This window comes from Juglans regia, chromosome 13 (genome assembly GCF_001411555.2).
Source record: "Juglans regia cultivar Chandler chromosome 13, Walnut 2.0, whole genome shotgun sequence".
NCBI classification, from domain to species: Eukaryota; Viridiplantae; Streptophyta; class Magnoliopsida; order Fagales; family Juglandaceae; genus Juglans; species Juglans regia.
The window spans coordinates 25491498-25563313 of record NC_049913.1 but is presented as its reverse complement, the minus strand read 5'-3'; the positions used below and the strand labels follow the sequence as shown (position 1 = coordinate 25563313).

The window sequence follows — 71816 nt, the reverse complement described above, 5'->3', positions numbered from 1 at the left end:
CTTTTATCAACAATCATATCTACTACATTTTTCCAAAAAAAGTATCAAACATTATTCAGCATATCTTCTACCAAGAAAACTTCCCAAATCAAGTATATCTTATATAAAACAATAATACAAAAAATAAGACAAGTATATCTTCAGAAAAACTACCCAAATCAATGTGCATTTACAACAAGTAGCCCAAATAAGTGTACCATTACAGCATTAATGTAGTTACAAAAGCCACATGCTAATGTTTAGCGTCAACATACAGCCCAATGAATGACTGTCCCATTACAGCAACATACTGAACTCTGGCAGCCCACATCCACGTAAACACCATTTCTTGAAAAAGTTTTGCTGCACTTCCAACCAAAAACATCCACAACAATATGTTGGTTTAAAACAAGAAGTTGTATTCACAACAACATATAGCTTCCAACCCAAATAGTACAACATACACATCTAAAAAAAAAAAAAAACTATTTCAGATTTGCCATATAGTGGTTGCCCAACAACATGTATTTCCAGCTCATGTGGCTAGGCAGCCACTAAAATAAAAAAATTATCAATACCATCTAACTACATTAATGTGCATTTACAACAAGCAAAGGAGTATGAGTACCAAACAGTTACTTTCCTCTAAAAGGTGTAGAGAGTTTTTGATTTTAGTGGCTACCTAGCAAAGGAGTAGGAGTACCAAACAATTATCAACAAGCAAAGAAGTAGGAGTAGGAGTACCAAACAGTTATCAAAGAGCTTCAGCAATGTCGGATGCACAATTTGGGTGTTCTGAGCAGTACCTGCAAAAACACAATCATCCTTAAACATTGGCAGACAGTAGAAAGTATTAAAATGAAGCTTTATTAATCATCCCTCAGCATGTATGCAAAGTAACCAGATTTCATGAAGCCATGAAGTGGGGAGAATCCCTTCAACAACATATGCATAACTGTTTTGTGCAATATAAATTTCATTCAAGTTTTAAGAGAGGGGCTTTAATACGTAAAGATATACCTAACACCAGAGAAGTTATTATTAGAGAGATGCTAAACAAATAAAAATAACCTAAGCAATACATGATGATTCAAATTATTCCAAGAAAATAATCGAGGTCATTCAAAGATAGCATAACAATGTAATCAAATTTATCAGCACATTAAATGAAATGAGCTCAAGAAGAGATGGCACTCTATGTATGTTGACATTGATAGCTACAAATCGAGTGGAAGTCAAGCGAACTCATGGGTTAGGGTTTCTATGGACGCTTGCTCACACAACTCAGAATTGTTTTAAAATTACCTGTGTTGAAACGGTGTCGTTTAGCTATGTTTTCAAGTCAAATTGCACCGTTTCAACACAGGTTCTCTCATCTTTCACTCCCTCCCCCTCAGTTCTCTCTCACTCTCTCATTCTCCCTCCTGACTCTCAAAACAGCGAAAAAGCCCTAGAGGCTAGAACTCCTTACGCCTCCGTCGCAGCTTTGAGCCGCTCCATCGCACTCTACCATTCTTCTAAGGTACGGAATCACTCTTGCTAGTTTTTATACGGTATAACTTGTGAGTTCCCACTTTCTATTTACATTGGAAAAAAATGAGAAAAAAAATGAAGTTGTTTAGGAAATATCAATTAATTTTTAATCTCAATAATGGATAACCTCGTGTATGCTTTTGGCTTTGCATTATTGCACATATGAATATGGATTTGAGATCTTCTACGATTTCTTGTGATTTGGTCTTTGTAATTTTTTTTATGTTTACATGTGTTTGATACTTTGATTAAATAGGTTATGAAGAAGTCTATGGATACTTGTTTATTGTTTGTTGATTGTTACTAATATGTTAATTGTTAAGTTCATAATCTCAAGTCTGATTATTTGTTATTGGCTTAGGTCTAGAAAAATTTAGATTTGGACTTGTTAAGTTAGCTTGTTAAGTTTATTTTTGTTTGATTATTTTTCTAGATGGACCCTACAAAAGAAAAGATTCCGGGAAACCCTAGGATGGCATCATTACACTCGTTCAAATCCTCATTCACAAAGAGGTTCAAAATACGAGCACAACATCTATGCATATACTTTCCCTGCAACAAATTATCTGACAAAAACTGTCTCAAATATTCAATTGCAAGGTCATTCGAGTTTGTCTTATCAACAGTTACAATGAATATTCTTTCAATGCCCCAATTAAGGAGGCACGATTGCACATGTCTTCTAATAGTCTCCCCTCGATGATCAAGAGTTAAGCAAAAATTATGAATTTTCTCTGTGCAATTTCCAATCCATGTCAATAAAATGTGTGGTTAGATACATAATTAAGATTTTTTACTGATGTCTATTTATCAATAGTCAATGAAATCTTCATGTTATCATCTTTAAACAACTTTTTTAACTTTCTATTTTCCAATGCAAACAAATTCAGCAATCTCTGGCAACTGTGATATGAAATGACACTTTATAAACCATTGCCCTTCCATAACTCTAAATGACAACTCATTTGCGCTTAACATCTCTGCAATCATCAAACTTATAACCTCTTGACTATACTTATGGGGTACAAGGGTTCTCATCGTACTCCTAACACTATCTTCAACCCCCTCCTCTAGTGTTGGCTCACCCACCAATATTTTTTGGTACCTACTCAATGGCTCACATTTATAAAGGTTTTCGGGACATGCAGATAAATAATTTTGCATGGTTGAAGTCTTGTTCCTCTTTGAGTGGCAAGCATAAAACTTGCTAGGACAGTTACACTTGGCCTTAGACTCATTCACGGGACAACCCTCTCTCATCTTAAAATGGTCCTAAATAAATGACAGATCATTCCCTTTTCATTTTTTAGAAAGTGGACAAGTACTATGGGTAGGGGCACTCTAGGGTCTTGCTGTTCGAATATCTCTTAGACCATCTCTCAAGTTGGTGGTTGATTCATTTAAGTCAACATCAATTGGAGTCGACAAAAACTCCATCTAACATGTGAAAGAAAAAAATAATTACAAAAAAAAAAAAAATCCCAAACATGAAAATAAAAACCATAATTACACAGTAACTAATTTGCAACATGACAAACATCACAAGTCTAAAATCTAGATATTAGTTCAATTATAAACTCTAAAACCTAGATATTAATTCACTCATCTTTGCACACTTCACTTCGCAAAAACATCACAACATCTCCAATGAACAACATTCGAATTTTTAAATTTTCTCACACAAAAAAATTACACCAAACTGAATACATAGATCAGTCATTGTGAAAAATAGGTTAACGGTTATTGTTCACCTATAATCCAAACGATTACAAAACTTGCTCTAAAATTTTGAAATGCCTTACATAGATAGATAAACAGGTTAGACATCAAATTGTAGGGAAAATACAGATTAAATGGGAACCAAAATGTTTAATATTCAAAACTTATTGATTACAGGGACGACAATGGGCAACAAGGGTGGCAGGACGCTTACAAGAACACGAGGAGCAGGTTGTGGCATAACCGATTTGTAGTTTTGGGCCATTGGATCGGGCGAAGAGAGTGAGTGAGAGAGAGAGAGAGAGAGGACTCGGTCAAAGAAGGGAGGATGAGGGGGCTTAAGGCTTCGAACACTGTTTAACTTACCAAACTATGTCATTTTAGTTATTTTTTAACTGTTTTATGAAATAGCGCCGTTTGAACCATGTGCAAATGGTGTCCTTCTATATAAGTATATTAATATATATATATAGATATAATTGATCAATTCACCGGTTGAATCCTCTGCAAATGAGAATCGAACCAATTCTTATTGATTTCTATCTCGTTGGGCGGCTGACCAATCAGTTCTCTACTGATTTCGGTCTATTTCAATATCCAACGGCCTATTCTAGTCAGTTCTGACTGGTTTGGTTGATTATTATTCACCCCTAGATTATTTATTTTATTCTATGGTAAGACAATTATGTTTAGTGGTTGTTAGTCTGTCATATTTTATCCTATATCCTGGGTAATCAAGCAGGTGCCTTCTAATTATTTTATCATAGCTTATTCGCTTCATCGATTTTTTTTTTAAATGAAACTGTTCTTTATTAATGCTGAAGACCTACAACATCTCACTTAAAATAGTGGAATGAATACATTGAGGATATTCCTCCAAATCAAATAAGTCTTCATCAAAATTGAGAGCATCTTTAGCGAGGTGATGAGCAGTCACATTAGCACCTCTGTTGGTATGTGTCACTAACCAAGAGGCGAAAGAATTTAGAATTCTCCTTGCATCCTCTATCAGTAAACCCACTAAGCTCCAGTTTGATTTGTTCTTCTTCAACAAGTCCACCACTTGCAATGCATCACTCTCTACAATAATCTGTATTAAGCCCATTTCTTTGCAAAAACCAGTAGCTAACACCAGGGCATGAGCTTCTGCCTCAAATGAGTTACCACTCAGACTTCTCGAGGCTCTAAGAGTGCCAATGAACTATCCCTTTAAAGTTCCTAGCAATCACACCTATGCCAATTTTGCCTTCTACACTATTTATAGTAGCATCCTAGTTCAGTTTGTATACTCCTTCCCTTGGTTTCTACCACTTAGGTTGCATAGGTGCCATTTGAATGGATCTCTTCTAAGATGGTTTTCTTGAGCTTTTTAATAACTCCAATTCATCACTAGCCTTTTTGAACAGAAGAGTAGGATGTCTGAATCCTTTCCCTTGTGAAAACTCATTTCTTCTAGTCCAAATCAATCTTGATATTATAGTAGCCTCCTCAAGTTCCTCTTGTTTGAGAAGATTAACCATATTGTTCCAGATATCAAGAAAGAACTCATTATGGCATACCATCTTTTGGACTTTTTTACAGCTTTGGCTCCACACATCTCTAGTAGCACCACACTCACATAAAACATGTCTGTCTTAGGCTCCAATCTATAAATGCGGCATAAGTTGTCCTCAACCACTTTTCTTTTCCTTAAATTGGATAGAGTGGGGAGAGCTTCAGTGCAAGTCCTCCAAATGAACATCTTCACTTCTAACAAAATACTTGCCCTCCACAGTATGTAACCATACCAGTTTATCTGCCCTGTCACCAAGACTAATTGGTATGGACTTGATCAACTCAACTTCTTGAGTAGAGAACAAATGTTGCAGTGACTCTTCCTTCCACTGCTTCAGATTAGGATCAATTAAATCAACCACTTTCTCACAGCATTCTAAATCAGCTCTAGATGATACCATTTTGTAAGATTGTGGTCTTGGCAGCCACCTATCTATCCAAATGTTTACACTTTTGCCTTTGCCAATCCTCCAAAATAGTCCCTTTTTGAGCAGCTGCAAACCTGCATAAATGCTCCTCCAAGCATAAGAAGACTCTGACCCTAATTTAGCTTCCAACATATTTACCTTCCTGAAATATTTCTGCTTGAAAACCTATGCCAGCAGAGAATTTGGATTCTGAATTATTCTCCAACTTTGCTTGGAAAGCATGGCCAAATTGAAACTCCTAAAATCTTTAAATCCCAGCCCACTTTTGTCTTTTGAATGACTCATCTGGTTCCATTTCACTACTGAATTTTTGAGTGATCCTCATTGTATCTCCACCAAAACCTTTTAAGCAGCTTGTTTAGTCTTTGATTGATTGAGAAAGGGAGTAAGAAAATCCCCATGGTATAGGTAGGGATTGCTTGAAGAACAGCCTTTAACAACACTTCTTTCCCTAATGCTGACAAGAACTTTGTCTTCCAATTAGCAATTCTTGCCCAAGTTCTATCAACAAGAGAGTGAAAAGTTATTATCTTTGATCTTCCCACCACTGTAGGTAACCCAAGATATTTCTCAAAAACTCTAGTAGACTTTACCCCATCCATTCTTAGGATTGTTCTTTGTGCCTCAGTAGATGTGTTCCTGCTAAAATTGAAGTCTTTTCTTTATTCAAGACTTGTCCAGAGGCTTCTTGTTCATACAGTTCAAGAATCTTAAACACACGACCCCACTCTTCAGGATTAGCCTTGCAAAATAAGAGACTATCATCTTCAAAAAACAGATGATTGACTCTGGTAGGGCCCTTACCAACTGGAACACTAGTTATGTCTCCACAAGCTTCAACCTTAGATAAAAGAGAAGATAGCACTTCTGCACATAGAATAAATAGATAGGGAGATAAGGGATCTCCCTGTCTAAGTCCCTAGAAGGTATGAATTTCTGTTGGGGCTCTCCATTAACCAAAATGGAATAAGAGACTGATGATATGCAGGATCTAATAAGGGTAATCCAGTGTTGGTTAAACCCCATCTTGGTCATCACAACTTCCACAAAACACCATTTTATTCGATCATCAGTCTTACTTTATGTCCAGCTTTAGAGCCATAAATCTTGTCTTCCCCTTCATCTGAGAGTTCATGGAATGTAGAGTCATAAGCCACCAAAATGTTGTCAGAAATTAGCCTTCTAGGTACAAACGCACTCTAATTCAAATATATAATGTTAGGTAGGATAGATTTTAGCCTATTAGCCAGAATTTTAGAGACAATCTTGTAAATTACATTGCATAGGCTAATAGGCCTAAAATCAGCCAATCTCTTAGGATTCTTGACTTTGAGAATGAGGGTGATGAAGGTGTCATTGAAATCTTGGAGAGATCCACCCTAATTGAGCACATGTAGAGTGAATTTTCAGACTTCCTTCCCTAACACATCCCAGTGGTTTTGGTAAAACTGAGCTGGAAAACCATCAGGACCTGGTGAGCCCATTGGATTCATTTGAAAGACTACTTCTCTCACCTCCTCTAAAGTAAATTTCAACATTAGCCTTTCATTCATGTCATTAGTAATCTTAGGGGTCAAACCATGCAAAAACCTCTCAAGATTAGTAGGCAAAGAAGTGGTAAAGAGATCAGAGAAAAAACCTGTAAAAACAACACCAATGTTATTCTGCTCAGTCACTATGACTCCATTCTGGTCAATTATACTTCTAATTACATTAGATTTCCTTCTCTGACTAGCTTGCATGTGAAAACATTTGGTATTTTTGTCCCCATGCTTCAGCCAGTGCTGCTAGGCTCGTTGCTTCCACCTTAGATATTCTTCTGCCAGAGAATGATACACTTCTTCTTGAATTTCCTGAACTTTTGTGATTACCATCTCCATGTTCTTGAGGCTCTCCAATCCTGGCCATTACTCATTTAACTACCCTAGCACCTAAATTCTGCTTAGTTGAGTTCCAGCTCTTTGACATTGCTCAAGTTTGTATCTAATCATGGAGGCCCCATTATCACCACAAGCCTTTTGTCCCAAGCTACTTCTACAGTCTAAGAACACTCTTCCCTTAACTCCCAAGCAGCTTCATATCTAAATATCACATTAGACCTTCTTCTGCTTGGATCACTCATTTGCATGCTGATATGGAAGGGTGAGTGGTCTGACTTCACTACAGGTAACACATTGCAAACTGCATTTGGAAACAAGTCATTCCATTATTTGTTGGCCATGGCTCGATCAATCCTTTCTTTTGTAAACTCCTTGCCATGCCTGTTATTTGACCAAGTAAACTTCTGCCCAGAGGAGTGAATGTCATTTAGTAAGCAATCCTCTACTGCTTGTCTAAGGGACTCCATCTGTCTATAAGGCTTGAATGCTGCCCCAAATTTCTCACTTTGGCTTATATCTCATTGAAATCGCCAGTGCAAATCCAAGGCATAGGTGATGGGGGTTTAAGATATTTCATAAGTTTCCAACTGTCATCCCTCTTAGAAGTGTCTGGATGACCATAGAAACCTGTGAACATCCAGGTGGGGCCATTCTCATGTTCCTGAACAGTGGAACTAATGTGCCACCCTATATAGTTGCAAATACTCACTTGCCATTTAGACTTCCATAGTAATGTAATTCCACCACTGCATCCCAAACTATCTATAGCAAAACAGTAATAAAATCTCAGGGTTCTTCTTATTTCTTCCATACGGTTCTTTGAGCTTTTGGTTTCCACTAGAAACACCAAATTGGGGCACTTATCAAGTGTCAAAAGACTAAGTAATCTAACTGTCCGAGTGTAACAGCCTGCTAGAAATTCACTGATGGAATTTCTATTGACTTTAGGAACCTCGTGAAAACCCTATAAGTTTTTACGAATCGACCAATCACTCAGGTTTTAATGTGTCAACATAGTCAGTATTATCACTCACTATGGTGCTAGATATATGAGTATAATTATTTGAGATGGTTAGAAGTGTTAGAATGCATTATGGTCTACGCCATTAGACTCAAATGATTATTTAGGACTTCATGGCGTAATAACCCATTTTCATAATTTTGGACAAAATGTCTATTCGAAATTGTGAAACGATTTTCACTGTAGGTTAATATGAATATTTAGAATTTTTCAATACTAAGTTTAGTATGCATTTTTTTGGAGTAAATAGTAACCTCGATAAGCACACCCAGTGCAGTGTTTTCAAAATCACAGTATGAAATGTCCAAATTAGGTTAGAAAAGTTTTATTTGGACATTTGGCAAGATCTTAGCCACACAAAGTGAATAGTATTAGACATTTGGCACCATGATGAACCATTAGATGGATTTGTAAAGTGATGGGAACCATGATGGGCCTAGTCTTAAAGATCACGGAGACAATGCAAGGATTGATGCAATCCACTTGGGACGAGTTTAGCAAGAGCCTAACATTCAAGATGGAGCTTGAAGGATGAAGATCCAATTTTGATTCATTTGATCAGCTATGGAAGATGGCAACAACAAGACTTAAAGGCTTTGGGCTCTTGAAGGGTTACAACTTATTTAATTCATTTAAAGAACTTATTTTATTAGTTTAGAACAATTGAGTTTATTATGGGAAGCACTTAAGGGGGCCTATGCAAGGGCACGTTGGGAAAGTTATTATTTTATTGAACTAGGGTTAGGGTTACTGTAGCCGAGTTACTGTAGCGCGGCACTGTAGCCGAGGCACTGTTCATCCAGGGGCACTTTTGGAAGATGGGGGTTTATTTTGGCTAGGGTTTCATTAGGTTTTGCTTTAAATACTCTATGTAGCCTCATTCTAATCAGTTTATGAAGTTTATGAAATTTGATGAATTTATTCATTGTAAGTTGAGTTTATCTCCTCTTGTTCTTAATTGAACTTTCAAACTTATCAAAGGTAAATCATAACCTTTGTGGCGTTCCTCCTTTGTAATCTGGGTTCTTGAGACGGGTTCTTCAACGGGTCTAGATTTTCATATAATCTAGGTTCTTGAAACGAGTTCTCATCGGGTCTAGGTTCTCCATCCATTGACTTGATTTTGGCTTTCTTGGGGAGTTTTCAAATTGATTGTGGGTTCAAGGGATTTCATTCCCGCGGGTTCATATCATTTGGTATTCAGAGTAAGGTTTCCAATCAGGTCTGATTCTATCTTTTAATTCTAGCATCCTTAAATTTAATTCTAGGGCTTCATTGTTCTAGGGTTGCCAAAAAAAAGAAACAAAAAGTAGGCTGCCGAAATTCCTAAAGTTTTGGGTTTGGCTGAAATTTGCATCACCTAGGGTTTCAAAATTCTAGGGTTTCCTGCATCTCTATGTTTTTCAATTGCTTCGAGTGCCGTTCCGTTGAGTCTCGTCTATTTCATTGTCGATTCTTGTGTGCTTGAATTCAATTGCTTGATTTTCACAATCGAATATTGCTGTTTGTGATTGAAGTAGAGAAAAGAAAAGAAAAAAAAAAAAAGAGAGAAGAAGAAGAAGAAAAGAGAATGTAACATATTCAAAGTTGCTACATAGTTACAACAAAGAGAAAGAAAGTATTTGTTGATTGAGTTTTTATCATCATATGAGCTGAATACATCTTTCTAGTTGGTATCTTATTTTATAATTACTCTTTCCCTCGTATAAATTCCTTGAGTCTCGTGTCATTTGTTTCATTCCTTGTTTCTTTGATCTATATTACTGGTTGGAATAATACAAGGGTTGTATTGTCTTGATTTTAGTTCAACTAGTTCTTAAAGAACTTGAGCGGGAAAACTATTGTGGTAAAAGGTAAGAGAGTGTGAGACTATTATAGGGAAAAAGCCATTAGGAGTGAAACACGAGTGGAGTGCCATTATTCGAGTGTAAACACGTAAGGGAGTGTGTGAGGTTTTCCACTAACATTGTTTTTGTGCAGCATATTATGATGTCTCGTAGAAGTGACTTTTCACCAAAGGGGATGGTAGATAACTCATCCTTTGTGTTGCAAGCCATGCAACAACAATTTAAGCGGTTGAACTCGATGTTGGGTGAAGTGAGGGATAGTATGGATAATCAAGAAGCAGTGATTAGAAATCTGCAAGGTGGGAGAGATAGGAGGCAACGTGAACCTAGAATTGAGAATGGGTATAAGAATGGAGAGTTCGGTGAGGATGAGGAAGTCTTAACATCTGAAGTGGATTGGGTGGACATAGAGGAGTTAGGCATGGAATAGGCCTTAGGGCAAACTCAGGGGGTCGAGATAGAGTAGATAAGAACATTGGGAGCATCAAACTGAAAATACCATCATTCCAAGGTAGAATTGACCCTAAAGTTTATTTGGAGTGGGAGAAAAGAATAGAATTAGTGTTTGATTGTCATAATTACTCTAAAGAGAAGAAGGTGAAATTGGCTTTAATTGAGTTCACTGATTATGCGATTGTTTGGTGGGATCAATTAGTGACCAATAGGAGGAGGAATCTTGAGAGGCCTGTAGAAACATGGAGAGAGTTGAAAGCTATCATGAGGCGGAGATTTGTACCTAGTCACTACTATAGAGACCTCTACCAAAAATTACAAAATCTTATATAAGGGTCTAGGAGTGTAGATGACTACCGTAAGGAGATGGAGGTGGCTATGATTCGGGCTAATGTAGTGGAGGATCGGGAGGCCACGATGACAAGATTTTTGAGGGGGTTGAATAGGGAGATAGCCAATGTAGTTAAGTTGCAACATTATGAGGAGGTAGAGGACATGGTGCACATGGCTATGAAGGTGGAGAGTTGGCTAAAAAGAAAGGGTACATCAAGGTATACTTCGGTTTTTAGTACTTCTTGGAAACCAAAGTGGGATAAAAATGATCAAGCTGGAACAAAGGGGAAGACCGACCCACCTAAGGGAAAAGATGAGGGTGATGCTGAAACCTCAAGAAAAAGAGAGAATGAGTTAAAAAATAATTGTGAGGTCAAGAGTACAAAAAAAGATGAAGAAAAAGAGAGTGAAAGAAAAAAAAAAAGAGTGAAAAGGAAAAAGAGTGTGAAAGGAAGAAAGAGAGTGAAAAAGAAAAAGAGAGTGAAAAGAAAAAAGAGTGTGAAAGGGAAAAAGAGAGTGAAAAAGAAAAAGAGAGTGGAAAGAAAAGAGAGTGTGAAGAAAGTGAGAGAAAAACAAAGAGAAAAGTGAGTTTTTATGCTAAGGCGAGTCTTAATCCTAACGAACTTGACGTATGTTTGCCTAATATTGTTGTCTCTTTGTTGCAGGGCTATGAGGTCGTGTTTCCTAGTGGTGTATTTAGTGGATTGTTACCTATTATGGAGATAGAGCACTACATTGATTTTGTGCCAAGTGCGACAATTCCTAACCGACCTTTCTTGGAAAAACATGAGTCATTGACATACTTAAAGGGACAAGGTAAGTTGTTGACTAGAATGCATGCTAAGCGGGAGGATTGTATTGAGACTTTTCCTCATGTATTCAAATATACACAAGGTATGAAAAATTTTGTGGTTGATGCTTTAGCAAGAAGGTATGTCCTTGTCTTCATTTTAGATGCAAAATTATTGAGACTTGAATATAATAAGGAATTGCATGCTAATGATGATGACTTTGCTAGTGTTTATGGAACATGTGAGAAAACATCTTTTGGTAAGTTCTATAAACTAGATTGGTACTTGTTTAGAAAGAATAGATTTTGTGTGCCTACTAGTTTTATGCGTAAGTTGCTTGTGTGTGATGGATATGCTGGTTTGTTGGGTAACCTTGGTGTAAGGAAGACTTTTGTTGTGCTGCATGAATATTTGTGGGAATATCATTTACCATTCAAAGACGTGTTGCACGAACGTTTGTGGAAGTATCATTTGTCATTCATTGATGTATTGCATGAACATTTGTGGGAGTATCATTTGCCATACATTGACGTGTTGCATGAACGTTTGCAGGAGTATCATTTGCGTTTCATTGAGTTTGCATATAATTGGAGTGGTCATTCTGGTGAAAATAAGATTTCAGACATGTTGCATGAACGTTTATGGGAGTATCATTTGCCATTCATTGAGTTTGCACATTGGAGTGGTCATTTTGGTTCGAGGAAGACTTTAGGTGTGCTTCATGAACATTTGTGGGAGTATTGTTTGCGATTCATTGAGTTTACATATAATTGGAGTGTTCATGCTACTACTAAATTTACACCAATTGAAATTGTTTGTATACTCAATCCATTTTCACCTTCAGATTTAAAGTTTTTACCAGTTGACGATAGGAGGAACTTGGATGGACTATTCCAAATTCTTGAACAAATTAATGAAAATGCATATCTAATAGATCTTCCAGGTAAGTATCATATTTCTACTATTTTCAATGTTACTAACCATTTTCCCTTTGATCCAGGTAGAGATTCGAGGTTGAATCCTTTTGAGGAGAGTGAGAATGATGGGAACCAAGGTGGAGATTCAAAGTCGAATCCTTTTGAGGAGCGGGGGAATGATGGGAACCATAATGGGCCTAGTCTTAAAGATCACGGAGACAATGCAAGGATTGATGCAATCCACTTGGGACGAGTTTAGCAAGCCCAACATTCAAGATGGGGCTTGAAGAATGAAGATCCAATTTTGATTCATTTGATCAGCTATGGAAGATGGCAACAACAAGACTTAAAGGCTTTGAGCTCTTGAAGGGTTACAACTTATTTAATTCATTTAAAGAACTTATTTTATTAATTTAGAATAATTGAGTTTATTATGGGAAGCACTTAAGGGGGCCTATGCAAGGGCACGTTGGGAAAGTTATTATTTTATTGAACTAGGGTTAGGGTTACTGTAGCCGAGTTACTGTAGTGCGGCACTGTAGCCGAGGCACTGTTCATCCAGGGGCACTTTTGGAAGATGGGGGTTTATTTTGGCTAGGGTTTCATTAGGTTTTGCTTTAAATACTCTATGTAGCCTCATTCTAATCAGTTTATGAAGTTTATGAAATTTGATGAATTTATTCATTGTGAGTTGAGTTTATCTCCTCTTGTTCTTAATTGAACTTTCAAACTTATCAAAGGTAAATCACAACCTTTGTGGCGTTCCTCATTTGTAATCTGGGTTCTTGAGACCGGTTCTTCAACGGGTCTAGATTTTCATATAATCTAAGTTCTTGAAACGAGTTCTCATCGGGTCTAGGTTCTCCATCCATTGACTTGATTTTGGCTTTCTTGGAAAGTTTTCAAATTGATTGTGGGTTCAAGGGATTTTATTCCTGCGGGTTCATATCATATAAAGGAAGTCAAGGTGTGAGATCATGCCACCTAAGCAAAGTTTTATTTCATCTGATCAACCAATTTGTGACAAACCAAAGAGAATTTCAATCCTAGTGAAACCCTAAATTGTTGGGATCCAATTGAAACTCCAAAAGCTTGTTGAAACTGAAACTCTAAACGGTTTCCCCAAACCCTAAAGTTGGCCTCCAAACCCCTTTTAATCCGATTTCTAGTATTGTGTTCAATCATTTGATTAAATCACTTTCACATGCTATTAATTAATCAAACCCTTGTCATGACATCATTATCGAACCTTTTAAACCTTGAAAATTTGATTAGACCAAGAAAAATTAGATTTGGGCTTGATAAAACCCAAAACCTAACCAAACCTCCTTTAAACCCCAAATTGAAGCCCACTTGGTTGAGGCCCACCAACGCTCACGAATTTGGCCATCTTGGCAAAGCTTCTTGAAGAGTTTCCTCCCCCACATGGCAGACCATTCACGGCCATTGGCTACACCCAATAGTGCCTTGATGTGATGGAGAAATCCATCAACCTCCATATCTCGCAACTACTACAGGCAGTCCTTGCCCTTCACTATTCTCCACTTTATGACACATAGTCACCTCCAATCAAGGGTCATTCAAGCCCAAAACTTCCCCCTCCATGAGTCTTAAGGTTGTGTAAGACACACTTCACTCTATTTTATCACTTCTTCACCCGTTCTTAGAGAGAAACTCAAAAGAGCTTTCTCAAGCAGAGTTTTGGGTCTTTTTACGTGGCGATTCTCAACCCTTTGTAAGTATTTTTGCACCATCACTCCTCATAAAAGTTGTTCATCTTTGAGTCTAGTTTCCGTGGATATCTTATTAGTCTCATTCCATACTCATTTTATAGGTAAAAAGTATTTTTAACTATGAAAAGGTCATTCTAGGTGTGAAACTGGAGAGTATGTTATGTTTTGAAAATTCTGACCAACCTAATGGACATATCTAGGTCCGAAACGTTAATGGAGTGTTTTTAGCATGTATTTATGAATTTTCATTGAGGTTTTATTGCATGAATAAAGCTTTTGATGATAGATTTCCTTAGATCTAGAAACTTGAAAACTGAAAGTGGAAAAACAGTTTTTGTTTTGTGAAAGTCTGAATATTTCGTGGTTTAATCTTATTCTAAAGGTTTTGATATTTTTATGTGATGATCCTAAACCTCTTATATACATGTTAGGATGTTATTTTGAAGATATTTAGTATTATTTTTAAAGATATGATTTTTCTATATAAGAGGATTTCGGTTAGGCCTAAGATTTGATGTTTTGGGTTAGATCCATGTTTTATTGAGTTTTAGTCCTGTGATTTTAAGATTGATTGTTGGATGTTCTTTAAGACACATTTTTTTAAATCATGTGATGTTTTAGTTTGAAGATCACATGTCTTTTAGCCAGGGATCAAGAGATTGATCAAAGTTAGTTGAGAGAAAACCAAAAAACTCCAAGTGTTGTTTTGTGATTTTTGGTGACTTTTGTTTGATGATTTAAAGCATGGTTGATCTTAGGATGATGTTATGAATATGTTAGAAGTAAGATTTATTTTAGAATTCTTGGAAATATTTTTATTAAGGTCAAAACTTGTAATTTAAGAGTTTACTTTTTGATAAAAAGTTTTGGTTTCTTTATAAAAATTTTGGTGTTGATGATTAGCTTTTTCTTAATGGATATTTAAAATGTGTTTTTAAACTTACGATAGGAAGATCTTTGTTACAAAAGTTTGGTTTAATCATGGGTTTTGAAGATCGAAGAAATTGCAACCAAAATCAAGAGAAATGGCCTATGAATGTTTCGGCCATAGTGAGTTTTTCATAGTTGTAAATGGTTTTAAATTTTTTTGAGTTGATATTTGAGTCTAAGATAAAATTTACATGAGGAATGTAAATCTTGGTAATTTTTGGAGTTAGGATGTGAAATCCTTGAGTTAGGGATAAAATGATCATTTTCCTACATGTAGAGGGTAAAATGGTAATTTTATTTTAAGTTGTCTCTTTTCACATTTCTAATTGTTAGTAATTAAATTTATAATTTTTAGAATACCCTCTTACAGTTCCTCGTGTTTCGGGCTTTATTATCGTAGAACGCAACTGTCGAGGTAAGTTAACTATTAACTTACTATCAATTTACTGTGTATGTGTGATGGATAAAGGAACTACAGTTTATGTTTGTATATTGTTATATATGTCATGTCATGCCATGTCATCACATATTTATCTATTACACGAATTACTCTGTCACAAAAAACTTATATGTTACATAATATATTATGTCTCATGTTACTATCTATTGCAAGTATGTCACATTACGTATGTCATCTGTTACATGTATGTCATGTCACGTAATATTCACTGTCACATGTTACGCTATGTTACAAAATGTTGTTTGTTACATGGTATGCCATGTTACGAAATATTGTCTGTTACATGTATGTCATATTATAAAATGTTTTCTTTTACATTTATGTCTCAAAGTATGTCATGTATGTCGTTTTACATTCATGTCATGTTACGCTACGTCAAGACTTCTATCTTTTCGTATTCATGCCATCCCATCTCAAATATAGTTTATGTATCTCGAGAACAGTCTTGTTAAGTTATTCATGTCAATCACGACCATAATCACTAGGATTGGTTAATATCCTAGTGGAACTCCTTTGTTCATTCTGAAGCGTCTAAATAGATGTGAAATTCCTTGAGTTAACGAAGTACAGTCAACATGTTGCGAATGAGGCCTAACTAGCTGGTCACCGGAGCGCGTCAGGCACTGACACCGATGGAGCCACACTTTATTTTACATGTGTCCACAGAAGTGTGGCACAAATAATTCATAGGGCCACAACAATTGTGGAGTATGAAGTATGTGGCCACAACAACTGTGGAGCATACACTACGTGAGACATAACGATTGTGACATGTAGAATACGTTGGGCCACAACAATTATGGAGTACGTATTAACACACTCACAGCTGGTATAGATACATATGTTGTGATGCGGTAATCAGCAGGGACACACGTTTCAAAGGGACCCGTGTAGCACCTGTATGGTTATTTTTATTAATTAAGTTTATTGAATAAGATTCCAAGTTTATGTATTTCATGTTCAAGTCATGTTTCACATTATGTTATGTTCAAGTTTACGTTCATGTTATGTATACTCACGTTTTTGCTATGTTTCAAGTTCACGTTCATGTCAAGTTATGTTCACGTTCATGTTATGTCACGTTCACATTCATGTTATGATTCAAGTTCACGTTTATGTTATGTTATGCTCAGGTTCATGCTATGTTCAAGTTCATGTTCAAATTATGTACGTTCACGTTCATGCTATGTTTCAAATCCATGTTATGTTTCAAGTTCACGTTCATGCTATGTTGCTAGTCCATGTTATGTTTTAAGTTCACGTACATGTTATGTCACGTCACGTCAAGCTAGGTTTCAGTTTCAGTTCAAATTATGTCATTTATGCCATACTATATATCAAGTTATGCTATGCTTACTTATGACTTTGAGTATGCATTCATGTTTTTACTATCATGCATGCATCATTAATTTGTGTGGAAGTTTCCTGTTAACTTGCTGAGATTTGTACTCAAATCTCACCGTAGTAGTCCCAAGCAATATTTTGAATATCGTTCCGGATGCCGTACCGATCAAGACACTGGAACGAAATATTTCAGTATCGGTACCATTTCGAAATAATCGATATATGAATAAATTATATATATATATAAATTATATTCCAAAATAATAGTCTATATATAAATAAATTATATATAAATACATATATATAAATTATAAATAACCTAATCTAAATTGTGGGTCAAAAAATAAGCTTGTAATTTGAAAAAATGAAAAAAAAAATTAAAGGCCGAAATATCGGTCGGTACAAGCTGAAATACAGGCCGAAATATAGGTCGGTACGGCCGGTATTTGGGCCGGTACGAAACACATATGAAATTTCGGCCGTACTGGTCGGTACGGTATGAAATTAAAAACACTGGTCCCAACTACAATTCCCCCTAAATGGTAGGCGAGTGTCAGGATTAGAGCAGATAACAGATACTGGCAGATTAGAGGAGGCTGACTAGATGTCATAGACGCAACACGGAACTTGCAGCCTCCATAGTTAGGTCTTTGGATAGTATTCCGGCATCGTTAGTTGAGTTACATGAGTTACTCAATGAACTAGCCCAATAGTGTATTTTGGCAATGTAATTATGGAGCCAAATCTCCATTATTTTGAGATTACAATCTTCTGAGACCCGTACTGTGATCATGGATATTTATTTTGTTAAGTATACATGGAATATGTTTTAACTATTTGGGATATTATAAGTTTGATGCATAGTATTGCTAATAAAAAAAGTTATCCGCTGTAAATATTACATAATGCTAGATGCATGTTAGGAACATTTAGGGGCGAAACCAGAAAATTTAGTTTGGGGGGTTAAGTTAAGAAAAAATAATTTTGGGGGGGCTAAATTCTAATTTTTATATAGTTTACTTTATAACAACACATTCTAAAACCTAATTTTCATCAAATTTTTAAAACTTTGGGGGGGCCAAAGCCCTCCCAAACCTTAAGGTAGTTCTGCCCCTGGGAACATTGCATCTTATATGTCATAAACGAGAGTAGGTAACCTTATGTTGCATGTCTTAATGCTTCAAATGTCTGTCCGATCCTAAGCGAAATTTGGGGGCATCACACCGAGGGTTTCCAAACCCTCGATAGTTCCATACTAATAGACTCATTGCATTTGGCAGAGCTGGGAACCAACCACTGCCAATGAATTGGTGTATTCCACATTCTCATCCTGTAAACATTTACTCCTCTTAGATTTGAGTTAACTCCATTTCCCCCTCCCTCCTCTTCTACCCCTTTTCCTACCTACCTTTGGGCTCTCATGGGATATGTAGCCTAAGCTCATGTCTGTGTGGTCTAAAGACATAGCATTCTTATCTCGAGCCCTCCTCTTCCACTTGCCCACCGTGGACTTAGTTAGGTTATTTTCAGTGCTCATAATTCCTTCACTAGTTGGTATGATGTTGTTTACTTTAAAAGGTTTCTGACCATCCCCGTGCTGAGTTAATGGACTGCCATCTAAGCCTCCCCTGCTAATAAGTTCAAAAGTTTCCAGTTGAGTAATCACATTATAACTTTTGTCCACATCAGCTCTATCAATTACCCTCTCAGCATTCACCACCTTGATTGCCTCAGATCTCTCAATCACCTTAGATACAGCAGCTCCTACCTCCTGTGAAAAAATTTCAATCAAATTTCTACCTTCCATATTTGGAGTTTGACCCCTGATATTCGCCATCTCTTCTCTATGGAAACTTTCCTAATAGCTTCCTGATTTCTTGGGTAATTCCATTGATTCTGCCACCTCATCATCACCTCCCACATCCTTTCCAGAATTAGCCTTGCAACCTGCCACACCATCGTCTTCTCCATGCAGTTCTGAGTTTTGTACAGTTGTCTCCTCCCTCCCTTCGCTGCCACTACGACTAGTTTTAGGCCCATCTCTCACCATCGGGACTCTAAGCCAAGCCCCATATTGAGTCTGAGTGTTGCCATGCATGGAACTCGTAGTAGAGTTTGCAAAACATCCCTTCTCCCCATGTTTAATTATTCCACATTTGAAGCAAAAGGATGGTAACCTTTCATGGAGGAATGAATCCAAGCTTTGTTCCCATCCAAGTTAAGAAGTATCATTCTCATAAGAGGTTTAGTAATATTAATGGCCACTTTTACCCTCAGAAAAAGTCCCCAACCGATACCTTCTTCATCCACATCCACCTCCTCAACCTTGCCAACCTTACTACCAATCTGTGTGCCAATTTTTCTGGTCATGCCTCCGAATGGAATATTGTGAAATTGCATCCATAGCGACTCCTTGAAAATCATGTCTTTCGGAGCCTGTTGACCGTCAAACGTGTTTAGACATAACAGGTTACGATCAAAAGACCACGGTCTCTTCGCACCTTCAACAAGTCCTTCTCATGGAACTCAATCATAAACATGTTCATGCCAACTTCCTTAAACAGCAGTGTTCCATTCGGTCTCCAAACCTTTAACATCGTGACTTGAAAGTTTCCTTATTAAGTCTCCAAACCTTTAACATCGTGACTTGAAAGTTTCCTTATTAATGGGTTTGTCTGATACTACCAGACCTATCAAGCACTGCTTTCCTGGTTTTCTAACCACTACATCAGCAGTGATATCAAGGCTGATCACATGTTGTGTTCTCTTCTGTCAAACTGAACGTACTCCACTTTTTGATTATTTCTTCATCCATTTGTCTCTTCTCCTACCCAGTAAACCTCCTTCCAGCCCTTCTCAGTCAAAAGATTAGAAGACAAATCTTGCCTACCGCAAGAGACAAATCTAAATATAGAAATAACATAAAAATATAATATCATTTCAAAATAAAAAGGAATAAATTTGCATAACATATATTTACTGATTAACCGCTATTTTTAAAACCCTGGCAAAAACCCTCCTCGGCTTCGGCTTTCCATGCGTTTCGGAGCTCTGAGTCTGAACTCTCTCTCGAGTCAATGGAGGTAGTGGTGGCTTCGTCTTCGGTTGACGCTGGCATCGGAACCTGGGACCTAGCAACCGGCGCGGAGCTACTCCGATACAAATCTTGTGCTTCTCCGCCTCACGGCCTCGTCTGCGTCGGCCAACGATTCCTCGCCTCCTCTCAGCTCCGCGACCCCTCAGCCTCCTCTGGCTCCGTCCTATACTGGTCCTGGTCCAAGGTACTCTATACTTTATCCCTAATCAGCCGTTTTTAATTTTTCTTATTTTGCATCTGTTTGAAAATATGGCTCTATATATGAACTATGGAATCAAGTACATCTTTAATTTCTGATTATATTTCTTGTATTGGGATTTTTGGTGTTACAGCCTCAAGTAGAAGTTAAGAGCTTTCCAGCAGAACCGATTAAGCCGCTCGCTGCTAACCATGAAGGCACTTATATTGTCGGTGGAGGTGTATCTGGAGATATTTACTTGTGGGAGGTGAATTCTTACATTTAAGTTAATATCTTTTGGTGGGTTTCTAATTTGGAATTGTGGCCTTGGATTTAGATAATTCGAAATTTATCAACGCTAACATGGTTGGGGTCCCTATTTGTCTTCTCTTTATCTAATTTTTTATGACATAGGTTGCAAGTGGTAGGCAGCTTAGAAAGTGGCATGCACATTATAGGGCTGTAACTTGCTTGGTATTTTCGGATGATGACTCGCTGCTAATTTCCGGTTCAGAAGATGGATCCGTTAGAGTTTGGTCCCTTTTCATGTAAGTACTTAATTTTGGGGTTCACTCTTGTTTCATGTTATATTGGTTGATTGTTTTATTACCAAGTAGAACAAATAAAAAAAGCTCGTATTGTCTAATATTTCAGGATGTTTGATGATATAAGACAGCAGGAAGCTAGTCATCTATATGAGCACAATTTTTCAGAGCACAGTTTGCGTGTAACTGACATTGTCACAGGATATGGAGGATGCAATGCCATTATAGTGTCAGCTTCTGAAGATCGAACCTGTAAGGTTCGGCACACTCTTCATAAATTCTACTGTTTTTAATATTCATTAACCTTATCATTTTTTTTTTTTTTTGGCTTGGGAAATTAAAATTTGAAAAGAAAAAGCATACTATTTTAAGCTGTTGCTTTAAAGGGAATGAGTTGTGATTGTCGAGATTGCTTATTTTCACACACGTCTGCTCTATAAAGCTTCCCGAATTAGTCCACGTGCTTTGTTTAGGGTGGGGTGGGGTGGGGTGGTGTTGAACCTGCTCTCACCCCTAAGACTGGTGGGTTCAGAGTATATTCATCATTAATCTACTGGTTATTATATATTATGGTATGGATACACACACTCTAGGCCATCTTTTCCATTTCTTTGGTGGCTATGATGCAAACCCGGTTTGCATGCATCAGATTACTCAGATATATTGGGGCTGGCCCAATGCGTCCAATTTGAAACAAGTGTATGAATGAGTGTCTTTCATGATGGTTTTTCATTTGCAGAAGCAGCCTACAAACTGTGGGTATTCTCCAATTCTCCGAGAAACTACGTGTTTTCTTATTTTTAGTAGCGGTTGGGGAAAAAGATGAAGTTCTTCTAAACTAACCAAGGAAAACCCCTGGAATATATCTCACAAAAATCATCACAGCTTAACTACTGTTTTGCCACCTAAATTGTTGTTATGGTTATACTGCTCAGAAGGAAGTGCTGTTCAATAATTTTAACTACCTAATTGTTTTGTTTTTTGATAAGTATTGAACTACCTACTTATTATCATTTGTAAATATAAATGATGCATTTGGGACAAGTGAAAGTTAGATTTTCATTAGGAAACAAGGAGGGACTATTCATAATGTGTTGAGGTTTAGTTCAGGCAACTATGAAAGTTTATCTTGTGCGACTTTAATGAAGAGATCCCTTGAGCAGCATAATTTTCTGGGTTACCAAGGTCCCACTGGTATGCATAGCACTTAGGCCTGTGCATAAAAGGGCCTGGCCCGACCAATCCGAAAGCCCGACTTGGGCCCAACCAACCAAAATTGGGTTCAATGGGCCAAACCCATTACCGAGTTTATTTACGCCTTACATCAGTCGAAACCGGTGACCCAAATAAAAAAAACAAATGCGGCATCGTGTTGCTCCCAGAGGAAGAGAGAATCGAATTCGTAGATCTACAGGTCTTCAATTAAATCCTGTGATAAATTGGTTCCCTGAAGAATCTTCGCTCCACACTTAATCGCTGCATAGCCTCTTTATTTTTATTTTAGTTTTGTGTGCTAAAGTTAGGGCATGAGACCCATAATGGGTTAGAAACAACTTGAAGTTCCAATGGGTATTTCTCGTGGTTCTGCTGCTGCTACTAAGGAGGTGAAGAAAAGCAACCATGTCCAGAGAAAGATGGAGAAGCGGCAGCAGAATCACAAGCTTGATGCACACATTGAAGAGCAGTTTGGTAGTGGTCGTTTGTTGGCTTGTATCTCATCAAGACCTGGTCAGTGTGGCCGTGCTGATGGATACATCTTGGAAGGTAAAGAGCTTGAGTTCTACATGAAGAAGATCCAGAGAAAGAAGAGCAAGGGAGCTGGAGCTGCCTAAAGCTTTGTTACCTGAACGTCATCCTTCATATCAGCATCTGTTTTGTTCATGATGTTTCCTCTCACATAACCATTGAACTTAAGCTTAGATGAAACATTTTGTGAGAAGCTATTTCTTGTGTTACTGTCAAAAAAAAAAACGTGAAGGTCCAAGCATGGCGGAACGAAAGAGGAGGATAAGAAGGCTTCCGACCCGACCCGACCCGAGTTTTGCAGGTCAGATCGGGTCAATATGGGGTGGCCTGTTCTGCAGGTTGGACCGGGTCGGGTCCCAATCTATCTTGAACGGGTCGGTGTGCAGGCCTAATAGCACTTGTGTAAATCAGTGCCAAGTCATTCTGCAAAAAGTGTTTTTCATAATTGGGGAGCTGTCACTTTCTATTACCATATATATAACAACATAGTTTTATTCTAATTATTTAAGTTTTTAAAGTTTTGAGCCGAACCGCATAGGCAAAGGTAACTTTAAGATGGGAAGGGTTGGGTGCAGTGAAGAAAGGTGGGTTTGGAAAACTTGAATATAATGGTAAATTCAAGCTCTCAATAATTTTGCTAGTCATTTTACATATGATGCCGTGCATTGTGGCTTATCTTCTTATGTGCGTGAATATATTTTTGTGTAGTGTCACTTTATATTCAGTGTTCTCCCCCCTCCCCTCCCCTCCGAATGAGGCATTCTTTACAGTCACATATTGTAACGCCTCAATGGAAGACCTAAACCACATAGCCTATACTCCAAAAGGACTAGTCAATAATGCAATTGGAGCCACATTGGAACTTTATAAAGAGCAAGAACTTCTTCTTCCCAAGCAATATGGGATCTCATACACCACATACCTTTATCTTTATCATATGGGTTATCACAATCTACCCACTTTAAATTTCTGACGTCCTCGTTGGGCCAGTCCGTCGTAACTGGCACAGCTCAAGTCCCACATTTTTGGTTGGGATAGGTTGTGATACCATTTGTAAAGCACCAATGAAAGACCCAAACCACATGGCCTATACTCGAAAAAGACTAATCAATGATATAATTGGAGCTCCATTGGAACCTTATAAAGAGCAAGAATTTCTCATTTCCAAACAATGTGGGATCTCATACAACATCTACCTTTATTCTTATCATATGAGGTATCACACATATAATGCGAATAATTAGTTTGTTGTTTGGTTCAATAGATTATATATGCTAGGTTTCATCATGATATACCTTTTGCCAGGTCTGGAGCTTATCAAAAGGGAAATTGTTAAGAAGTATTGTATTCCCTTCAGTAATTGATGCAATTACTCTTGACCCTGGCGAACATGTCTTCTATGCTGGCAGTAGGGACGGCAAGATATACATTGCTGCAATTAATGCTGAAAGTACCTTTAAGAACAATTATGGGTTGCATATCATAAAATCATTATCAAATCACAGGTTTGTCTCTTTAATTTTCACGTCTTGTGAAGTTATGAAGGTTTTAATATGAGTTATCTCTGGTTTTAATTGTGAGGTTTTCTTCGCTAAATTCTTCAGTATATTTGTTGCAATTTTTAGAAAATTTTTATTTGATTTAAGGTATTACCCACATGGTAGTTTCGCTATATGCATATGGTTTATATGGCAGTTCAATTAGCCGTATGTCATATGAGAGACTTTTTCCACTATTCAAATTCTGGAATGTTCTTCATATGAATGTTCTATAGCAACTTATAAAACAAATGAATGTTCTATAGCAATTCTTTCTTTTTCTAGGAATGGGACCATTTTAGTATGAGGTATGAGGAATCTTTCGCAGGATGTGAAAAGGGTAGCAATCGAATTCCAACATAAATACTTAGACTGCTTTGAGGTTCCTGGACTGAAAGAAAGTTTAGGTTGAAATTTTAAGGATAGAGGTGGGTTTGGGTTGTATTTGGCCGTGGGTAGCTTAGTAGTTTAGCTTGTTTTGGTCTCCAACCCCTTTTAGCCATACCTCTTGTTAGATAACCATTTAGCGGTTGTTTGGATTGAAGATTTGCCTGAAAATGTTTAAAAATCTTTGAGAAAATTCATAGAATTGTTTTACTTATCAAAAAAAAAATTCGTAGACTTGTTTTTTAGGGTCATGTGAACATGCTTAGGGCTGTAGAAAATATATCTGTATATAAAAAACTTTTAGAGATGTTTTTATTGGGATCTGAAAAATGGTGGGGTCCATTGAAAAGAATTTTGGGTATTTTTTTGGGTTGTTGTGAAAGTTTGGTTTTTATGTTTCTTTTGCCATGGAAACTAATGAAATGATTAGATGAAAATTATTTTTGAGATTGTTTTGGCATATGAAAATTTTTTAATCAATACTGAAATTTTTTCTAAAAATCTCAGATGGTTTGAATCCAATCATAGCATAATATTTTGTTGTTTCAACTCATTCCCTCAGGCTTGTGTTCAAGATTGATTATGGATCTCGTGATATAATTCTGATGTACACTAGAATCATATTATGAGATCCATAATCAATCTCATGATTACTTGGGCTATGCCTATATACTTGTCTTAATAAAACTTCTTATTACTTATAAAAAAAACAATTCTGATGTACACTTACTGTTATTTGATTACGAGTCAACAAGATGTTTACGATGGATTCAACAAGCTTAACCAACTAGCTCAGCAAGCAAATTTCCTCATGTAAATTTGGTAGAGAAATACTATTGTTGCTGACATGTATAACTTTGGTGCCCGAGTCTCTTGATCGTGTGATATTTAGGGGTAATATTGCTTCATTGATGATCATAGTACTTAGAGAACAAACAATTAAGTGTCCTAAGTATTCATATCAGTGGAAGATTGTTGCATACTTGCATGCTTTAGATGTGACAGTGTTCTTTACTAAATTGTGACTGTAGACTTTTTGTTGTGGTAATATCAGCCTCTATGATCTCTTAATTCACAAACTTCTTTTTCTGATTTTTGTACAGCAAGGCTGTTACTTGCTTAGCATATTGTGCAAGTGGAAATCTTTTAATTTCTGGATCGGAAGATGGTATTGTACGACTTTGGGATGCTAAAACTCACAACATTGTTCGCGTGTTCAAACATGCTAAAGGTTTTCCTCTAGCTATCTGAATAATTGCTTGCTTGTGTGCATAGGGTTTTGTTCATTATGAAAGAAAAAAAAAAGATAAATTTATTGGTTTCAGATTCTTTATTTATTTATTTTCATTCACTTTGTGGTATTTATATTTTCTGTTTTATGTTTTATATCATTCCCTCGTGGATATCATATCTCATGGAATGGTCAATGTACTCTATATATGCAAGCACCAGATTCTATCTGTAATTTAAAGTGAACCATATTATTCAGTTCGGCTTTGGTAGAATTGTTAGAAAGATATAGTTACCATGTTGTACCCTTTTGCCTTTTTTCCCTTGACTTTTGCTTTTTCTTCCCAAGGAGCTTTGGATTAATTCAACCTGATATGATAACTTTGTCTGAGAAACCCACCAACAAATGCTCTAATGTACTGTTAAGCCACTCCCAAGCTCCAAACTTTACTAGGCAGTTGAAGAGAGTGATTCTAATCCGGTTCAAAATGATGCTTCTAATTTTATGCAACAGGAAGAATGACTTGGCTCTTGCAAAAGAAGCAAAACTCATTATATGACTTTTTTTTTTTTTTTTGATCGGTAAACAATTATATGACTGTATTTAGCTATCTAAAATGTGTATTTGGTATAAAGTTTGTAAAAACTTTTGCAATTGGTTTTTTGTTTTATGTACACTAATGTACCAATTTGATCAAGTCCCAGAATTGGGTGAATGAAATATGGTAGGAGTGTGTGTGTGTGTCATAATATTGGTTTTTTACTAGGCGGAATCTGACTTCATAATGTTTGCAGGCAGGCTAAGTTGTAACAGTGAATGACCACAACTGTGATTAGTGATTTTATTTAGTTCATTGCGAGTGGGATTAGAGATGTATGAAAGCCAAGTGCTGTTCTAGTTCCTTGCTAGATGAAACTGAGATTTCTAATGATTCTAAGGCATTCCAATTGTAACTTTGACTAGATCTTTTTAGTATGAGCGGATATATGATTGCAACTTTAGGCCGTTATGTGTACAATATTGTAATTAGTGCAAGATATCAATAACCTTTCCCTGCCTCCACGTGCTCCTTTTCTCTGATTTTGTCTCCCGAATTTCTGGTTAGCTTACTTATGGTTTGCTTTTCCCTCTTATGCTGCGCAGGTCCTGTGAACAATATTCTTATTGTCAGACAAGAACTCTGCTTGAGTTCTTGGCCAATTTCGCAAGCTTCCTCAAGAAGGCGTGGGCCTTTATTACCACCTGCTCTTGAAAAATATTCAAATCCGCTGGATGAAGATGCAGATGTCAAGGCTATTTTTGATCTCCACTCTACTTGCAGGAAACCAGTTAACGCTTCGTACTTAAATTCTCATGTGATCAATAATCAAATCAAAGAACTTCAGGTTTGCTCAGTGAATGTTCTTGATCCACTTCATTTTCATTTTGTCTTTTTGTGTACGCGCGCTTTACCATTTCTAGGCACCTGTCTTACTCATCCTACCATGCAAAGTAGCATGATCTTCTGCGTACCAGAAACCTGCATCTGACCTTTCTATCTGTCTATACTCAGCAACAAGGTTCTTCTGCTGCTGCTGAAATGGAGGTAAAAAGGCTAAAGCTTGATTGTAGTAGATCTATGCAAACGGTTCAGCAGTGGAAGAAAATGTATGAAAACTTGCATCAATTCTATGTGAATGAGCTTTTGGATGATGCTCAAGTGAGAATCTCCAACAAAAACTCTACCTGAGGCATGGCTGTTCTCTTTCTCAAACATCACTAGACTTTAAAGGTACGATTAGTTGAAGGTTCTAAGAAAAAAAAAAAAAAAAAAAAAAAGAAGTTGACATACTAAAGTGATCATCACAACCTCCATCAGATAGGAATTAGCGAATTGCGATTGATGAGTAGTTATTGATTTAGTACATTCATTGCGATTGTGTTGTTGTGCGTCTGATAGATAGAATTGCAGTATTGTAATGTTTGCAGGCCCTTTTTAATGCATTTCATAACATAAGAAAGCTCTGCCTGAATGGAGTCATTTATGGTGCCTCCTAGTCATGCTCCACTACAAATTCTAAGCTATTAATGAAAGTTAGATCAAGATTTTCTAAAATTTTCAATCTAGTCTGCCAGTTAAAATTCTTTAAATACATAACAATGATTTTCAACTTAAATGATTGAAATTTTAATTCATCAATCTCAACCATTTAATTTGAAAGTAAGACGAAGATTAATGTATAATGCAGGAATTGGAAGATATGTACATCCATCTCTTGAATCATGTATACTTTGGGACCAATTAGTATAGGATTTTAACCTGGCTAGCATTCCAGCTAGAGCCTCCTTCTCATTTAAAGGAGTGTTGTTTAAACTCGTTCTCGTTGTTTTCTAAAAGAGTGATACTACACGTATCGTACTTTCATCTCACTTTCATTTTATTATATAAAATATGACATATCGTCCTTAAATTATCCATTATTTAAAAAAAAAAAAAATTCAAAAGTTGATGAGTAGTGTCACCTCATAAGCACCGTTCGAATATAATAAATAAAGCTTGAGCTCGTCTCATCCATCAGATCCTAAATTCAGCTTTAAGGGTATCGATGCAAGCATCCCAGTTGAATTCGAATGTCACCTATTGAATTCGAATGTCACCTATTAACAAACTCCATTCAAACACTTTAGTCAGGTTTATACAGAAAAATTTAGAATTAAAATCCGAGTCCATATGCCACGTTTCACAGCTAGTTCGTTCATGAACATCTCAACAACTCAAATCTATCTACTTGTTCTTTTGAATGCTAACCTTCGCTTTGAAGCCCAACAAAAAATCTTTAATAGTTGCATCAAGCAAAAAACGAAGAGTTTTGTTTTTAGAACGACCTGAGCCACCTGGCCGAGAACATCGAGGAGCTGTCCATTGTCCAGGTCGAGATCCGCCACATACAGATAGAATCGAGAGAAAGAGATTAAGGTGTCATTTGGATAGTGATTGAGATAAGATGAATTGAGATGAGATGAAAGTTAAATAAAATATTGTTAAAATATTATTTTTTAATATTATTATTGTTTTGATATTTGAAAAAATTAAATTGTTTATTATATTTTGTGGAAGAATTTGAAAAAATTGTAATGATGAGATGAGATGAGATGAAACACTTTTTATATCTAAACAAGCCTAAGGGTTACGTTCGGAGAGAGAGAGAGAGAGAGAGAGAGAGAGAATTAGGAAAAAATTGAGAGTGAGAGAAATTGATGGAGAAAGATGGAGATTGAGCAGAGGAGATGGCAAAATACCTTAGCCTGCGGTGACACAACGATGGGGCAACCTAATCAAGAAAGAGGACAGAGAGCAAGATTGTGCGAGAGTTATAGTGAGAGAGAGAGAGAGAGAGATGGAGGATTGAGAGAATCACCGGCTAGGTGAGGTGGCGACGGCATGAAAGCGGACATGGTGGCTTGGGAAGGGGTGGCAGCAAACTCTTCCAGAATAGAGAGAGTAGGGGAGAATAAATAAGGGGGAATTGGCTTAGGTTTTATAAGCGTGAAAATGTCACCATAAAAGACTCAAAATATGTCATGTTGGGACTTTTCTAGTGATATTATTTGCAACGACATATTTTCGCCGCAAAAAACTTGTTTTTCCTTATGATTTTCTTACTCGACAGAAGTGAAATGAGGAAACAATCCACATCGACTTTTTGTGTTCGAATCTTAATCACCGCAAAAATTATTGGCGGCAAAAATCCCTTTTTTCTTGTAATAAAATTACTTGTTCTAGCCCTAGGGGCAAACGTCAAATTTGACTCGCATTCTTTAATGTGTGTGCAGGAGTTATTTAAGACTCATTTACTTGAGAGTTAAATTTCATGTTGCATGCGATACGTGCATGCATGTCATGATATCATAGAATTTCAATTCGTGACTAATCCTAAAAACTTACTGTTACATAAAAGAGAGAAGACTGATAGAAACTAGAAATTCTTGGTCAAAGAACCTAGGGCTAGGAAGAATGGTACATAGCCTAATATTGGAACACCATATTGACACATGAGTGATAAATGTATGTGATATATGAGATTCACGTTACTTGGGAAGAAGAACATCTTGCTTTTTAAAATGGTTCCAATGGATCTCCAATTCTATAATTGACTAGTTTTTTTGAAGTATAAGCCATTTTGTGGCTTGGACTTCCCTTGTGAAGTTACAAATTGTATCAAAGCCTATTCTAATAAAAAATATGGGACTTGAGCCTTGCCACTTACAATAAATTGTTTATGATACTTAAGTCGTGCCACCTATGATAGACTGACCAGACGAGAACCTCGAGAATTTAAAGAGGGGAGATTGTAATACCCCCATACTAACTTCACGGCTTTTACACACTACTCTGACTTAGTTTGCATGGTCAATTATACTTTTCCTACCAAGTTTTGTTACCATCAATTATTCGTTGCCATGTCAATATCTTGTAAGTGATTCATCATGATTATGACAATCATGCAAGTGGTTTAATGGTTCTTGAGTTATTCTTAAATGGCTTAATGTGTACGAGGTTTTGGGTTTGGATTTGAATATGGATTCATCTTAAACTCTTAGTATTAGCAGCGTAAGAGTCCATTGAATTTCCTATTAGGGTTGGGATGTAAGCTACTATTCAAACTCGACTTGAATGAGTACCAACTGCTTCTACTTTTCACACATCAAGACCATCATTAAAATACCTAACGCCAATAAGATGGGCAATTCATATATAAACCAAGCCAAATCTCTTTTGTTTAATTAAATGATTTAAGTCCCTCCATTATAATACCTTGGTTTTCAAAAAAAGTGTTGTGGACGTGTTTCGTACTCCTATGAATGATCTTTAGCAACCTGCACCACAAAGTAAAGAGGGGCTTGGTTTGGTAAGGGACACCTCCGGTACCTAAGTTTAGTAAGAATCGAGTGTAAATTCGCATCAATGGTTCTTAGCGATCGCAGCCTTGGTTTCCATTGGGTAGGCTTATAGCCTTGGTTTCATGGGCCTTTATGATGTGGGGTTCGGCCCAATTTCCAAGAGGGAATATTTGGTCTACCAGTTATCCTGTGAATTCCTATCACAGAGGTGTTATGGGAATTCTATTCGATTTTGCTTCATTTTGATGGCCTTTTACCCTTTTCGTTTCACACGTAGCCGTCTTTTTAATGACTCATATTCCCACATCTGGGGTAGCATGTGACGGCTTACCTTTCACTTCCTTTTGTGCAGCATGGATCACATGATCTGCTCCTTTTGCCTTCTTGTCAGTGGCACCTATCATTTCCTTATTGGGATTCATTCAATTGTCATCATACCTTTTTAAATTTCTCTCTTCCCTACATTTTTGCCTCCTGTCGTTGCACTCCCCTTCAAACTTTGTATTGTTTCCTATCATTGTGCTCCCTTTCAAACCCTAACTTATGTCCTTTGGTTTTCCTTTCAACTTTTGCTCCTTTCATCATCAACGGCTCCCCGTAATACTTCTTGCTTTGACTCCCATGGTTCCCATTCCTCGCGTTCCTAAGATTCCCCCAACAAGTCTGGGGGTGCTAGCTCGCACTATCTAAATGATTTGGTCTACAACTAATTCTCAAAAGGATATTGATTCAATGAGGAGCCAATACGGGGTCCTAGATTCAGTGACTTTGGATCTTCCTAAGACCCATTGTGTGGTTGTCAACTCGAAAGGGTTTTATGAACAAGTTTCTCTATATATGAGTATGTTTCAGATGGGGCCCTGTTCGCCCTATCATGCTATGTGGCATAGCGTCAGGTTTTGGAGTCTACTGGTGAGGAATACCTTGACCTTACTACTTAGGAGTTCATTTTTACTCATGGCATCCGAGGAATACCCCTTTGCAAAACCTTCCTAATGCTTGGAGAATTCTGTTGCGGTGTTTTATGGCCTGGCATCAGGCTTTGGAGTCTACCGGTGAGGAATACCCTAACATTACTGCCAGGGAGTTCATTTTTACTCATGGCATCTGGCGTCATAACAAGAATCAATGCGGCTTATGCTCTCAGACTAACTATAGGGTGGCATGTTTGGAACCTCGCTATTCTCACACCAAGGAGTGATATAAGAAATTTTTCTTCGTTTCAGGTACTGGTTAGGAATTCCCTCTGAGTGAAGCCAGCCATCAGGAGTTTCCGGTTCGTACTCTATGGGGTGTCAATCCCAAGGACCGTGATTTTTTCGTGATGCTTTCCGACCAAGAGCAGGCTCACCTGCACCTGATTTATTCTTCGGTTGAATAAAATCCTGATGCTACCTAGTCTAACATCCTTCTTACTTGGGCGAACATTGACCATTTTAGTGCTACCAAATCATTCCCAAGTTGTGGGTCGCCAATTTTTGAGTGGGCTGCCTAATCCTCGCCAATAGAAGAGGCCCCCTTCCATTCTGTTGGAGCAGAAAGGGAAGAAACCTCATCAGGATAGCAACTTAGTTCGTGATGCAGATAGAGCCAATAGTGGGTCGAGCTCTGACTATGAGGAGTCCATTTCTCTTCACGGTCTTGAACAACAACGGTGGGTTTCATCGCCATCGGGAGGCAGTGGATCTGTTCAACTAGCCTTTCTCACTCTTGACAGCCTAGAGGAGATTTTGAACTAGGCGGAGGCTGATTTGGCGGTAATTTTTGACGTCGAGTCCCCCTAGCTAGGCAACCGAGGATAGGTTCATCAATCATCGCCAACTCCTAATTGCCTGATTGAGACCCTTGATCAAGAGGAGGCAAACATCGACGTGGTATTGCATTCTGCATTTATGGAATCTACACTTGAGGGTTCTATGACCCCCTTTCTTGAGATGCCCTTTGAAGACATTGGTGGGATATATTTGGTGCCTGAAGATCTGTTGGAGAGCATGGGGTTGGTGAGGAGGTGATACCTCAGGAAAATCGTGATGCCCCTTCATTGTCTATCCCCTCCACGGTTTTTAGCAAGGAAACTCCTGATTTCCCATTTTATCTTATGGGATTATCCCATGATGATCCTTCGAGTGCTGACCCTTGGGGGGTCGGGTTTCTAGACCATCCCCACCTTTCATTACTTTGCCTCTTAGGGGAGGAGCTTCTGCACCTGCTCATCTAGAGGAGACTTCAGCCTAAGTCCTCCCTTCAGGTGATATTGAGCAACCGGGGAGGGAAGATTTGCGATTCCAACTAGTACTACCTTCTTTTCGCGATCTTTTGAGGCTTTGTCTCCTTGTCACTTTGAGTAGGCGAGTAGTTATATACCTTCCTTCATCGGTGAGGAGCTGAACTTTTTTGGGTTTTCCTGGTCCCTTAAGGTCTAATTCTTCAGGGCATATCACTTGAGCTGATAGCCATATGGAGGAGTCGATTCATGAAACCACATGCAAACTGAGGAGTTTCTTATCCTTGGTAATCTTCTCGATTCTAGTCGTCGCATTCCTTTCTATTACCTTTCATAATCTTAATTGGTTTTGTGTCCTAGGGGGTTGATCAAATTGCCAGTTGGATTGTTGACTGCCAAGCTTATCTGGAGGAAGAGGTATGTTCTTTGCACGACAATGCCCGCCGTGTTGTTTCCGTGGTGAGGGTGGAGAGGGACACCATGGAGGAGGCGTACTCCCATACACTAGAAGACAACGTTGCCGCCCTTCGGGGTGACATGGTCGATCTTCAGCAGGTCTTGGAGAAGTCTCGAGAGGAGGTGTCATGGTGCTACTTTGAGGCTAAAGTTTTGGAGGAGGAACGTTATACTGTGTGAGATAGGCTCCAATGCCTATACCAAGAGTTGGAGGAGACTAAATAGCGCTGCATAAAGTATGATAACATGGCGGCTCAAACAGAGAATTCTCGTCGGACACTCAACATAGACCTTGACTGTGCCTGTGGCGTGAATGCCCAAGCAAAAGCTTGATTTGAGGAGGTAAATAAGGAGATCAAGGAGTACAAACAACGCTTTTTGCAGCTTAGCAATGTTATAGAGACCTTAAGGCGAAAGTTAGCCTTTTCCAAATAGTTAGCCGTCAAGTTAGAGGCTGAACTAAGCTCTTCTAGGCAAGAGGTTGTCTGCCTTTCTCAACAGCTTGCGTCAGCTAAGGCCGTTTGTAATAGAGTTGGGGATTGGGCTTCAAGGTTGGCCTTCAAAAGGTGAGGGACCATCTGTTGGAGAATCCTTGCACAAACTTAAGGTCCTTGGACTTACAGTCCATTCGCCCAAGTCGCGTTGCCTTCTAGGTCCTTGATTCCTTGGGTAGGGATGTGATGGCCGACACTTTTCTTCCTCTGGCTCACAATCCTTAGTTTCTTCTTTTTCCATGCAACTGTCGTATTATTTTTCAATGGTTTTGTTGATATTTTTCTTTACTTGTAATTCAACTATCTTTTTTAATCTAGTTGATTTGGATTCTTTTCCTGTTAACTATATGAATGGATGAATGGACTTTTTTTCTTTGATCGTTTAATGTGAAAGTGTGGGTACTCAACTCCTATGCTATGCATGATATGCGCTCAACAGCGATAGTAGGTGAAGAGTTATGCACTTGAGGGGTCATCATCCTTTAATTTCCAAATGTTAGCGCAAGGGTACTCGGCCTTGTGGGCGAGGAATGACGCACTCAAGGGAGTATCATCATCTAGTGATCTCCGAATACGAGTGCAAGGGCACTCGACTTTGTGGGCCAAGAGTGGTGCACTCAAAGGAGTGCCATCATCCCGTGATCGCTAAATGCGAGTGCAAGGGCACTAGGCTTTGTGGGCGGGGAGTGATGCACTCAAGGGAGTGTCATCATCCTGTAATCGTCAAATACGAGTGCAAGGGCACCCAGCTTTGTGGGCGAGATGTGATGCACTCAAGGCAGTGTCATCATCCTTCGATCACCAAATGCGAGTTCAAGGGCACTCCATTTTTTGGGCAAGGAGTGACACACTCAAGAGAGCGTCATCATCATTTGATTTCCAAATGCGAGTGCAAGGGCACTTAGCTTTGTGGGCAAGAAGTTCAAAACATTAAACCAACTCAAATGTTCATTCATAAAAGTTTCAAATAAAATTCTAAATATCCCATAGACGACACTTATTTCGTCGCTCTTATTCTAACTCTCTCACGTGTCTTCTAAACCTCCTTTTTGGCATGCTCCTAACTAACATCTATAAAATAAGAAATTTTACAGGTAAAAGGAAAGTGCACGGCTTCATAAGTATGATTGATTAAGCTGGGTATAACATACAAGCCACATTTAGCAAAAATAAATGATAACTCAAATTATGATATTAACGTAAAATAAAAGTCTTTATCATGTAAAGAAAACACTTTTAAAAATTCTTCGATAGGGAACTACCCCTTCAAGGGTAGCTATCCTTCCTATAACTCCTCTTCATTAGATCTACACCTTCTTAATGTCCTTTGATATAGTTATCCTTCCCCTATACTTTTTTGTTTAGGGTCTACATCTTCTCAGTGTCATTCAGTATAATTATCCTCCCCATACGTTTTTCATTGAGTGGGTCTACACCTTCTCCAAGTCCTTTAGTGTAGTTTTCCTCCCAAACATATTTAGTAATGGTACCACACTATCATAAAATCCATGTCATTTCACATAACCATACTATAATTCACATGAAATTTCAAAGATAATCATCTATAAATATGCCATGACTACTTACATAGATGTCTAGGCTCAATTCACACATTTCATGATATAATAATTTACTTTGAGATGTTCTAACATTTTTATGCAACGCAAAAATAATTTTCTGAGCAATAACACTTCATACATGCTTCATAAAAATAAAGAATTTAGAAACTTTTAATAAAAATGTCAGATTAATTAAACCTACTTACCTCGATACACGAATTACCGCTTGATAACGACGACAGTATCACTTAAGACCTAAATAAACAATGTAAACCCAACATAAACACAAACCCCATAGTAAAATTAAACCCAACATAATACCAACCAAATGTTAAAATAAAATAATAATAAAAAAGTCCAACTTAATACTAATTGAACGTAAAATGAAATTCAAAACACGTTCGTCCATGACTTATAAACTAAAGGCATAAATGTAACAATACTTAAAAAATCTATCCTACTATACGAGTATTTAGGCTTATGCAACAGTTAGAAAAATGGCATTTTAATCAAGAGTTTCCTCTAAATTCCTTAATAACTCATGGTACAGAATCAATCGGCACAAGGTTCTCCATCCATTGCATAAGTCATAATGTGTCCAATGTGAAATCAAATATTAAATATCAAAATGTGTTCTTTTCACATTAACCAGTAACTATAGAACACGAGCAATAACCATAAACTAAAGAACCAAATTAATAACAAGAACCAGATCTCAAAATAATAAAAAATCTACAACTTATCAAATATTATTTCCTTAACTAAGGTGCTCCGTACATATACACACACATATATATATACACCCGGATTCAATCTTGTAATAATCAAAATAACTATAAGGAGCTTATACAATATTTAGAACATTATAACAAACACAATAAATTCATAGTAATAGAGAATAAGCTAAAGGGGCTTACCAGAACATGAGAAACGAGAGATAGAGAGTTTCAAACCAAGAACTTAAAAGAAGAATAGAGAAATTTGTGTGTGAGTGGTGTGCTTCAACCCGTGCGTATTTATAGGAGAAAAACATCATCTCACCTGAAGATTGGGCATCCTTAGAGTAATTTTGAGCATTACAGTCGGCAGTATTAATAATGTAGTAATGAAGTCGGCGCCGGAAAGAAACAATTGTAACAACTATGAGAGAGATAATGAGTGAGAGAGTGAGAGAGAGAGAGAGAGAGAGAGAGAGAGAGAGAGAGAGAGGGAGAGGCCCATGGGATATCTGCATATCCCATGGGTCTTGTTCTGTTACCACGGTTTTCCTCCGCCATAAGTGAGGACAATTAATAAAATTGGGGTTCCATCCTCTTTCAGAGAGAGAGAGAGAGAGAGAGACGTTGAAGAAGCAATGTGTCATTGCTGGAAGAAATAAATTGCAAAGGGAGAAGAATGGGTGAGAAGAAGAAAGGGGACATGGGGGCTTGACCCTTCTATTAAAGTAGTATTTCGTTTTTCTTTTATTAGTCGTTGTCTACGTTTCTGCTGCTTCCCTTCTTTCCTTCAACAAGTCGAGATTTTTTTTCTACCCTTTGATTCCTAGTTCGACACACCAATCGTAGTAATGGTTTGAGTCAAACTGTTGTCCATTTTCTTAAATGATGCATCATGGTATACTGAATTGACATACAGCCGCTTTCCATAAGAATCTGGTGATGCTACAAGTCATGATAGTTGTTAGGGCCTCTACTTCTACCAATTACATCAAGTAATCCATGACAATGACGATAAACTCTCCTCCTTTTCCAAGGGGCATAGGTCCAACAATGTCGACCTCCCATTGTGTGAAGGGCCAAAGTGACACAATTGATGTCAATTCTTCTAGTGGGCAATGAGGCACCAGTTCGTATAGCTGAAATTTTTTACACTTCCTAATAAACTATTTCGAGTCTTTAAGAGCGTGGGGCCAATAATAGCCTACCCTCATGACCTTTCCTACTAGATCTCTCCTGCCAGAGTGATTCCCGCACACCCTTTCATGTATTTTGAACATCACGTATTGTGGTTCCTTTAATGAGATGCATCTCAAGAGAGGTGCGGAGAAACCTCGTTTTTCCAATACCCCATCTACTAGAGTGAATCAGGCTTCTTTGTTCTTCGACTTTCTTGCCTCCTATTTTTCGTTGGGGAGTTCTCCAGTAGTTAGATACATGATCATGTCAAGTGCCCATTTTGGAGCTCCTGGTCTTATTTTTGAGATTTCAAATCTGACTGTAGGAGTCTCCAATATAATTGTCTTTGGGTGTCTTTTTCTTCCTTAACCAAAGCTGCTGAGCTGGCATTTGGGGAGACCGACAAATACAAGTACAAGTACTCCTTTACCTTTTCAAATGCTCAGTTGCATTTGTCATTCTAGGACAGGGCCTTCCTTAGCACTTTGGAAAGGAAAATGCTACTTAACCCCTTCAATGTTAGCACTTAAAGTTACCGCTCGAATATTTTAATTTTTTTATCTTACTTACTGATTGAGGAAGTGATTATTAGTGAAGTTGTATATTTTTATTTTATTTTTTTAATGGTTAAGGATGTTAAAAATATATTTACAAAAAAATGATAAAAATAAAAAATAAACTACACATTTGTGCTAGCGATACGCCCAGCAGTAAGTGTTGGGCAGCCCGCTAGCACCACCCCTTTGAAAAAGGGTAAACATTTTTCTGTCAATTTTGAGACAAATTTGTTAAGTGCTACTATACAATCGGTTGAATTTTGCTCTTCATTTATATTTCGACGGCTTCATGTCGATTATCGCCCTAATCTTTCTAGGATTGTTCTCTATTCCTCTTTCTAAGACCATGAAGCCCAAGAATTTTCTTGAGTCCACATCTAAGGCACATTTTGTTGGGTTGAGCTTCATTTTGTATTGTCACAGGGCGGTGAAAGCTTCCCATAGGTCAACTATGTGGTGCTCGGGTTCCTTGCTCTTGAAAAGTAGATCATCCATATAAACTTCAATGTTTCGACTGATCTGGTTTTTGAACATGCGGTTCACCAATATTTGATACGTGGCCCTGACATTCTTTATTCCAAAGGGCATCACTTAGTAGCAATACAGTCCACGGTCCGTGATGAAAGAAGTCTTATCCTGATCATCTAGATTCATCCAAATTTGGTTGTATCTAGAATAGATGTCCATGAAGCTCATTCGGTGATCCATTGTGAAGTATACTATCAGGTCGATACACGGCAATGGGAATTTGTCTTTGGGCATGCTTTGTTTAAATAGGTGAATTCAACTCACATTCTCCACTTATTGTTTCACTTCTTTACTAAAATCACATTGGAGAGCCATTTTGGACAATGAGCTTCCCTGATAGTGAAGAGTCGTTCTACCTCTTCAGCTATTGTTGCATATTTTTTGGTGCTAAAGCTCTTTCACTTTTGCCAGATCTTTTAGGCTTCGGGGCTTACATAGAGGTGATGTTCAATGACTTCATTGTCGATTCCATGCATATCTTCATGGTTCCAGGCAAACACATTCTTGTGTTCAATCACGAATTGCTTTAATTGTTGCCTCACTTTGGATCCCATTATGGTCCCAATCCTCGTCGTTGCTTCGGGGTGGTTCGGGTCCAGGGTTATAAGCTCTAGAGGTTCATCGGCCTTCACTTGCCTTATGCTTTGCCAGACCCTGAACTTTCTGCTACATGTACGTCCCTTCCTCGATTCTTGAGCTCCTATATGTAACATTCTCGCACCAACACTTGCTCGTCTTGTACTTCTCTTACTCCAACCTTTGTTAAGATCTTCATCTTCAGGTGGTCAGTGGAAGTAACGACCTTTAAGTTATTCAGGATTGGTCACCTGATGATGGCATTGTACAAGGAGTGAGCCTTAACTCCAAGGAAATCAATCGTCGTGGTGGCTATGCAAGGCCTTGTTCCAGCAGATACAGGTAGTGTTATGGCGCCTATGGGTTGGATTGTGTCTCCCAAGAACCCTTTTAGCTGAATGGGCAAAAGGTGTAGCTGGCTTGGGTCAATTCCCAATTTCGTAAAGGCATCCCATTAGAGGAAGTTAGCCGAGCTTCTGTTGTCGATTAGAATTCTCTAGGTAGTATAGTTGGCCACTAGCAACGTCACTACCAGTGTGCCATCATGGGGGTATTAGGCCCCTTTGCTGTCTTCATCACCAAAGGATATGACGACCATCTTCTGGCCCTTTACTTGCTTTGGTGACCTCTCCATGGTAAACACTTCTTCGTATCTGGCCTGTCGAGTGTGTCTTTCTACTGGAGGATGGGGGCCCGCCTATGGTAAATGCTCCCGTTATTGTCTGGATCTCACCCAAGGAAGCATTGCACTTGTTAGGGCTTTGACAAGTAGCATCCTCAGGGTTTTCTTGCATTCTCCTTCTTTGCTTTGAGCTTTCACTATTGTGAGGTCTTCGGGTTTGCTTTGGCCTTCTATTTGATAATTGTCCTCTAGGTGAGGAATGTTGGGCGATTAACCATTCGAGCTCCCCATTCTCCCTCATTATTTCTATTTTCTTCTTTAGGGAGTAGTAGTCTTATGTCCTATGCCCTTCCATACAGTGATAGGTGCAGAAGTGGTGGGTCCCTTGTTTTGGTTGTTGTTACCACGCACATGCTCCTCGCCTTCTATTTGCACATTCAGACTTGCGTGTATCGACCTTGAATTCTGATTTCGGGAGGGTGTGCCTCCATCTCTCCTTTTATCATATGGCTTTTCCTTGCCTTCACCTGAGTTTTTCCACTGCTTACTCTTTTTGAGCTACTCTCTACTTTCTCTAATGTAGACCTCCTTGGAGCAGTTAAGGCCCTGAGACCATCTTTGGAATTGATGAAGTCGTCCGTCCTATCCATGAACTCTAGTAATATTGTTGAGGTTTTTCTTGCCAACTCTGTCATGAATGGTTTCCTGGGCCATATACCTGCTAAGAGGCCTACCAATGTAATCTTCTCATCTTAAGCATCTGCTTTCATGCACTCCTTGTTGAATCTGGCGAGATGTGCCTTTAAACTCTCGTTCTCCCGCTACAATCAGGAGGTATGCTATTAGTCGCATTCTTCGTCTACTGGCCATGAACTGTGTCAAAAATTATCTGTCGAGCTCCTCGAAACTATCTATGGAGCCTGGCTGTAAAGCGCCAAACCACCCTTTTGCTACCCCTTTTAAAGTCAAGGGGAAAGTTCGACACACTATTTCTCTTGGAAAACCATGTAAGGTCATATGGGCCTTGAACATCTCCAAGTGTTCAATAGGATTTTCAGATCCATCGTATAGTTCAATCTTCAAAACTTTGAACTTGGGTGGAAATGGAACCATCATTATCTCAACGTTGTAGGGCAAGTCGGTGTTGTTGAGTAGGTGGTCAACAGATGAGGATGTGCCTATCCTTTTGGCCATCTCATATTTGTCCATGAGGTTGCATAGGTCTTGGTGCATCTTCCTTTTCTTCTCGTCATCGAAATTCAATTTGCTTGCATTTTGTGACTTAGCCTCGCTTCTCTCATTATGGCTTGGTGGATTGTTTTCTGCAGTTCTTTGCCTAAGAGCTTCATTTTCGTGCTGGAGGCTCTCCATTTCTAGAGTCATCCTCCTCAATCTCTCTTCCATTTCTGCGAACCTTCCCTCCAATCTTATGTTTGCTTCTTCGCTCGTTGCTATGGTTTCTTGATCGCGGATTGCTTGAAAACGTGTCATTCTAGGCATACAAAAGGCTTGTTGAAATTTTAGCGGTCCTACAAATGGCACCAATTGTTATAAACGTGATTCAAACCCCTGCAAATGATCTCTAGCAACTTGCACCACAAAGGAAAGAGAGGCACTATGTGGTGAAGGACACCTCTTATATGCCTAAGTTAGTAAGAATCGAGTATATGGAGTGTTTTTATTTTTGGATCATGATGTTAACTTTGGTGTGTGCTTTGACCTCCACTTATATAGATTGAGTGTTCAATTGGTCAGGCTTGCCTTACGGCCTGATCCACTCTAATCCTTACTGCGTTGTGGATCGTTATGGCTTTGAATTTGCTTGTATGGCAAATATCATGCTGAGAGGAATTAATGTACCTGACGAAGTATCACACTGGATATTATTTCCTTTTGTATGTTCCATCATTAAATCATTATTAATGATGGTTAGACTTCAGATTCGCATCAATGCTTCTTGGCGGTCGTGCCTTAGTTTCCACCGGGTAGGCTTACGGCTTTGGGTTCATGGGCCTTTATGATGTAGGGTTCGACCCAATTTTGAAGATAGAATATTTGATCCACCCAGAAGCATTCAAGTTAAAAATATTTTCACAATTCTTCTCAACTTATTTAATTTAATCTCATTTAATTATTATAAATTTTTTAAATTCTCATATAAAATAAAATAAATAATTCATATTTTTTAAATTTTAAAATAAAAATAATATTAAAAAAATATATTCTAATAATATTTTATTCAACTTTTAATTTTAATTTCAACTCATTTTATTTTATCTCATTTGTTATCTATAAAAAGACATAGGAGGCTAATATGATTCTAAGGATCATGTTAAAAACTAGCATCCCTGCCCGCCCGTGCCTATGGTCGGTCGGTCATAAGAAAATGCATACGATATTAGAAACGATCATCCCATCTAGTCTCATTCTATGAGAATCTCCCGTTTAAAGCTCTTGGGATTCAAACGGTTTGTAAGATAGCCGCTCTTCAAGCTTCGATGATCCTTTCACGAACAAAGGGCATCTATCAAACACAACTAGTTCAAATCCGCCATTGCTTCAATCACATCCATGCTCAAGCATACCGCACCGTTCGTCCCACCAAATCCAAAACCAAACCTCGCAACGAACAACGACCTTTCAGACATCCCCAGAAGCCTCGCAAGCCCATACCTTTCGTCACCAATGTCAAAGAGGTACGAGACCCAGACGAGGCCTTATGTCTCTTCCACGAGTACCACCAAACTGGCTTCAAGCACGACTATCCCTCTTACTCCGCTCTCGTGTACAAGCTTGCTCGCTCTCGCAACTTTGAAGCTGTAGAGACCGTTCTTGGTCTTATACAGGACCGAAATATTCGGTGCAAAGAGACCCTTTTCATTGCTTTGATTCAACATTATGGGAAAGCCCTTTCCGTGGACAAAGCTATTGAGCTTTTTCATAGAATGCCTTCTTTTAATTGTGTCCGTACACTGCAGTCTTTTAATGCGCTTCTTAATATACTTGTTGATAGTGACCGGTTTTTGGATGCAAATGAGATTTTCGCTCGTTCTCGCCAAATGGGTGTTCGCCTGAATTCAATTTCGTTTAATGTAATGATAAAAGGCTGGCTCAGGAAGGGTGAATGGAAACAAGCTTGCGAGGTGTTTGATGAAATGCTTGAGAGAAACGTGCAACCGAGTGTTGTGACATATAATAGTCTTATCGGGTTTTTGTCTAGAAAGGGTAGTCTGGATGAAGCAATGAGTTTGCTTGAGGATATGATGCAGAAAGAAAAACATCCAAATGCGGTGACATATGCGCTGTTGATGGAAGGTTTGTGCTCTGTTGGAAAGTATACAGAAGCAAAAAAGATGATGTTTGATATGGAGTATCGAGGGTGTAAGCTGCAGCTGGTGAATTATGGTGTTTTGATGAGTGACCTTGGAAAGAGGGGGAAGATTGAGGAGGCAAAATCTCTACTTCACGAGATGAAGAAAAGGGGTTTTAGGCCCGATGTTGTGACATATAATATATTGTTAAATTACATGTGCAAGGAAGGTAGAGTGACTGAGGCTTATAAAGTTTGGATTGAAATGCGGCTCGGAGGTTGTAAGCCGAATGCAGCTACATACCGAATGATGGTTGATGGATTTTGCAGGGTTGGTGATTTTGAAGGAGGTTTGAAGGTATTGAATGCAATGTTGACGGGTAGGCATTATCCACGTTCAGAAACATTTAAATGTTTGTTAGTGGGACTGTTGAATTGTGGGAAGATAGATAATGCCTCTTTTGTTTTGGAGGAGATGGAGAAGATAAAGATACGTTTTGATTTGGAGGATTGGGAAGCCTTAATCAGGGATGCTTGTAGTGGAGATAAAAGTTCCTGTGGGCTTCTAACTGAACTGGTTACTGCTAAAAAATGTGTAAGGGAAGATTGTATGACATTGTTATGACATTTAGTGGTTGTGGTGGTAAGGCCCTGTCACCAGGGTAATTGATGCTTGAGCTTAATAATCCATGGGGTCCTCCAGGCTTTAGATACACAAGGAATCATGTATGTTCTGAGTTAAATGGCAACAAGTAGACATCTCTATGAAGAGTGATCGTTTGTTGGTTGTTTGCCTAGCTGCATATATAATCCTTCTTTCGGTATGTATGGAAAAGGGGAGATATGATTTTGCAAGCCTCTGTGAGCTCTAATTACTGATGCTTGTGGTGGATCGGTAGAGGTGCTGGTGATTCGCAAGAACCAATCTTTGCTCATTGGTAGGCTTCAGAAGTGAACAAGATTTGATGGTTAAACATTAATATATATATATATATATATATTATTTCACTTTCCATGGTTATTTTGATGCCAAGGCTTAGGTGTCATTTCGATAGCGAGTTAAGATGAGATGAGATGAGTTTAAATGAAAGTTGAAAGTTGAATAAAATATTATTAGAATATTATTTTTTAATATTATTATTTTTTTAGAATTTGAAAAAGTTGAATTATTTATTATATTTTGTGTGAGAATTTAAGAAAGTTATAATGATGAGATAAGATGAAACATTTTCACTATCCAAACGGGGCTGCTTTCTTTGAAGTTCTTGGGCAGGATGGAGTGACTACTACCTACTAACTAGTAGCACTGGAATTTATATGAATCCTAGTTGAGTAAACTCTCTAGTTGCGCATCAACCTCTATAAAAGGGCGTTGGATGCTACTATGGTCATGTTTAGGTAGGAAAGTTACCTCCTGTTGTCCACTCCTACCCTTGTAGAATAATTTGACATGACATTGTCACGCTCTGTAATATTTTACAGGATGAAGAGGATTTCTTCCTTTATCTTGTTGGATCCAAATTAAATTAGAATGGCTTTTTCCAGATGGTTGTCTAATGCCTTCGAAGAGGTAACTTGGTGTTTTTCTGTTTAAAGACGAAAATACTCTGATGATGCTTCACCTACTAAAATTATCACCTTATGATATTTGTAGTAGTGTGATACGGCATATTATAGTAATTGACTAAGGCACATGGTTTAATGAGACAAGATATTTGCAATCGTAAATTGTGTAACCGCCGCGTAATCATTTTGAAAAAAGTGAATAAAACATGTGATTCACATAAAAAAAATTAATTTTTTAATAGTGGATTTCATTCTTTTTCAAAGCGATTATGTAGTGTTTACACATTTTACGATTGTATGTAGAATTACTCTGATTTAATAAATTGATTATTCAGCTGTCTGGATGATAAATCTTTACTAACATTTTGGGGTTACTTCCATATGTAAAATCTGGGTGGAAATGGACATAAAGATGCATAATTAATGGATGTTGGGATACATAGTTAAAAAAAAAAAAAATACTACATCTGCTTGGCTGCTTGCCAACATACTTTAGCCTTTAGGCACAAAGTTTCAAACAAACATATATAACCTTCTCTGCAACAATTTAGGGGAAAAAAAGAAAAAGAAAAACTATCCATTGCATAAGGTAGACATTACACTGAAGAATCGTGTCCACGCCATCAGTGATATGCCGATCGGGTAGATGAAGAGTCTTGATGGTGGCATACACTTTTGCATTCGTTTATTTAGACATCTCTATGAAGAGCAGTCCAGCAAAACGATGCCAAGACATCAATGAAGATAAGTCCCTTATCACTTGCTCAAAATACATTATGTTTATTTTCTGATTTAAAGTCTAGAGTGGTGAGCACTGTGTGCATGGACATGCAGTGCCTGTGTGCTGCAGCGCATGCCTTCCCTGCATGCATGTGAGGTGCAAGAGTTTCCTGCCTGCGTCTTTCACAATAGCGGGAAATGAAAGGTGAGATATGAAGCTCACCCAGAGCGATAGGCATGATGGGCACTCAGTCAGTCCACATCACAAGCGAGCAATGAAGCTCACCCCCGAGCAATAAGCATTGTGAGCATGACTAAGCTTGCCCGCACTAGGAACATCATGGACGAGCAATGAGCTCACCCAAAACAACCCGCGTCATCCCGGACAACAAGCGTAGAAGTATCATCACACACTAAAGGTCGAGCAAGCATTGAAGCTTGCCCCATCATTGCAGAATCAGAGCCCGCAACCTCATAGTTCAATCCAAGAACCTCGGAGTTCTATCCTTCAACCTCGTGGAACCACGGGAGAAATACTAGGCTGAGCTTTATGCTGAAAGCAGCTCAAATTAGTTCATTTTTAAACTTCGTCTGCCATCCAAATGTACTTTTGAGCCGAGTTTCAAACCGTAACTCATTTCTACACTGTAGATGAAAGCGACATTTTCCTACTTTGCAGAGATTCCTGACTCGTCTGCCCATTTGAATTTTTTTTTTTCATTCCGTTACAACTCCTCTACTGTCTCTCCCTCCTTCTTTCCCAACAATCCCAAAACTACCGTTTCATTCAAAATCCAACGGATTAAAAAAAAATTAAAGAAAAAGTAACATAAAAAATAACAATAATCAAATAATACGGACACTATTCACAATTCAAAAAAAAAACCGTATGACAATTTTCCATGGCCTGCATGGTTAAGGCTGGCGGCATTGACTACAGTGCCAATGGAGCCAAATTAAAAACCGGAGTTTCTTGGCGCCAGATACGTGCAGTATTCCGTTTTTACTATAACATAAACAGTATAAAATATTGGTGGGTCCCATTTATTTTACAACTTTTCATAAAAATATATCTAAAATCATCTTAACATCCAAACATATTTTAAACTCATTTTAAGTGGACTCCACTAAACTCATTCAACAATCTCAACTCATTACTATTCATAAAAAACTCAACTCATCTCAACTCCTCTCAACATCCAAACGCAACCTTAAGCTAGCTAGCAGTAACTAAATAGTTCGGGTTTGTTTCCCTCAAACTTACTATTTAAATTTCGTTGATACTGACAAATTTGGGTTTTTGGTGTTCTTCCAATGAACCTTAAAATTGATAAAAGACTCACTTTGCTTGTTGGTCTTAGGGCAGGTTTGGGACCTCAAATAAAACACAAAATTCTCATTTCATCTCATCTCATCTCATCATTACACATTTTTCAAATCTCCATACAAAATATAATGAATAATTCAACTTTTTTAAATCTCAATACACCTTTTTCAAATCCCAAAACAATAATAATATTAAAATTTAATATTTTAAACTTCAAAATAAAACACAAAATTCTCATCTCATCCTCCAAACCTACCCTTAATCAACAACACTTAGGGCAGGTTTGGGGCACAAACAAAACACAAAATTCACATCTCATCTCATCTCGTTATTACACTTTTTTTAAATTCTCATACAAAATATAATAAATAATTCAATTTTTTCAAATCCCAATACACATTTTTCAAATTTTAAAATAATAATAATATTAAAACATAATATTTTAAACACTAAAACAAAATATAAAATTCTCATCTCACCCCTCAAATCTACCCTTAGGCATCCTGGGTTCAGCCAGAGTCTCAATATGTACAACCAAAACAAAGAGGATATGCAAGCGGAACAAATCATAACAAAAAGCACTCGAGAGTAAACAATCTTCAAAAGGCAAAAACACCCAACGGACGGACAATTCCTGTCAAGCAAAAATTACAAACTTTCAAAAAATCACAATTAGAAAACATTATAAAATAAAACTTATCAATTTGCCACATCAAGTGGCTGTAGTTTAGTGGTAAGAATTCCACGTTGTGGCCGTGGAGACCTGGGCTCGAATCCCAGCAGCCACATTTTCGAACTTTTTGTCGTGATTGTGATGATAAATTCTTATAATGGACTTCATTTTCTTTGTTTCTTGTTTTGTTTTAGTATTGATTATGGGTTTTATTTTCTATAAAATTTCTAGCAAAAATACATCACACGTACTTAACTAATTTAAGTTCAAGCCTACCAAAAAAAAAAACACCTAATTTAAGTTCAAAGTAGATGCGAAACTTGCTTCCTCAGAACTCTTAACCCGAAAAGAAATAAAGGATAATACCCAAGATCGGTTAAAAAAACCCTCCAAGATCTTAATTTCTTCGTAACTAAACAACAAAAGAAATTGGAAATCTTTGAACTGATAAAATACTTGTGACGTTCTCAACCAAGTTTCTCGATAAAGGGACACAACCAATCAGTTTTCGGAATGAGGGTAAATAACCCTTGGTGATTAATCATTTTGGGTTATTAGCAGCATTAACCCACATATAGTTTAGCGTATAAAGTCTAAGGTTTGAAGTATCGCATTTACATTCCTCATCGTTCACATAGGACGGCTCGCGTTTACAGCGGTAACTTCATAAGATTGAAGGCGATTCAGTTCAGGTTCCACAACCATTCAGTGCAAGAACGTGACAAGGAATGAATCACTAGGGGAAAAGATAAGGAAAACAATTAAATATAGAACTCCATGCCAACTCTCTCTTTCAAAATTCTCTCTGACAAAAAAAAAAGTATTTCCAAGAGCTGAGCAAGCATACTTCACCACAATCCCAACCACAAATAGGTGCAAATTATAAGAATTGAACAAGTTCATGGTCACTGATGGAAGGCGGAATTGAAGTTTAACAATGATCAGGCCAAGCTGCAGCTTCCAAGGAATGAGGTCAGAGACGAGATGCCTGCAGTTTGATTTTTAAGACCAGCAAAGCCTAATCATATGTCTAATTCAATTGTCAATAAATGATGGATTTTAAGTTTCTTACCATGCTTGTAAGCTATAGGCCACGGCGATACTCTAGTTGCTTGGTATTCTCTAGCAATATCTGCCAACCAAACAGAATATTTCAACAAACCCGTCATAACTGTACTTATAAAACAAGTTTATTTATTTTTTGATTGGTTGCGCTTATAGAACAAATGATGCAAGCACCTCCGTGGAGATGTCATTGAGCATCTTTCAAAAACAGAGGCCACCCAGGAAATTAGAACTAAATCTAATTTCAAAAACAGAGGCCATCAAGAAATATTACATCCAACTCTGGACATTCCAAATCCCAGTAAGGCCAACTGGCCATGGGGAAAGATATTTGCATGAACCTTGGCCAATCGGTTGATGGGTAGGGATCGTATTGCAGGCAAATTTTTTTTGTTTTTTTTTTTTTGGGGTGGGGAGGCGGGGGGTTGAGAGAGAGAGAGAGAGAGTTGATTTCTTTGTAAATGAGTCTCAATTAAACCTATAAGACATGTAGAGAAGAATAAATAAGAACAGATGTTCAAATATAACCTGAAGAAGAGTCACTTTGTCCAACTTAGGTAGAAACCCTACAGTGACATCAGGACCTCCAGCACTATCTTCTACATAGTTCAAATCTGTTCACATAGCAATTTTCTAAAAATGAATTCATTTCGACAAGCTAAAATGAAGACGTGCCAACAAACCAGGAAAAGAAATTAAAAGGGATGTAAATTTACCAAGCAGAGGAGTGCTATTAAGGTACCCAGCACTACATGAAGTAACAAGATCCCGCAAAGGAATCCCAGCATCTGCAAGGGCCAAAGTTGCAGCATTGATATATGCAGATCTAGTCCCTGCAGAAAATGAATTCCCAATTCAAGAACAGAATTCAACATAACATTTTAGTTTGATTTGATTATGTATTCAACTAGTATTTCCATTCACAGGTACTACAAATGTCAAATACTTAATGCGAGTCCTTATATTATTTCCTTTTCATGTACAATAAGTGTCTACATGTTTCCAACCGAATGGGAGCATCACCCTTAACCAGACATTGCTTAAGAACAACATGAAAAACATATAAAAGCACCTATCTTACAACAAAAACGTGAGCCAGATTCTGCATGTATAATCTTACATAATAATTTCCCTATGAGCCTCTGTTGCCTAAAAAATAAAATAATTATAACAATAGTAAGCCACTGATACAAAATCCCCAATCTACCATCACACAAACAATGAGGGAGAAAGGAGCATCAATCCATGAAATAATTTTAAATGAATTGATGACCATCCCGGAGTAATAATTGTGCATGGGTTCAATTGAGTCTCAACCTACCTTGATGGAACCAAGATGTGCCTAGTCTTAAAGATATGTTGCAAGTTCCAGATGGGCCAAATACAAGTTCAAGGGCTTAAATGATGAAGATTATGCTTTGATTCATTTCATAAGCTATGGAAAGGGCAACAACATGACTTATAGTCTTTGAGCATTTGAAGGCTTTCAATTTATTTAATTAATTTCAATGAGCTATTTTATTTGCTTAGAATAATTGGGTTTATGCCTATGTAAGGGCATGTTGGGAAAGTTATTGTTTATTGAACTAGGGTTAGGGTTACTGTAGCCGAGTTACTGTAGCGCGGCACTGTAGCTGAGGCACTGTTCATCCAGGGGCACTTTTGGAAGATGGGGGTTTATTTTGGCTAGGGTTTCATTAGGTTTTGCTTTAAATACTCTATGTAGCCTCATTCTAATCAGTTTATGAAGTTTATGAAATTTGATGAATTTATTCATTGTGAGTTGAGTTTTACTCCTCTTGTTCTTAATTGACTTTTGAACTTATCAAAGGTAAATCATAACCTTTGTGGCGTTCCTCCTTTGTAATCTGGATTCTTGAGACGAGTTCTTCAACGGGTCTAGATTTTAATATAATCTAAGTTCTTGAAACGAGTTCTCATCGGGTCTAGGTTCTCCATCCATTGACTTGATTTTGGCTTTCTTGGAAAGTTTTCAAATTGACTGTGGGTTCAAGGAATTTCATTCCCGCGGGTTCATATCATTTGGTATTCAGAGCCAGGTTTCCAATCAGGTCTGATTCTATCTTTTATTTATAGCATATTTAATTCTAGGGCTTCATTGTTCTAGGATTGATTACAAAAAAAAAAGTGGTGGCTAGCAGATTTCTTTACTATATTGGGGTTGCTGAAATTCATTGTTCTAGGGTTTGTGTTAGCTGAAATCTCTTATTCTAGGGGTTGTCGTATATCACTTGCCCTAGAGTTTTTGAGTTATTGTTAGGGTTTTCTCTACTGCTTATTCTTGGTTGTGATCAAATCAGTTGGTGAAAAGAAAGGAAAAAAAAAAATTCAAAAAAAAAAAACCAGAAAGAAGAAGAAGAAGAAAAGAGAAGGTGGCGTATTCAACGTTGCTACATAGTTACAACAAAGAGAAAGAAAGTATTTATTGATTGAGTTTTTATCATCATAGGAGCTGAATACATCTTTCTGGTTGGTATCTTGTTTTATAATTACTCTTTCCCTCGTATAAATTCCTTGAGTCTCGTGTCATTTTATTCATTCCTTGTTTCTTTGATCTATATTACTGGTTGGAATACTACAAGGTGGTATTGTCTTGATTTAGTTCAACTAGTTCTTAAAGAACTTGAGTGGGAAAACTCTTGAGGTAAAAGGCAAGAGAGTGTGAGATTATTATCAAGTAAAAAGCCAATTCAGAGTTACACACAAGTGGAGTGTCCTTATTTGAGTGTAAACACGTAAGGGAGTGTGTGAGGTTTTCCACTAACATTCTTTTTGTGCGGCGCATTATGATGTCTCATAGGAATGACTCATCACAAAAGGAGATGGTAGATAACACATCCTTTGTGTTGCAAGTCATGCAACAACAGTTTGAGAAGTTGAACTTGGTGTTGGGTGAAGTGAGGGATAGGATGGATCATCAAGATGTGGTAATTAGGAATCTTCATGGCAGGAGAGATAGGAGGCGTCCCGATTTTAGTGTTGAAAATGGGTATGAGAATGAAGAGTATGGTGATTCTCTTGTTACCAAGCATGCACTCAATACAAAACTTAAGATGGATAATATAGGGCAGAAGAGTGAGAATATTTTTCATACTAGATGCCACATCAACAACAAGGTATGTAGTATGATCATTGATTTGAGGAGTTGTATTAATTTGGTTAGCACTACTTTAGTTGAGAAATTGAATTTACGTACCTTGAAACACCCTAGACCATACATGTTGCAATGGTTGAGTGATCGTGGGGAGGTTAGAGTAAATAAGCAGGTGCTAGTTTCTTTTTCAATTGGGAAATATCAGGATATGGTCCTTTGTGATGTAGTGCCTATGCATGCTGGTCATATTTTGTTGGGGAAGCCATGGCAGTATGATAGGAAGGTGATCCATGATAGGTTAAGGAACATGTACAGTTTTGAAAAGGATGGAAAAACAATCAAACTTATTCCTTTAACTCCAACACAGGTCCATGGGGATCAATTGAAGCTGAAAAGTGGGGTTGATCAAAAAAGAAAGAGTGAAAATGATAGTGATAAAAAAAGAAAGAGTAAAAGTGAGAATGAGCTGAAAAGCAAGAGTGAAGGTGAGAGTGAAAGTGAGATTGAGCTGAAAAGCAAGAGCGAAGATGAGATTGAGAAGAAAAGAAATAATGAGACTGAAAAAGAGAGAGAGAAAAAAGAGGGAGAAAAAATATGGGGGTGAGGCTGAAACCTCAAGAAAAAAAGATAATGAGTTGCAAAAATATTGTGAGGCCGAGAGTTCAAAAAAAGATGAGAGTGGAAGAAAAAGAGAGCGTGAAACAGAAAAAGTGAGTGAGAGAAAAAAAGAGGAGGCCGAAACATCTAGAGAAAGAAAGAGTGAAAAAGAAAAGAGAGTGGTGGCTGAGAGTCAAGAAAAAAGAGTTGCACAAGAGGAAAAAGAAAAAGAGATTACAGAGAGAAACAAAAAGACAAAAGTGAGTTTTATGCTAAGGCAAGCTTTTATACTAATGAATTTAATGACTCTTTGCCTAGTTTTTTGTTGTTTCTTTGTTGCAGGGATATGAAGTCGTGATTCCTAGAGGTGTGTTTAGGGGATTGTCACCTATTAGGGAGATAGAGCACCACGTTGATCTTGTGCCAGGTGCCACAATTCCTAACCGACCTTTATTTGAAAAACATGAGTCATTGACACACTTAAAGGGACAAGGTAAGCTGTTGAGTAGAATGCATGCTAAGTGGGAGGACTGTATTGAGACTTTTCCTCATGTATTCAAATACACACAAGGTATGGAAAATTTTGTGATTGATGCTTTAGCAGGAAAATATGTTCTTGTTTTCATTTTAGATGCAAGATTGTTGGGACTTGAATATGATAAGGAATTGCATGCTAATGATGATGACTTTGCACTTGTGTATGGAACAAATGAGAAAGCATCATTCGGTAAGTTCTATAAACTAGATTGGTACTTGTTTAGAGGGAATAGATTTTGTGTGCCTACTAGTTTTTTGCGTAAGTTGCTTGGGTGTAATAGACATGCTGGTTTGTTGGGTGACCTTGGTGTAAGGAAGACTTTTGTTGTGTTACATGAACATCTGTGGGAATATCATTTGTCTTTCAATGACGTGTTGCATGAACGTTTGTGAAAGTATCAATTGCCATTTATCGATGTGTTACATGAATGTTTGTGGGAGTATCATTTGCCTTTCATTGAAGTGTTACATGAACGTTTGTGGAAGTATCATTTGTCATTCATTAACATGTTGCATGAACGTTTGTTGGAGTATTGCTTGCCATTCAATGAGTTTTCATATAATTGGACTGGTCATTTTGGTGTAAGAAAAACTTTAGGTGTGTTTCATGAACATTTGTGGGAGTATCATTTGCCATACATTGACTTGCTGCATGAACGTTTGCGGGACTATCATTTGTCTTTCATTGAGTTTGCATATAATTGGAGTAGTCATTCTGGTGTCATGAAAACTTTAGACATTTTGCATGAACGATTATGTTGGTCTAACATGAGGAGATATGTCAATCGCATTTGTGGCAGGTGCATTACATGCAGAAAGGCTAAATTTAAGCTTTTGCTACTGGGGTTGTATACACTCTTACCTATTCCTAGTGAGTCATGTGTAGACATATCTATGGAATTTGTTTTGGGGCTGCCTAGGAAAGAAAGTAATAGAGATTCTATTTTTATGGTTGTGGATGGATTTATACAGTTTGCATATAATAGGACCATGCATACTACCACTTTATATTCTCCTTTTGAAATTATTTATAGACATAATCCATTTCTCCTTTAGATTTAATGTCTTTATCTGTTGCCAACAGGAGTAGCTTCGGTAGATTTTTTTAAATTCTTGAACAAATTAATGATAATGGATATGAAATTAATGATAATGTTACTAACATTTTTCCTTTTGATCCAGGTGGAGATTCGAGGTCGAATCCTTTTGAGGTGAGGGGGAATGATGGGAAACAAGATGGGCCTAGTCTTAAAGATATGTTGCAAGTTCCAGATGGGTCAAATACAAGTTCAAGGGCTTAAATGATGAAGATTATGCTTTGATTCATTTCATAAGCTATGGAAAGGGCAACAACATGACTTATAGTCTTTGGGCATTTGAAGGCTTTCAATTTATTTAATTAATTTCAAGGAGCTATTTTATTTGCTTAGAATAATTGGGTTTATGCCTATGTAAGGGCATGTTGGGAAATTTATTGTTTATTGAACTAGGGTTAGGGTTACTGTAGCCGAGTTACTGTAGCGCGGCACTGTAGTTGAGGCACTGTTCATCCAGGAGCACTTTTGGAAGATGGGGGTTCATTTTGGCTAGGGTTTCATTAGGTTTTGCTTTAAATACTCTATGTAGCCTCATTCTAATCAGTTTATGAAGTTTATGAAATTTGATAAATTTATTCATTGTGAGTTGAGTTTTACTCCTCTTGTTCTTAATTGAACTTTTGAACTTATCAAAGGTAAATCATAACATTTGTGGCGTTCCTCCTTTGTAATATGGGTTCTTGAGACGAGTTATTCAACGGGTCTAGATTTTAATATAATCTAGGTTCTTGAAACAAGTTCTCATCGGGTCTAGGTTCTCCATCCATTGACTTGATTTTGGCTTTCTTGGAAAGTTTTCAAATTAACTGTGAGTTCAAGGGATTTCATTCCCGCGGGTTCATATCATACCTCCATCAACTTGGAGAACTTGGACAAAAATATCTATCTGCAACATAAGTAAACATGGCTTCAGCAAAAGAATTAAGCAACACGCGCTTATGTAGGAAAGGTTTTCAAGATGTTGTAATATAACCTGAGATCGAGGCATCAAATGTGTCATTATGCAAGCTTCCATCGTCTGGCGAATAACCAGAGATATCTCTGTAGATCGTCTGAGTGCAAGAGAATTCTTATCAATAAGAAGGCAAAATATAATACATCTTTGATTAAGTGATGCAGCACGTATAATCCTTAAAACCAATCATAAATGTTTCATTTTCCACAATAAAGATAATTGTTCCTATAATACTTTTTTGGACTTATATCAAACTCATGTAAAAGTTTACAAGGTTACAAGGAGATGAAGGCTTTCTATTTTAACATATTGTTGCTGTACAATAGGTGCACAATTAAAATAGATATACCGGAAGCCTAGCATCATATCTGAAACCTTTAATTCCTGTTAGAATAGAGGAGCTAAAGTCAACACACTGGTTTGGCCAAGATATGTGCCCGCAGGCTGCCACTAAGCTAAAACATCATAACCCAAAACATATATTAGAAGCAAAATGCAGCATACGTTGTCCCTCCTTTTGTAAGATCAACCACTTAGCCAAATATTGCAAGTGAAGCCAAAAGTAGACATCCTCTTTCATAATGAAACTACTACATGGTGTAATAACCCACTTATACAGACAAATCATTGAAATCACAACCCATTCAAGCGTATGATAGTATTAATGCCACTTCAGCAGAATTTTGGTTCATCAATTAGCCACAGATAAGAGATTTCAACTAGACAAATTCTATGCAGTTAAAACAACATGCTACACTATTAAGTAGACTTGCAATCATACCGCTTTCTACAAAGAAGACTAAAGATTAAATCAAAGCAACAAATAGAAGTTAGGTGACCGACCATTTTAAAAGGCTCACCTATCACCTTTTGGTTTTCTCATTCGATCCCCAGTACTAAAATTAGCCATGCTATACTCGCAGCGCACCTGCAACATTAAAAAAAAAATGAAGAGGAAGAGAAATAAATGAACGAATTTAATACTAAAAATCAAAAGAATAATACATATAAACGACTCTTACCAATGCCTTGTCACTAATTTGTTGACTCCTATTTTGGACCTGCAAGCGAGCACGTCAATGCTTGTTTGGAAATAGATCTCATTCCAGAATTCTCATTTCATCTCATTCCCAAACATAATTCAAATACAAAATTTTTAAATTAATTACTACAACTTTTTCAAACTAATTATTACAACTTTACCAAACTTTCAAACAAAAAATAAAAAACAATTCAACTTTTTCAAATCTCTAAATAAAAATAATATTATAAAACTATATTCTAATACTATTTTAACTTTATAATATTTTTTACTCAACTTTTTCTTTCTCCTTTCCCAAAATCCAAAAAATAATCAACTCAAACTATCTCACTACTATTCACAAACTATCTTACTATTATTCACAAAATTATCAACTCATCTCATTCCCCAAAAGAGCAAGTCATTGTATAGCAAGCAATAACTTGAAAGAGAGTTTATCTTGCAAAGTAAACTGCCCAAAACAGGACTGAATGTTATGGGGTATCTCTCTAGGGCCATATACTGCTGCAATGACTTTGGTGTTACCCATCTCAAACACAGCCGACCTGTGATTCATTCAAAGAATTGAATAAAAAAAATTAGAAAGGAAAACAAAAAAGGAAAAAAAAAAGTCCATCAAGGGTTTAGTACCCGTCAGCTTTAGCAACAGCACCAATCTCTGCTCGAATTTGTCTCATCTGAAATAATTACAGAAACAAATAAAAGCGCAGCATAACAAAACAAGTAAAAGAGGATAATAGGGTAGAGAAGAGAACGCAATTCCATGAGATTGGTGAAGATAACAATTACATTCGAAACATATGGAAGGCTCATTCTCAAAACTAACGTAAATAAGATATGTGAGAGATAATATTTCCATGGGACGGCGACCATCCAAGCGAAGTCCTTCGGGGCTCACGTACTCCATCTCTGCTGCACTCAAGCTGCAATGAAAAATAACAGCTATGGCTACCAAGAAAGAAGCGTCGGTTGGGAAGCACTTTCAGTGGTCCTTTTTAGCAGTGGTAGGGGCCTTTCCTTGGATTAATAGCGAGTGCAGTACTTAATTATGGTTAATCATCCTCTTACACATTCTTTATTATTAGCTATTTTTTTTCTTTGATTCTTTAAATTTAGACTAAAAATCTCTTTTATTACTGATTTATTACCTTTTTTTTTCATTTTTCTATTTAAATTTGAATTAAAAATTTCAAAACATGACATGCTTACATAATCTAAAAGAAAATAAAAATTGACTCAAAAAATAAAAAATAATAATTTTTATAAAATTAAGTTTATTTTTAATTAAATTATATGATTATATTGGTTGATTGAATTTTTTTTTTTTTAGATTATACAAGAAGATCATGTTCTGAAATTTTTAATTTAAATTTAAATAGCAAAAAAAAAAAAACTAGATAATAAATCAATCATAAAAGAAAAAAAAAAGAGATATAAGAATCTCATTAACCATTAATTATTTATGACCATGGAGTAGATGGGCTAAGAAACCACCCAACTTCTAGGAGCACTAAGAATCAATCTAGACAATACCTAGAACCCTACCCTTGCCTAGTATTGCATGTGAATGGGCTTATAACCATGCATAACAAATTCCTATGCATGATGCAACGTGACACTATGAGCAGGACAAAAGCAAAACACATGTTGTCAGGAGCCTAACAGCATCACAACAACATCACACTCTAGTAAAGTCGTGGATTTTCATGTTCAACTTGTCTAGAGATTAAGGGACATGCTTAGCACATGCATTACACCCACTCGCAGCATGTAATGTGTTTTAAAGTTATATGTTTTCTTACTCAGAAAGCATTTTGAAAAAGGTTAAAATTTTAGCATATAGAGTTCATAAGCATGAACAAACACTCATCAAGTCATGATTCCTTAAATATTTGACACATTATATTTAATTGTTTATATGATGCACATGGTATAAAGAGATCAGAGAAGTGATGTTTTGAAAACCACATGGCATACAGCAATGTGACGTGCATGATTTTTGAAAGTTTCTCAAAATCTCTCGAAAGCTTTAAAAATGGATTGTTGTTAACAATCACAAATAACTCTAGAAGCCACATTCGAGTATGTTAGCATCTGTTGTTGCCAACAACTCCAAGTAGACCAAACAACCACTGTTTTGAGACTTACATGCATTCTAACTTACCAAAACTTATGAGAGCATGTCTATACATATATATGCAACATGTAGTGAAATTTAAGAGTAGGCATGCATAACCAAATGTCAGTTTTGCTCACTGTCACTAGGTAGACAACAAGCCACACGAAAGAGTACAGGTTCATACCTTAGTAAAATATTAAGAGTTTAAGTTGATAATAACATGGGATATGCACATAACTTAATAGGTGCTTGATTTGTGTGCTTAGTTGATTTTCAAAGCTAAGGAGATAAGTGGCATTATCACACCCTTTTGTGTGTGCTGTATTTATTCTGTTTTGCATGAAAAGTGTTGTTTACCCATACTATGTTGTAACACTCATTTCTCTTAGGTCATAAATGTCACGTACATACATAAATAAAGCCAAGTAAGAGACTTGCATAATTATTTAAAACATTATTTATCACATAAAGAGTTGATAAAATAAATCATATCTTAAACAAAACATAACCAAAATTCTCAAACCAACTAAAATGGAAAAGGCAATCACACAATAAAGTCACTAAGTTCTTAGTCTACTCTTTATAAGGTTCGCCCTCCTGATTGTACTGATCATCATTCTCACCTGAGTAGTTAAAAATATGAAATGAAACTAAAATGAGTTGAAGGCTTAGTAAGAAACCCATCACAATATAAATGTAATAAACGTAAGGTTTTCATAAAAGTTTTCATGCTGAGAGTTTAAAATCATTACTGATCATACTTATGTTTATGCTATGCATGACTTGTCTTGATTTATCTAAATTAATTGAGTGATCTAATTTATATGACTATTCTGACCTATATGACTGATCTGGCTAGCCAACACACTTAATCCTATGTGCAAGGTTGTGCACCGACCGCACATCCCACTACTGCAAGGGGAGCCTCTAAGGTAGTATTCTGGCATACTACAGTGGACCACGCTTGAGTCTGTGGTTTACACATCTGCCCTGGATTAACATTGGTATCATGGATTTGAATGGTCATCTGATTAAGTTAATCTAATCTTATCTTGCACTTGAACTTAAGAAAACTTACATGTCTTATGCGATGTGAAATGCATGACATACATACTAACATAAATAACTGCAAGATGTTGAGTCTGAACATTATGCAGAAAATTAACATGATCATGTACTTTGATGAATGACATGCTTGCATATATCATGACATACAAGGTACATAAAAAGTTGCTATCGAAGAATTATCTTTAATACTAATTTATCTAAACTAATTAATATGTGTTAATCCTAATTTATGATCAAGCTACTTATCTCTTAACGTTGCTTCTGAGATTTTACCTTGTAGCTCGTTACTGCGGGAAAAAAGGAATATCATACTAGAGGAAGGCAAGGACGACGTGGGTGGAGCCTGGACTGAGATCAACGACGACAAGATTTCAAGAAGGATGTATGCGACAGATCTGAAATGGTTGGGTTCGAGAGTCACGGTGGTGCCCAATTGATCTCTTCCGAAAGTGGTGGTGAAACACGGTGGTATCCTCTAGATAATTTTTGGTTGTTCCCGGTAAGGTAAGTGGCTCAACTTTGAAGAAAAATGCTACGGTGGTTTAGTTTGTGGGAGTTGGTTTGCTGTGGTTTGAGGAGATTTTGACTGTGTGAAACTTGCTGGCGTGAGGAAGGGAATTGCAAGAGAAATAGGGGTATAAATAGCTAAGGGTTTCGTGTGTAAGTTGGCAATCTGATTGTCAAACTAAGAAATCGGCTGAAGGCTAAAACCTTTTGGACAAATAAGTCAATTGAAGGTCAAAATATTTCAGACCAAGAAATTGACCGAAAGCGGTTTAAAAGGGCTAAAGACTCCAAAGAATAAAATCAAACTTTAAAAACATAATTTTAATAATATTTATTTTAATGCAACTAAATAATAATAATAATAATAATAATAATAATAATAATAATAAATTTTAAAACCCTTAAATAAAATGTCGGATATTACATATGTATAGCCAGATTCAATGTTAACCCCTTTCTTGAACCCTCAATAAATTATGACAATATGCTTGTAGATTCAATTATGTATGATATGCTTATTTGATTTTTTCTGTAGAATGGATGTTATCTCATGAAAATCATTCTTATGTTATCTGTGCTAATTGATTGCCATAAGTGGATTCTACATCACGATTAACATGCTTAATTGTTTTTTACAAGTAAACTCGAAGGCAATAAAAAAACATGTGTATGTTAATATGCCATGTTTAATGTTATGTCATGCATATGATTATGACACTCTATGAACACCATGAAAGCAACATGGTCATTTGCATTATGATAACATAAGAAATAAGTCATGTAAATGATAAGTAAGCTTTAATGCACGACTCTAGGTTATGGGTGGATACGCAAGTCACAGGCCTAAGCGTGGTCCATCACATGTTATGCTATGCTTTATGTGGTCAACAACAATTTTACCTATGCACATATTTTATGATGGTCATTATACAAGCGAAAGACAAGATTAACAAGTCAGTCATGCATGAAACATATTAGATGCATAGAGTCAATCATTCACTCTACTATGTTACATGAATTGCCATAATTACTTCTTAAATTCAGCATATGTTACTATCAAATGATCCATATGCTATATGTATAAGTATTTTTAAGCATGAAAATCTTCAAAGCAAAGCCTCAAGTCATGTTAAATTATGTTTCTAGTATGATGTGCTAGCTATTTACCGAGTCTTCAACTTAGTTCTTATTTATTTTTATGTTTTAATGTCCTAGATGATGATGACATGAACACCAAGCATGAGGGCCAAAAGAGATTTATTTTTCGGAGTCTTAGACCTTATGAATAAGTATTATTGCCACATAAGACTAGTTTATGCTTACATTATTATGTTCTTATTTTTGTTTAATGAAATTTTGTTATCCCAAACTAATTTTATAATTTAATAGATGAGGTAACTCTATGATGTTAAATCTCTTTACCAGGCATAAAGTTACAAATGCATGTAACAATCCTAATCTACGGGAAGGGGTTCTAGAGAACCATATCTACATCCGTAAAAATGAAGAAATCCAAAACAAAATTCCTCTTCCACATACAGATGATATTCTAGTGATTTAATTTTCGAGCTTTTGATGCCTAAGTTAACCAGACAACTTTTCTCAATTTTATTGAGTTAGAAATGGAAAGTTGCCATATGTCTCATTATCCAGGGATTCAAAAATACCTTCTGTCAATATCTTGGGTAACAGAGAAACCAGTCAACCACAAAGAGTAGAGTGATGAATCAGATGAAGTCCTCTGAATGATACAGATAGTTGATGGTAGACAAAGGAGTGGCAGAGGACGAGAGGATAGCAGTTGTGTACTACAGTTTAGGCATTGGGGTTAGGGTTCAGAGAATAGAACTTGAGAGACAAAAAGTGAAAACTAGATCGAGACGTTTTGTGGAGCAGCAAAACGACACCATTCATGAAAGTTGTGTTGTGTTTTTTTTCCTCTCACATGTGAGAGTAGGACTAATGGACACACTTTTAATTTTTTTTTATCTGATGTGGCACGTTCTAAGTGGTTTTAAAAGTCAACCATTTGAATAAAAATTTCACTTAAAATGTGTGACATCAATAAGCACAAATAAAAATGACAAAATTTAAGATGAAAAACAACACTTAAATTTTCTTACAATATGCTTTTGTATTGAAGTTTGTGAAAATAGATTAGTGAAAAATACTACCCGTGGCAGGGCTTGTAACAGAACATAAGGCACAATTATTACTCATGGCCGGGCCCGTAACCAAAGTATAACAGAATCTTATACCTCAAGATTATCAAATACAATGCAATAACAGAACAACACACTAAACAGATAACATCATATAATTAGATAAAAATTTCAAACATCATATTCACATGTTGTAGATAAAAATTCCAAACTTCACTATTAACCGAAGACATAGCAGGCCAAATCTCCCTATAGAAAACTCAGTTTCACATTTTGGCACTAACACACCCAACCAACCATATTTCAAAACTATGTTTTTATACCAATCGACTCACAAGTACTCCAACCAATTTCAGTATTACTTCTTCACGACCTGCCTACTTCCATCTCCAAGTCAACAACCAGATTCCATCCAACCTCATTGAAATATTACCATGACAAAACCATTAACCCACCCAACAACACAAAATAAACTACACAAGATTATAGAATTATCTAGTTACTCCATACCACAGGTTGGCCACAATTAAATATGTACATGGGTAGAGAGAGAGAGAGAGAGCATCCTTATCAAACTTGCAGTAGTGCTCGAATGAGCGGTGGTGGTGTTGTGTGCAGCAAGAAATACAAGTAAGCGGTTTGGTGGCGTGAGTCGGTGCAACTGGCTTGTTGGCCTCCACTGGTTGGAGCAATTAACCTATAGCCTAGAGAGAGACCAAGAGATCGAGAGAGAGGGAGCAATAAAATATGGGGTTTAGAACAAGAGGAGCAAGACGAAGTGAGAGAGGGAGAGGGGTGAAACTAAGAGACAAGTAGATAGAGAGAGGGAGAGTAATCAGAGATTTACCGGTGAGGCAAGGCGACCTCAGCAACAACAAAGGAGTTTGACAGCGTGGGGAGGGGAGGCCTAGTTAGAGAGATAGATAGAGAGAGAAGGCGCAAGAAAGTGAGCAACACGGAGACTGAGTGCTTACCGTTGACTACAGTGTTGCGCGAACTACAAAAATAAGTATAATTTTTATAAATTTTAAAATAAAATATAAAAATCAATACATTTTTTACAAACTTAAAAAAAATTATATCCAAAATAATTTTTTAACTTTATAATATTTTATAATTTAAAAAATTAACTATTTATACTAAAAATTTATAAATTTAATTTATTAGAAAGGTGATTTAAATTTAAATAAAAATACTTACTTATTTGAATTAGTGTAGCTTAATGTTTAAAGTCATTTAGATAAATTGACAATTAATTAATTTCTACAAAGATTTAATGCATACTTCTTATATATTAAACTAGAAAGAGGGCACATACAAGGAACATTCTCAGTTCCCCCAATACATACTATTTTAAGTTTGAAGAAAGAAAATGATGTTTTGAAAATACCGTGGAAAGTAATTGCTCGTCTACCACGGTGACCAATATTGAATTTGTTGAGGGAGAGTTTGGTGAAGTGTTCTAATAGTACAAATTGGTCGGTTCACAAGGAAGCTCGGATCCGAAGCATGTAATCCGACCCCCGATCAAACAGGTCGGATCACGTACAAACTCCTAAACATGTAAAGCATAGTGTAAATTGGTCAGGTCAGGTGGGAGTTTAGCTCTCAAGCATGTGATCTAACCCCTAATCAAACAGATAGGATCACGTACGAGCTCTCGAACATGTACAGCATAGCAAAAATTGGTAAAACCAGGTGGGAATCCAGCTCTCGAGCATGTAATCTGACCCCTGATCAAATAGGTCAAATCATGTAGGCCTCAATTTCCGAACATGTGATCTGACCCCCAATCAAATAGGTTAGATGATGGAGCTCGCTTCCTGTGATCCAGCCACCAATCAAATTAATTGGATCACGTGGGAGCTTAACTCCCAAGCATGTAAAGCGTACCCAATCTCTCTATGTAAACCCCAATCAAAGTGGTTGGAGCATGTGGGAGATCGGCTACTGAGCACGTATCCTATCTTACAGGGTGAGCAAAGAAAGCTTGAACATAGGACAAGCAACAAAGCTCGCCCCCTTGAAGAGCAATAGTACTCACACTTAACAGATCAAAAGTATTAGCACCACTGAGCAAAGTGCTCCTCAAGAAGGGCGAGTAACAACAGCTAGCACTTTGCTCACGCACTCACTTTGCTAAGATGTGAGTTAAAGTTCTCGCATCCAAGAGGGTGAATGACAACACTGAATGAATGCTTGCACCATGTGCCAACAAAAGTGCTCGTACCCAGGGCAAGCAAAGACTGCTCCAACCTCAGGGTGAGCAACAACAAATCGCACCTCAGGGTGCGAACCAACAACTGACACTTGAACAAAAGGGTGTCCCTTTGGGGTGAGTGAATAGTGCTCTCAAATGGCAACCAAAATAACTCACCCCAATATGTGCTCCTCCTAGGGGCGAGCGTTCAGAAAAAAAATATGATAATATTTGTAAAAGTTCTTCTGAGGCACGCAAAAGTCAAAAGTGCTCATCGCCTAAGGCAAGCAACATCTCACACAAGTTGAGCGAGCACTTTTTAGCATTACATGCTCGGATATAGTGCTCAATCTCTATAAGTATCTGACTCCTGATCAAATTGGTCGAATTACGTGAGAGTTTGGTTCCCAAGCATGTAAAACATACCAGATCAACAACAGTATTCGATCAAGTCCATGGCAAAATTTCCACAATAATTTCTCATCTCAAAACCATAAGCCGATGTCACAAATACCCACAAAAGATCTCCATCTCAAAACCATCAAGCCGATGGGAGAAATACACACTAGAAATTTCCATCTTCAACCCACAACAATGATACCACTATGTGTCTCTGGTGCGAAAGTGAATATATTTTTGGTTATCTCCATTGCAGATCGCATTGTGGTTAGATCCGATCACGTCGATGTGGTCCTCCATATCTATTGTGGCTTGCTCCATGGTCGACGAATATACATGGCTCTTTTGAAGTAGGAGAGGAGAAAGAATATAAGAATGGAGAAAAAGAAGAAGGTAGATGGAAAGTGGAGTATGAGAAAAGATGAAGATGAAGCTTGTTTTGAAAATTCTAGTTTTGGTTATCATCAACTAGCTTGATTTAGTTTAGGTTTATTCCCATCCAATTTAATTTGTTGTATGGGTATTTAGTCTGTTCAGATATGTGACAGGAGCATTTAGCCTAACTCAAGTCTCTTATAGGGGCACCTTGGTCGGATCAACATTGTAACAAGGGCATTTCAATTCAACATAGCATCTATAGAGGGTTCTCATCTACGTCATCACATTAATTCCTACAAAGTAGGGTCTAAAATTGTTCTTTTATTATAGAATACAAAATGCCTCGTCTACACAAACTCGCTACAAAAGCGAGTTACACACTGACATGACACTGTCATTTGTCAATGCTACATCATGAGCTCGGCTCGGGAGTTCTTAAAGTATTCAGAATTGTCGAGCATACTTGCTTGGAAACTGAGATAATTATTAATTAATATCTAATGCTATTACAACTTGAAAATGACATCTTTTTAAAAAAAACAATTGATGATATATTGACACGTTAGTGTGCAATTTGCCGTTATAAATGTTTTGTAGATGTAGAATGACTCTTATATATACGTGATAAATAGTGGAGTTTTCTTAGGAAGCAGCATAGTCATAAGATTTTCATTAAGGGTCCTAGAAATTCATTATAAAAAAAGACATATGATATGACAAACCTTGAGTAGCTCATGCAATAATCATAAGCAGTCACGTGGCACATTTGCTGACAAAATATAAAATGCACCATAGGGTTTAGAAATTATGAGAAAATAAATAAAACAAAATAATAACAAAAACTTTTCTAATCAAGCAATTCTAACAAGTAATACCTAAAGGGATAATGAGATTGAGAATTGTTTTAAGAAAATTCAAGCAATGCTACATGGGTTCTAGTTGGTGATTACGTAAAGAGAAATGCCACAATGAAATCTCACAAACTGACGTGGCTTGATGCGATACCTTAAATTGTAAAACTACTTTTATTGTAAAGTAGATCTAACGTATCATATGAAATCATATCCGTTTGTGAATTTAGTTTTGTTAGATCTTTTGTGGTTGTAGGACTTCTCTTATGGAAATAGTGATTTAGATATGTACATAGACCTGTAATCGAGTCGAGCCGCTCTTTGGATTGCCTAACTCGGCTCAGCTAAAATAATTCAAGCTCGAGCTCGAGATTTTTATATAATTTTTATTTGAGCTCGAGTCGGTGAGCTAAGATCACAACTCAAGCTCGAGCTCGAGCTCGAGTCAAGTTGAGCTGAGCCGGCTTGGCTTGAATTGTTTATTTTCTTAATAAAATTTAATAATTAAAAAATTAGATAATTTTAAATTTAATAAAATTTTTACAACTAATAAGTATAACCTCTTTTGAATTAGAAAATTGTAAAAATATATAAATAATTAATATGGAATTACTTGATGTTTATCCATAATAATAATATATTATATGCCTACATAAATTACTAATACATACACATAATATGATAATATATCAACATTTCATATATATTTATCACATAGTAGCATATGAAATTATTAAATCTTAACGACTATTTATGTACAAATTATAAAATATAGTTATGAAGTATATTCAATATATAGGCACAAAGTGACTAGGAATAAATAATTAAGCTACATACTATATATTTAATTATAAAAGTTGTCATGCTTATATTATTAACTAATATATATATAATATATATGTATATATACAAAGGTGCATGTATTTATCAATCTAGGAATGAGCTTTAGTGCATGTTTGGAATTACAGTAGGAAATATAGCTTATAACTTTAAGACTTATAATTTATAGTTTAGGTAATAACTTATACTATTAAAAAATTATTTACTATTTGGTAACCATATATTTAAATCACTTTCAAACATGTTACATTTGTTTGAAAATAAATTTAAAAAGTGATTTATGAGATAAATATGATGATTATTTGATTTTTTTTAAAATATTATGACCATATCCTTGAAAGTTTTAATTAATTATTTGAAAGTTGTATGGGTATGTTCGCATATTGAAAGTCTTTTTAAAATTTGAATTACATTCTGTATTATTTGGAAAAGCAAGTTTGTGGAAAAGTATCAAAATTATATTTTTCCTCAAACGTCGTACTTTTTAGCTTATTTGATATTAAAAAGTGCTTTAATATGTAATATTCAAACAACTTAATTTTTTCATTAAATAGTTTTTAAAGTTATTTACAAATTTTTTAAACTCCTATCGCAATCCTAAAATCAAGCATGTAACGAGTTTTTAAAGTTATTTACAAATTTACAAATTTTTTAATTGAGTTGAACTACAAGTCGACTTAGGCATAAACGAGCGGACCCAAAACGAGCCTTAGGCAAGTCGAATTTAGTTGGGTATGTGTTGTAAAGGACGTGTTTCACACCACCAACCACTCGAATAACCTGCAATGAACAACTCGATGGCACTAGATGCCCAGGATAAGCTCTGATGCCTAAATTAAAGAAGTGGTCTGAATATAAAATATCTCAAAAAGTTCAGGCCAACCTTTGTTAACTTCATGTACCATTTATGGAGGCGCATGAACATGTTAAAGGGAGTTGATAACCATCCATCCCATGCATTTATCTAATTATCCCTTAATAAAGGAGGAGGAGATAACAACTCTAATTTATAGGAGTTATCCATCCCAGGATAACTACCTTCATCTTGGGGTGTTATCTCCTTGCGAATAGTGTTGCTCCCTTGTTGATACCATGCTCCCGTGGATCCTTGGGCCACGAGCCTTGTAGGTCAAAGTGGTAAGCTAGGCCTGCCTATCAGCCGTGGGTTTGGCTGTAAGAGGATCCAAATATCTCCGCTAGTGTTATTTATAATCGAGCCAGTATCTACCTTCATAGGCGAGCTTTTTTTTATGAGTCGAGTTCGATTTAAGTTTAACCGGACGAGTATAGAGCGAGTTATCGAACAGACTGTACCTATATGTACAAATCTAATAACTTAATGGTAAATTTTAGGCGAGCGCGTGGCATTAGTTGGAAGCTAAGGAGAATTTGAGAATATGAAGGTTGACACTAGTCCATTCAATGTAGATTACAATATATCTGTTTGAACGAGACACCTTACGAGTCTACGACATTTGAACTAGAGCAGAGAGATGGAGTAGGTTCTAACAAAAATAAATGTGATTACATGATATATGTGAATGAACGTGAGAATGCTCTAGAGGTGATTTGACGCGAGCTAAACTCCATGCTTCTCAAATAATAGGAAGTAAAAGATGTTGCTTTTAACAAATGATGGAATGCAAGTACAAGAAGTTCACTGACCAATAACCATAAATTTTATATGTTGTCTACAAGTCATGAGTAAATCTAAAAGGATATCCGTTGTGTAAATCTATATTACATATCATTCGTAGACAACAAACTTCTTCATGGGACGCTTACATTTCTGACAGATTGCTGTTTCTTCAATCAACCCTTCAGCATAAGGAATGACACTCGTGTGGCTGCAATACCCAGGTAAAGGAGAAGGTTCAAAGGCACTCTTAATGGCATCAAGGAATCCCATTTTTGTCACGTTTTCTCCTCCTTGTGAAAAAAGAGTTGAGCATTGCATGGGATGATCTTTTCCTTGAAGCTTCACAGTATCTGTGGAAGACCCTTTCCCCATTACAGCCCAACCCTTGTCGCTGAAATCAAGCAATGCAGACACCTCCTCTAGAATATGGTCAGTATTGGCAGTCTTTCCAAGTCGAAGTTTCGATTTTCTCATGCTCTCTAATCGAAGCCAAAAGAATTGGACTTTTGTGAAAGAGAGAGAACCATTCAGATTCTCTTCAGCAATGCTGGCCAAAGTGTTCCTCACATTTTCATCCATGTTCCTCTTGCCAACATACACCATCTCAAGCTGAAAACCTTCACTTTTTATGCCCCTCATTTTGGAGTTGAATTCTTGAATCCATTCTTGACTATCACTTCCATAAATGCATAGGTTTTTGCCTTCTTCCACCTGAAATCAGAGCAATCTTATGTGCTTAAGTACAAGGAGTCTAACTAAATGTGGTATTTGTAATGACAACAGCAAATTATGATGCTTCATTGAGTCAAGCTCATACCCAGTAAGCGAGTTGGGGATCAATATGGTCAACCACAAGTTGCAATGTCCATTGCTCCTCTTTCCAGAGCTCTTCTTCTCTTGAAGCTGAAAAGGGATATGCCCGGGCTCCCCAGATCATAATCATGTCAATTGCGTTTAAGTTAGTGACAATCCCTTTTGAATCCAACACTACCATGAGCGGCTCACCCGCATATTTCCATGTTTTTTTTATATAGTTTACCACTGCTGAGCTGAGTAACCATGGCTGCCGAATTGTGTACCATGGCAAAGAGTTTGAGAAGAAGTTAAAACTTCCCACCTCTGCATCAGTCCATGCCTCAGAACATGTAATGGGAAACCATATAATCTCATAACTTCCCTTGTAATTCTTGTTGAGAGGGTGATCTGATGTTTGCTGAACCAGCAGAAGTAATTCCTCCATTGGGAGGAGCTCTGGCTTTGTGATCAAGAGCATAACTACCTTGTTCTTCATTTCAGACACACCAAACTGTCATAGAACAGAAAGGAACTGGCAATTTCAGAGGAAAAGTACATATATAAACTTACGTATAAACTAACAAACATAGCTATCTATGATAAATGGGATCACTTCTCAACATTTCTTTTGAGAAGATATGCTTTTTAACATTCATTACTTTAGCCAGACGCAATATATAATATTCCAGTAGCATTTTTGGACAGCATGACAATCTTTTTTCTGATTCGAAACAGCTGCTGGAGAGAATAAGACCTTTTCCTGTGAGGGACAATACTTAAGTGGCAGATCATCCGTCAAAGCACATAACATACTGAGCCCCTCCTGATTGTCCAAGGGGGTCTGCTGAAAGAGATTCGACAGTTTCTGCCATATCTTTGTTTCTGCAAATTTGGAATTAAGCATCATTATGGAAATAGACAACCTACACTCAAAGAACAAGCATAAGGCTTCAAAATAGTTTTAAAGAATCTAAGTAGTTACCTGTTTGTTTATGGCACTGATCTACCTGCTGACTCAGGCGGCTGCATATCCTGCTTAACCTAAAAACCAAACTTGAGAGCTCCCATGTTGCAATTATTGTTGAATCTGAATACCACCTGTACTACAGAGAGTTCAGCCATTTTATTTCAAATGATTTTGTGAACAGTCTCAATTCTAACCAAAATGATCAATTATGTCAAATATAGTAAGCTATGTTTCAAATATTCCTCATAATAAGGTATAAAAAACGAAGCAGAGAAAAAAAAATCAGGATATGTGGAGGCCAATTGAAGAGAAAGAACATGCACTTGCTCAGTTTGAATGGCTATGAAATCTGTGATTTGAGAAGCGCATGTAAAGACACTTCGAGCAACCCAATAAGCAGCTTCAGGAATGCAAGCCTTGGTGATACAAATTTCCTTATCCAGATCTACATGTGAAAGAGGCAAGCCTTCAAACTTGATGATACACTTTGTCACATCCACCATTGTCTTGATCAACAGGCTCAGTGCCTTGAATCGAGGCTTCAATTTGCTGAAATCTTTAGGCAACTGCTTAAGCATTCCAACTGATACAGCCAAAGGATCTCGAGGATCGAGCTGCATTAGGAGCCAAAATTTCCCATAACTTGTCGCAAATGCTGTGAGTACTAGAACCATTTTCACATCCCATTTATACTTCCCTAGAAAATCAAACAAAAACATCGTCCTCGTGTGTAGATCATCTTCACCAGAACACTTGCAGAGTATCTGCATTACAACAAATGTATTATATTATGTATGTGTGCGTATCTGCACATGAGAGAGAGAGAGAGAGAGAGAGAGAGAGAGAGATTGCCTGGCTTGAAACCTTGTAAATGACCAGTCCAAGTGGTTCTTGGGAACTAAATGCTTCAGCGTTGTCTTCAGTATACTTTCCAATAGCATCAAAATGTAAATCAGAAACCTGGAAGAAACGTTTGCAATCGAATAAACAAGTGTAGAGCTGCATTAGGACCCAAAACTCAACAAAATGCAGTCTCGACATATTCATTGACTTGATGGATCGTTTCACAAACACGAGGACAAAAGACACTGAATTCTTATAATTTGACACGTTACTTCAGAGACCTTACATCCAACGAAAGCAGCATCAATGAAAAATTTTGCTAAAACTGTTAATCGAAAGTACTGCTTTATATATAATTCATTACAAAGGGAGATCCCAATGTTACCGACCACAGGGGTTGCTGGTGCTTCTGAGGTAGCACTAGCAGCATATAGCAGGATGTGCTCCGTTACACGAAGCAATAGCTCAGAATCAAGACGACGACCATCGGGTTCATGGGCAAGGTGGAGTTTCTTTATCATGATATCTTCGTCAAAACTTGATGAAGATTGCGAGAAGGGATCGTTTCGGAGCCAGTTCATGGGTGCAGATCAAGTAATGGCGGCAAATTAAGCATGGACTCAGAGTTAATGTGGTAATAAATATACGAGCTAGCTTTAATTCATGTAAATATATACTTGTGTGTAAATTACGGGATCGCATTTGTTCTTTGCTTTAACAAATATCAGTTTGAGATATTCGGGCTGCTTCATCATTACTATGCATGTTTTGCGTGTGTTGCGCATAACATTCAGGAAGAGCACCAAATTAAGCAGACCCTCTTACTCGATCGAGGAGATTTGACCAGTGGACCCGAATCAAATCTAAAGCCTCTTCCTTTTGCACTTTAATTCTGAGAGAAAAAGTAAAAAGAAAGAAACTTAAAATAATAAATGGAGGGATGCACCTAAAAACACTGATGTACATAAGTTCATGCAATTAATTCAACATATATACATACATCAATCGATACCGCACCGGTTACCTTCTTAAACCAATACTTTCAATTTTATTAGTTCCAGTCCGGTACTTCTAATTTTACCAGTTCCAGTCCATTCGGTCTGGTTTTCAGTTTTTTATATATATTAAATATCTAATCTCTTATACTTATATATATATATATATATTAATATATATAAATATTAGTAATACACTAATCCTATTAGTATATAGTAATACTATTGGTGTAGTACTATTACTATATGTTAGTAATAATATAGTAATTAATATATTAATATATATTAGTATTACTAATATATTTATCAAAATGAATATGTTGAGAACTTATTAAGCTATAAAATGTAATTAATATATATTTTATATTTAAAACATATGATCAAATAAATATTCATATTTAAAATTAAGATTTTATGTTATAAATTATAATATAACATTATTTCATATATAATTATAATTTATAAGAATTACATATAATATTAAGAATATATAAATATGCGAACCGGTCTAGTCCAGTCCTAGAAAACATAAAACCGAGACCGGACCAGTTTCAATTCTAAGGAATTCTCTGCACATCAATTAGCTAGTGAGGAGATACGTTTGTAAAATAAT

At 37.0% G+C, this 71816-nt stretch overlaps 5 protein-coding genes, 1 long non-coding RNA gene and 1 other non-coding gene across 8 annotated transcripts; 4 read left to right on the top strand and 3 right to left on the bottom strand.

Annotated features, from left to right (window-relative positions):
- Nucleotides 1-19914: 19914 nt before the first annotated feature.
- Nucleotides 19915-27723, top strand: LOC108991728 (protein ROOT INITIATION DEFECTIVE 3-like). The gene is made up of 8 exons (XM_018966105.2): nucleotides 19915-20203; nucleotides 20352-20465; nucleotides 20612-20745; nucleotides 20852-20999; nucleotides 23794-23993; nucleotides 25517-25644; nucleotides 26788-27029; nucleotides 27197-27723. Exons 1-8 carry the CDS (start codon nucleotides 20000-20002, stop codon nucleotides 27371-27373), a joined length of 1347 nt encoding a protein of 448 aa, XP_018821650.1. The 5' UTR covers nucleotides 19915-19999; the 3' UTR covers nucleotides 27374-27723.
- LOC108991736 (40S ribosomal protein S8-like) lies at nucleotides 22116-23345 on the top strand. The gene has a single exon (XM_018966118.2). It carries the CDS (start codon nucleotides 22308-22310, stop codon nucleotides 22572-22574), a length of 267 nt encoding a protein of 88 aa, XP_018821663.1. The 5' UTR covers nucleotides 22116-22307; the 3' UTR covers nucleotides 22575-23345.
- A 14070-nt stretch (nucleotides 27724-41793) lies between the features above and the next one.
- LOC108991719 (pentatricopeptide repeat-containing protein At1g07740, mitochondrial) lies at nucleotides 41794-43811 on the top strand. Its single transcript, XM_018966093.2, has one exon. It carries the CDS (start codon nucleotides 41935-41937, stop codon nucleotides 43369-43371), a length of 1437 nt encoding a protein of 478 aa, XP_018821638.1. The 5' UTR covers nucleotides 41794-41934; the 3' UTR covers nucleotides 43372-43811.
- Nucleotides 43812-47075: 3264 nt separating this feature from the next.
- Nucleotides 47076-47147, top strand: TRNAH-GUG. The gene has a single exon. It is a non-coding gene; the product is annotated as a tRNA-His (tRNA).
- Nucleotides 47148-47769: 622 nt separating this feature from the next.
- On the bottom strand, nucleotides 47770-48163 carry LOC108991712. Its single transcript, XR_004798105.1, has 2 exons — nucleotides 48105-48163; nucleotides 47770-48020 (listed from the first exon to the last, which is right to left on the bottom strand). It is a non-coding gene; the product is annotated as an uncharacterized LOC108991712 (long non-coding RNA).
- A 392-nt stretch (nucleotides 48164-48555) lies between these two features.
- LOC108991702 (exosome complex component RRP41 homolog) lies at nucleotides 48556-55324 on the bottom strand. Its single transcript, XM_035684827.1, has 5 exons — nucleotides 55259-55324; nucleotides 54417-54495; nucleotides 54293-54329; nucleotides 48814-48930; nucleotides 48556-48711 (listed from the first exon to the last, which is right to left on the bottom strand). Exons 1-5 carry the CDS (start codon nucleotides 55306-55308, stop codon nucleotides 48566-48568), a joined length of 429 nt encoding a protein of 142 aa, XP_035540720.1. The 5' UTR covers nucleotides 55309-55324; the 3' UTR covers nucleotides 48556-48565.
- A 12268-nt stretch (nucleotides 55325-67592) lies between these two features.
- LOC108991694 (protein SIEVE ELEMENT OCCLUSION C) lies at nucleotides 67593-70863 on the bottom strand. Of its 2 annotated transcripts, none has more exons than XM_018966043.2 (7): nucleotides 70598-70863; nucleotides 70218-70325; nucleotides 69689-70129; nucleotides 69381-69501; nucleotides 69153-69280; nucleotides 68421-68909; nucleotides 67593-68314 (listed from the first exon to the last, which is right to left on the bottom strand). In XM_018966043.2, exons 1-7 carry the CDS (start codon nucleotides 70787-70789, stop codon nucleotides 67712-67714), a joined length of 2082 nt encoding a protein of 693 aa, XP_018821588.1. In that variant the 5' UTR covers nucleotides 70790-70863; the 3' UTR covers nucleotides 67593-67711. The 2 variants fall into 2 exon arrangements, with proteins under 2 accessions (XP_018821588.1, XP_018821596.1); XM_018966051.2 differs by having other exon boundaries at nucleotides 70230-70325.
- Nucleotides 70864-71816: the final 953 nt, after the last annotated feature.

Excerpts from the sequence above, each read along its gene's own strand:
- LOC108991719 (XM_018966093.2), top strand. The coding sequence starts at position 41,935 with ATGATCCTTTCACGAACAAAGGGCATCTATCAAACACAACTAGTTCAA.
- LOC108991702 (XM_035684827.1), bottom strand. The coding sequence starts at position 55,308 with ATGGCTAATTTTAGTACTGGGGATCGAATGAGAAAACCAAAAGGTGAT. Across the intron at positions 54,496-55,258 it reads AGAAAACCAAAAGGTGATAG|ACGATCTACAGAGATATCTC; the intron begins GTGAGCCTTTTA and ends TCTTGCACTCAG. Across the intron at positions 54,330-54,416 it reads ATTTGATGCCTCGATCTCAG|ATAGATATTTTTGTCCAAGT; the intron begins GTTATATTACAA and ends CTTATGTTGCAG.
- LOC108991736 (XM_018966118.2), top strand. The coding sequence starts at position 22,308 with ATGGGTATTTCTCGTGGTTCTGCTGCTGCTACTAAGGAGGTGAAGAAA.
- LOC108991694 (XM_018966043.2), bottom strand. The coding sequence starts at position 70,789 with ATGAACTGGCTCCGAAACGATCCCTTCTCGCAATCTTCATCAAGTTTT. Across the intron at positions 69,502-69,688 it reads TAGCCATTCAAACTGAGCAA|TACAGGTGGTATTCAGATTC; the intron begins GTGCATGTTCTT and ends AACTCTCTGTAG. Across the intron at positions 68,315-68,420 it reads ATCCCCAACTCGCTTACTGG|GTGGAAGAAGGCAAAAACCT; the intron begins GTATGAGCTTGA and ends CTCTGATTTCAG.
- LOC108991728 (XM_018966105.2), top strand. The coding sequence starts at position 20,000 with ATGGAGGTAGTGGTGGCTTCGTCTTCGGTTGACGCTGGCATCGGAACC. Across the intron at positions 21,000-23,793 it reads CTGAAGATCGAACCTGTAAG|GTCTGGAGCTTATCAAAAGG; the intron begins GTTCGGCACACT and ends ACCTTTTGCCAG. Across the intron at positions 25,645-26,787 it reads CGTGTTCAAACATGCTAAAG|GTCCTGTGAACAATATTCTT; the intron begins GTTTTCCTCTAG and ends TATGCTGCGCAG.